The 66676-nt window shown below is 45.3% G+C and overlaps 2 protein-coding genes across 4 annotated transcripts; both read right to left on the bottom strand.

Moving 5' to 3' along the window:
• Positions 1–6876: 6876 nt before the first annotated feature.
• LOC116862860 (deoxyguanosine kinase, mitochondrial) lies at positions 6877–35306 on the bottom strand. 3 transcript variants are annotated; one of them, XM_032850290.1, is made up of 7 exons: positions 35111–35306; positions 24414–24526; positions 15877–16064; positions 12973–13120; positions 8481–8596; positions 7554–7653; positions 6877–7113 (listed from the first exon to the last, which is right to left on the bottom strand). In XM_032850290.1, the coding sequence occupies exons 1-7, from the start codon at positions 35292–35294 to the stop codon at positions 7087–7089; spliced, it is 876 nt and encodes a 291-aa protein (XP_032706181.1). In that variant the 5' UTR covers positions 35295–35306; the 3' UTR covers positions 6877–7086. The 3 variants fall into 3 exon arrangements, with proteins under 3 accessions (XP_032706181.1, XP_032706182.1, XP_032706183.1); XM_032850291.1 differs by lacking the exon at positions 24414–24526 and having other exon boundaries at positions 35111–35213; XM_032850292.1 differs by lacking the exons at positions 24414–24526; positions 35111–35306 and adding an exon at positions 23612–23809.
• A 3978-nt stretch (positions 35307–39284) lies between these two features.
• Positions 39285–60482, bottom strand: LOC116862861 (actin, gamma-enteric smooth muscle). Its single transcript, XM_032850293.1, has 9 exons — positions 60477–60482; positions 52024–52185; positions 51053–51181; positions 47806–47916; positions 47473–47557; positions 45406–45567; positions 44477–44668; positions 42389–42570; positions 39285–39507 (listed from the first exon to the last, which is right to left on the bottom strand). The coding sequence occupies exons 2-9, from the start codon at positions 52147–52149 to the stop codon at positions 39364–39366; spliced, it is 1131 nt and encodes a 376-aa protein (XP_032706184.1). The 5' UTR covers positions 52150–52185; positions 60477–60482; the 3' UTR covers positions 39285–39363.
• Positions 60483–66676: the final 6194 nt, after the last annotated feature.

Raw genomic sequence — 66676 nt, forward strand, 5'->3', positions numbered from 1 at the left:
CAAAGGCATATTCAGAACGCACGTGGGGGCCTCCACGTCGCAGCGCTAGCAGGCCAGAAGGTCTGCCTGCCTGGGCAACCCAAGTGGACTGATAAATCTAAAGAGGGAGCCAAAGAAATGCGTGCTGGCCTTCTTCTCTGAAAGCGTAGTCTTGTCTCCCTTAACAAGCAGTGTGTTGTGGGAAGAGAGCAGACGCTGGAGTCAGGTTTGAGCCCTAGCTCCACCACTTAGTGCAGGAGGAGCCTGGGGGAGTCCCTAACTTCCCTGAGCTTCTCTTTCCTCGCTGGTAAAAACTGGGACCTTAAACCTCCTTCATAAGATTACCGAGAGGATGAAATCACATTTACAAAGTGTTCAGCGGGGCACCTGGGGGGTTCAGTTGGTTAAGCGTCTGCCTTCAGCTCAGGTCATGATCCCAGGGTCCTGGGATCAAGCCCCGCATCAGGCTACCTGCTCGACGGGGAGCCTGCTTCTTCCTCTCTGTCTGCTGCTCTCCCTGCCTGTGCTCTCTCTGTCTCTCTCTGTCAAATAAATAAAATCTTTAAAATAAAAAAATAAATAAAAGTGTTCCACAGGGTATCTGGCACACAGTAGGCATTCAATAATCATCGGCTCCCTTGACAACTTGAGGGTGGGGTCTGGCCTTGTAATTTTTTTGCATATCCTTGTAGTACTTAGCACACAGAAGGCACTTCATACTTTGGTGATTATAACATGGAGCTCCCAAAACCGATGACCCCAGAAAGGGCAGACCATGTCTCCAGTTACCTCATTCATTTATTTAGCAAGTCTATATTAGGCACTCACCAAAGAGCAGTAAATAGATAAAAGCCAGGCACTGTGCTAAGCCACCAAGACATGGTCTGTGTCAAAAATGGCAAAGCCCAAGAGGGGAGAGAGGTCTCCAGTCAACTTTCATTCAGGTCTGATACAGAGTCGGACTAGTTTAATAAGCACTGTGTCCAAGAGCACAAACACTGGCTCCTTCTGTGTGAGGCAAGGGTAGAGCCTCACAGAGAGAGTAGACTGGGGACTGGCAGAATCAGTAGTTCTTTTCAGTAAAAAGAAAGAGTGGGAGAAGATGAGAGAGAAGTATTTCACTATGTGGGAAACATAAGCTGTCTTTTGGAAGCACAGGTAGTCTTGTGGGGTTTATGGTAGGAGTGGAGGCTGGTGAGGTTGTATAAACATGGCAGCTCTAATACTTCTCCACAGAAAGGACTGAGGGGACTGAGGGGCAGTCATGGTGGGAGGCAGCGGGAGTGGGAAGGGGCAGGGGCTGGCCGAAGACCTGACTGGAAGCTGTGCTTTTAGAGAGTAACCACAGTTCTCTTTGTACAGTAGTCTCCCCTTTTCTGAGGGTGGTACGTTCCAAGACCCCAGCTGGAAACCTGAAACCACAGGTAGTCCCAATCCCTAAATATACTATTTTTACTCCTACACGTACATACCTATGATAAAGTTTAAGTTTGATTTATAAATTAGGCACTGTAGATTAACAGCGAATTCATCATTGATGACAAAATAGAACAATTATGACACTCTAAGTTTTGTGACTGTGCTCTCTCCTAAAATCTTACTGTGCTGTGCTCACCCTTCTCCTGGTGATGCTGCGAGATTCGACGACCCATGTGATGAGATGAAGTGAGGGGAATGACGTAGGCGGTGTGACGCAGCATAGGGCGGCTTGGGACTTTCCCACAACCCATCAGGAGGACCATCTGCTTCCAGAACATGGCTGACTGCTGGTAACCGAGACTGCAGGGAAGTGAAACCACGGATAAAGGGGGACGCCGGCCCACGGGTGAGCTGAGGTGGCTTGCTGTAGAAGTACGGGGCGGGCAGGGAGTGGGCGTTGTGGCCGCTCCTGACGGGGCCATGCTGGGAAGGGAGCTGGGTGTCTGCTGCGAAAGAGGAGGTGGAGTCGAGGAATCTGGGGGACTGGACCGCACCGTGCACGGCACACCTGCAGCTAGAGCGGCAGACACGGAGGTGCAGGGAAGGTCTGAGAGCTTTCAGAGAGGAACAAGCAGAATTTGGGGAGAAAGGGTGTAGAAACAGAGTTGGAGGACGGGGAGGAGGACTCCTGTGGTCACCTGTGAGCAGCTTTCAAAGTCATCCTCCTGTCTGGGATTTGCTTCAGAACAATCAGAGGGTGGTGATTTGGTCCTAAGTGACACCAGATTTGCTCTGAATAGATAACCGAAGTGGGTGAGAAAGTAAAAATTAGCTCAGACTAAGAAAACCAAAGCTGGAGGGCTACAAAGTTACTGTGGAACAATATTCCTCCCAAGGGCAGCTAAAGCATCATAACCGCCCCCTCCTTTGCGGAACTGCTGCTTTCTGACTCACTGAGAAACCTTGTTCTCTAAAATGATGGACCATCAGAAATTTCACTGTTTGAAATTTTATCAGTAAAAATGAAACCCCCTTCTGTTGCCAGGAGGATCTAAGTCACTTTGAGCAGCGCTCTCGGTCTGCACCTCAGGTTCAGAGCTTCTGATAAGGGGCTTCTGAACCCAACAGTCCACGTTTACCTTAACTTCGTATTTTTGCAGGAAATCAACCCGGGTCTACTGTGCAGTTCAGACCAGGTGTTGGCTCCTGTATACATAGACCTGCTTTGCTTTGAGCCTGTCAAAGCACTGCTTCATTTACATTTTGACCTAAACTCTATCCTTCCCCCAAATCCTTTAATTCTCTCTTTTCCTGTTTGGTCAGATACCCCTAGTTCCTCCCGTGTGGCCTCCCTCATTGCAATGAATTAGTAAATCGGATTTTGTCGAACTACAGGTTTGCTCCTAGGGATCCTAGGCTGATTGGGCCAGCGTGTGGGTAATGGGGATACAGGGGTTTTTTGGACTATTCCCTCTGCTATTACTAATGACTCACATTTTCCACGTTTGCAAGTTCTTCAGAGGTCCTCACCCTGTGATGACAGTAGGAGCCATGACGTTGAGATCTCTGCAAGGGTGAGTAACAGCCCTCCAATGACATCCACGTCCTGATCCCTGACACTTGTATGTTATCTTAATAGCAAAAGGGACTTCACAGATTTAATTAAAGCTAAAGATCTTGAGATGGGGAGAGTATTCGGCCCCAGTATAATCACGTGGGTCCTTAAAAGCAGAGAACCTTCCCTGGCTGCAGTCAGAAAGAAATGTGACCACGGAAGAAGGGTCATAGACTTTGCTGGTCTTGAAGGCAGAAGGGGCCACAAGTCAGGGAATATGGGCAGCCTCGAGAAGACAGAAAAGGCAAAGAAACAGATTCTCCTCCAGAATCTCCAGAAAGGAATGCAGGCCTGCTGATAATCTGATTCAAGCTCAGTGGGACTCATGTCAGAGTTCTGACTGTAGAACTAGAAGTTAAATGTGCTACTTTAATCCACATTGTGGCAACTTGATATGGCAGCACAAAAAAAAAAAAAAAAAGAAAGAAAAGAAAGAAAGGAAGAAAAGAAAAGAAGAACATGAGATCACTCAGAACAGTGGGTAAAGACAGAAATTAACCAAGGGACACACCAAATAATTGAACAGCTAGAAGAGACCAACAGAGGAGAAAGTGGTCCAGATGTAAGCTGGCCACTCTCTAAAGTGAGGCTGAAGGTTGAGCAGTCTTTCAGTTTAAAGTGCCTGTTCTTCCCTTGCTTCAGTGTCCCTGGGGTTCTAGTGTTTGCATTTAACAAGCAGCCTTTTTCACCTGAAACTATCACCTTCTCCCTTCATGTCGAAAGCCTGAGAGTTTGAGAACTTTCACAATCTTGGTTCACATTATAAACCCATCAAGGTAATATTCTGGTTCCAGAAGAACAGGTTTTACCACATCATAAACGAGAATGAAATCTAGTTACTTTTATGTGTTAATCCAAGTTCTGTGACATTGGAGGACAGCCTAAATGAAGAGTGGGATGGCCACCAGACCTGCTAGACTGTGTAGAGCTGGTCTCCGTGTTTAAACACCCCTCCCAGAGCACCCCTCCTCAGATGCTTAAGGTCCAGAGCTACAGCTCCTCGCTAAACCACTTTCTCCGCTACCAGTCTGGTAAAGGGCACATTATTTCATCCAGGTGAGGTCGTTGATGGCACTATCCTACAAAACATTCTCTTTCTAAAGGGCTAAGGGTACACAGGGAAAGAAATGCTGGATTTCCAGGTTTTCAGGCTGAGTGGAAAATGTGAAGGATAGCAGTGTGTTGCTAAATTATAAACCCCCTAGCCTCATTCAGTTTTGACAAGCTGGGCCTAATGCCTCATTCTCATACAGAGGCCTTGGCCTGTGACCTTTTCCCCTGCCTTAATGACCTGCCCCATTCATTCTTCAGAACTCAGAACAGCTGTCACTTTCTTGGGGGGGGGCTATCCTAGGTTATGTTGGCTCCTTCTGCTGTAGGCCCCCACACCACCTGCACTTCTCCTTTCGGAATGGCCACCATAACTGCAATTACTCGCTCAGGGTCTTTCACATTCACCATTAGATTAATTCTGCAGGGTAAGGACAAGGTCTGCCTTCTGTTGTGCTCACTGTTTTCTCCTTGGTCTCTAGCAGAGAGCAGAGACAAGTGTTTGATGACTGGTTAACTGAGTGAAGGAGTGGGCCTCATGCTCTTATTCTGGGTCTACAGATTTCTACGTTAGTGGTTCCTGGAAATGGAAATGGAAATTAAACATTTAGGCCCCTCAAAGCTAAAGAACCCAAACCATTGAGCTTCTAAAACATACCTAACATCCTATGTTCATCTGTTGTCTTGTCCAAAGCCTGTAGCAGTCAACAGATGCAAGAACAAGTGGGTCCGATTTTCCAAAAGAGTAACAAGACAATTCAGTGGGAGAAGAGAATAATCTTTCCAACTAATGGTGGGACAACTGGATATGCACATGCCAAAGAATGAAACTGAATCCTTCCTTACACCACACACCAAAATTAACTCAAAATCAATCACAGGCCTAATGTAAGAGCCAAAACTATGCAACTCTTGGAAGAAAATGTAGAAGCAAACTTTAGTCACCTTGCGTTGTTCAAAATTTTCTTAGACGTGCCACCAAAAGCACAAGTGACTAAACTAGACCTTATCAAAATTACAAACTTTTGTGCTTCAAAGCACACTATCAAAATACACCCCACAGAATGGAAGAAAATATTTATAAATCATGTCTCTGATAAAAACTTTTTTCCAGAATATCTAAAGTCTCATACAACTCAACAACAAAAAGCCAAAGAACCTAACTGAAAAATGGACAAAGGAATTTGTCCATTAAATTGAAGAGGTATTTTTCCAAAGAAAGAATACAAATGACCAGTAAGAACATGAAAGGATGCTCAACAGCATTACAGCCACCAGGGAATGTAAATCAAAACCATGACAGGATACTAGGATGGCCATAATCAGAATGACAGCAAGTGTTGGCAAGGACCTGGGGAGACTGGAGCTCTCATATATTGCTCCAGAGAATGTAAAATGGTGCAGCCATTTCAGAAAAGTTTAGCAGTTCCTCCAAAAGTTAAACATGGAGTTACCATTGGACCCAGTAATTCCATTCCTTGGTATATACCCAAGAAGAATTAAAATCTAAAAACTTGTATGTGAATTTTCATAGCATTATTCACAATAGCCAGAAAGTAGAATCCACGTCTATCAGTAGATGAATGGGTGAACAAAATGTGGTATGGCCATACAATGAAATATTTAGTTACAAAAAAGAAATGATGTATTGATGTATGGTACATGGCTGAACCCTGAAACCCTTAAAAGTGAAAGAAACCATTCCCAAGAGGCCACATCTTACGTGATTCCATTTATATGAAATGTCCAGAAAAGGCAAATCTAGATTGAGACAAAAGTAGACTGGTGGCTGCCCAGAGCTGGCCTGGGGTGGGAGAAGCAGTGGTGACAGGGGATGGGGAGTGACCACTAGTTGGCTGGGGATTTTTCTTGGGGTGCTGAAGACATTCTGGAATTGACTGTGGTCATAGTTGCACAACCCTATGGACTGTACTAAAAACCACTGAACTGTACACTTTAATTAGGTGAATTGTATGGTACATGAATTATATCTCAATAAAGCTGTTGAAAATTTAAGTAAGGTAAAGAAACACTGTGTTTCTATTTCACAATGGCATGCATTTGTCAGAAGCCAAGCTCACACTCGTTTTCCCAAGCATAAAGGAAAACACAGGTTTCTGTCTTCCAGGACACTGCTGCCTGAGCTTATTCATTTTCCTGTGTGCTCGCACAACTGTCGAGGGCTCAGTGCAGGAAATCCACTCCCAGGGAAACAGGGACCTGCAGACTTCTTGCAATGGAGCACTTCAAGTCTATAGAGCCGTGTGTTTTTCTCCCTTACTAATGAATGTCCTTGGGAGCTTCAAGTGCAGCACGAAAGATTCTCCTTCCAGCACAGTCACTCCGTTGAGAGCACATGACACGCAGTGGGTACAATACTTTGGACAGGTCAGCGTGCCGGGATGACCAAGCCCTAAATGTGAGATCTGGACTACTCCAGATTTGTTTTCTCCCTTTCTTTCTCCCCTTTGGTCCATGTTCTTCAGCTCTAGCACAAAGGTCTGAGTGCCCCATACCCCCTAACAAGAGTGCTGGATGGGAAGAGAGAAAGGAACATCCTAGAGTCTGGATTCCATCCCTAGCTCTGGGGCTCGCACAGAGTGTCCACCCTTTCCTGAGCCACCGTACTTCCCTTTCATGCCCAGGGTAGGGCTTGAACAATCCCTGCCCGGGCATGTCAGAGGGAATAAGCAGACATAAGGAAGTCTGGGTGGCAAAGGATTCAAGAGGAAAAGCTCGGACTGTCCTCAGGTGAAAATGGCTCATCTAGAGGGGAATTCAGAGTAGGACCAAGAGAGAAACCAACAACCGGATTAGCAAAAGAAGCAAAACTTCCACTTTATTTTAGAAGTCCTTGAGATATAAAAGACGGGAATTGCAAAGTCAAAGGCTAACACAAACCAGGGATCCGAGGGTCAGAGGACTCTAGGGGTAAAAGGAGATGGCAAGGTACAGGACTTAGGATTTTTCCAGCTTTAGAAAGTCAGAGAGCCCAAGTCATGGCCAGAACATCCCAGTACTGGTTACAGATTCTTTACAAAGGTGTTTACCTGTGGGAAAGAGAAAAACCAAAAGTTAAATTTCACATTTTCAGCAGACTCTACATTAGTCCACCCACACTGGTATGTGGCCACACCCACAAGGTGTTATAAATTAGGAAAAATTGGAAAGGGGAGGAAATGGGACTTGCACAGGGTCATGTAGTGGAAGTGCTGAGCTGAAAAGAGAATCCAGAAATTCCATTTCCCCAGTCCAAAAATACCTTTGAGGAGGAAGTTAGGGAGCAAGCCTATTATTTAACAATTATTAGCCCAAAATGCTTTAGAGAATAGGGACTGTATTTGTGACTTGTACAAGGCCCTGTAGGCTTTAGAGTGTGAAATGAAATTTGAAGCACAAAGCGCAAGGCCCATTACATTGAAGTCTGAAGCAAAGATTAAAGTGCAATAAAGGAAAATCACTAGAAGCAGGAGTTAAGGTCCTCCTCCACCTTTTTCATGAGTTCCTCTTGTTTGGTTACTTCTTCAGAAAAATCTTCATTGACATCCAACACCAGCACTGGAATGTTCAGCAGAGCCTCAAAGTGGAGCCTGTAAGAAGCATGAACAGAAAAAAGAAAGCTAGGGCACCTGGGTGGCGCCTGGGTGGCGCCTGGGTGGCTCAGTGGGTTAAAGCCTCTGCCTTCGGCTCAGGTCATGATCTCAGGGTCCTGGGATTGAGCCCCACATCGGGCTCTCTGCTCAGCAGGCAGCCTGCTTCCTCCTCTCTCTCTGCCTGCCTCTCTGCCTACTTATGATCTCTGTCTGTGAAATAAATAAATAAAATCTATAAAAAAAAGAAAAAAGAAAAAACACAGCTGACCCTTCACATACTCACCATGTCTTAATAATCCATAGAAGAGAACTAAAGTCACAAGGCTTCTCAGTAGAACTGCATGTAAATTACAATTAAAAAAAAAAAAGAATTTAATAAAGTTGGCTACAAAGAGGAAGGCTGAAAATTTCTCTTTAGTCTTGAGATGGATACTGAAGGTCAGAGCCCCAAACATTTCAAGTGGACTACATACCAAGCCTGGAGGGAGGAAAGTCCAAAACTAGGACTGTCAGCTTAGTAAAATGGACAAATTCTCTCAAATTTTTCACCCTGTGTCAACTCTATCACCATCATTACAATGTTCAATCTAGGGAAATGTTAAAAAACAAAAAAGCTGGAGAAACAGAATCTTTTTTTTTTTTTGGAGAAACAGAATCTAATAAAATGCCTCTTAAAATATACAGATTATAGCTAATATTGAGCTTCTCCGATTTCTAACCACTTGGTCTATCCTGAACCTTCTCAGGGGCTGCCGGTTGAGCTTGTGTTTGAGCACCTGGCTGTAGGAAGGCAGGTGTCTGTGCGTGATGTCTTCTCCACTTACTCAGTTGTCTTGTGAACAAGCCAGGCTTCGTGCTGACCATGAAGCTGCTCCAGATACGCCAGCTCAACTCCCTTCTCCTCTTTCCTGGCCCTCTGGTGGAGTCTCTTCAAACAAACCTACAAGACAACCCCCAGGCCACGCTGAGCTCACGTGTTATCCTGGCTGTGACGATGTGCTCTTTGGGGGCTCTAGGACCCACTCCTGACAACATCCAACCTGGGAATGATAAGCCTCGACCTTGCTTCTACTTTTCTTGTTTCCTTATGATCACAGGTTAATGGCAAACTTCATCTACCCTGGAGAGCTATAATTACCCTGCTTTTTCCTCCTCCCAATCCCATCCAGGAAGTCACTAAATCCCCTTTCATCTCTCCCACCTCTGCCTTCGTCAGGTCCGCATCACCTCTCACCTAGACCACGGCAGGAGCCCTCTGGCTCTCTGCTTTCTGGAGCGGTGAAGTGCATGGGATTAGCACAGGCCTTAAAGTCAGGAAATCCTCGATTCACTTCCTGTCTTCACCATGTACCAGTGGTGCAATCTTTATGGGCTTTTCTTTCCTGCCCTCCACTCACTCTGGGGGATGCCGTGAGGACTCACCAAGGTTAGGGTGTGTCAAGATCCTGGCCATTGCTGCTCTCTCCTCCCAGTGAGCTGCCTCCACCAGCCCTTCCATAGTTACGCAAGAGAAGGCAGAACCCTCCTTGCTGCAAACACCTCCCAAGCTCCCTACTGCCTAGAGCCACAAAGCCCCAGGTTCAAGGAAGTATGAGGAGCATCACAGTTACAAAATGGTAAGTTATCTGAAAGATGTCTTAACCTGTCACTCACTGACTCTGGAGCAGAAAGCAAACTTTGTATAGGTCAAAGATAAAGAAGTAAAAAAAAAAGTGAGGCTTAAGACTAACTCTCCTTCCTTCCCACTTTCCAGAGTGGGCATCATTCCATTTTGCCTTCCGCTGGCAGGAAAGTCTAAAACACACTGGCTCAGAGAATGTCATCTTCTCCTTTACCTGTTACACAAAGCCATCCGGGATTCTGGCCACTCCTCCGACCCCTCCACCTTCAACTTCCTTAGTACCTCTCTGGACTAAGCCAGATGGGACCCGAGGGACAGACCAAGCTCTTTCCCACCTTGAGACTTCTGCTCCCAATGTTCGTTTTGCTTGATTGCTTCCCTTCCTCTCTTCACCTGGCAAACATTTTATCATTCAATGTCATCTGTCCTAGGAAGAAGAGCTGGATTGACTCACTGAGCTAGGACCACCCTCATTCGAATGCTTGAAAAACTTTATTCCCAATGTAAACTTCAGGCCCAAATGAACTGCACGGTATTCCCGAAGATGCAGAGTCCGTGCTGTGCATCCCACCTTTCCTCTAAGGAGACAAAATCATGTAAACAAATTTCATTTATGAGCTTATGTCCAGCTTCTCAGATTGATTAATGGGGACAGATCTAACAGGTTAATACTTTTAGCACTTACTCCTTCTCATCAGCCTTTTCCCCTAATCAATTATCATCCCCAACTTAGACGAAGTCCTTGTCCTTGGGATTTCATGATTTAATTAGATAGGGCACCTGGGTGACTCAGTGGGTTAAGCCTCTGCCTTCAGCTCGGGTCATGATCTCAGGGTCCTAGGATCGAGCCCCGCATTAGGCTCTCTGCTTAGCAGGGAGCCTGCTTCCCCCTCCCTCTGCCTGCCTCTCTGCCTCCTTGTGATCCCTCTCAGTCATATAAACAAATAAAATCTTAAAAAAAATTTAGTTAGATAATAAAACAATATGCAAAACAGTGAATCAAGCGCTGAACTGTGAGGTCTGGACCTTCAGGGCAGCAGTGCAGACAAGGAAGGGAGCCACCGGGCCCCAACAGTCAGAAAGGCACTCCCCGGAGGCAGCAGGAGCTCCCCCTTTATCTCTGGTACCAGCTCCCCAGCACCTTAGTGGCACGTCCACTGCCGCAGAAGACAGAGGGAGGCATGCACAGGGGGCACAGAGGCTGAGGACCACAGCCTGTGTTGTTCAGGCTTGAGGGCTAGCCAGGCTGGCAGAGCCCGAGCTCAGTACATACCTGCTGCCTTCATTCATGGTTTGTTCTGATCCCGTCCCCCAGCTCCATCCACCTTTGTCTCCTGCCTTCATCTTTTCCTTTTCTACTTTCCTTCACCATCAACCTGCTTTTTCTTCCCTCTCTGTCCCCACACCCCACTCTTACTGCTGATGGCTTCAAAACATTTCCCGTTGTTTGCCTCCCTTCCCCATCACACAGCCCTCCAGCCCGACTTCTAGCAGTCCAGCTGTCCATCGCTGCAACTGACAGTAACTTTCTGTATGCCTGTAGAAACAGTCCATGCGTATACACCTCACCCCCACATTTTAAAAAAACATCATACTTGTAAAAGGTGTCCCACCATACTCTCTGTGCCAGCTTTTCTTCACCTAACAATGTCTTAGAGACTGTTATATTAGTATGGTGTTTTCCCATTTTCACAGCTTTGGAGCTTTCCAGCGCAGGGCCAGAGCATAATACAATCAGCCCCTACCGATGACCACCTGGGCTGTGTCCAACAACCCGCTATTACAAACAGTGCTGGTTGGCACAGGAGCCACTTTGCCCATATGGGAGCGTATTTATGGAGTAAATTCCAAGGAGCATGATTAATAGGTAAGCTCCTATTTTGAGCATTTGGCATAATGCTTGTTTTACTGGTACAGCTACAACAAATTCTTTTTTAACAAGTCCTGTGCAAGCAGTGCTCTAGTCCTGTGTCTGCTATCAGTCGTCATGGGGAGGGTACACCTGAACATGACTAAGAAAGGCAGTGGGCTATGAATGGCAAGGGTGGGGGGACCCTCCTGCTGACCTGCCCCCTTCACCAACCACCCAGGAGAAAGGACTGCTGGGACGGCAACTGGACTGCGACTCTGCTGGTGGGTCTCGCCACTATGTTTCCCAGGCACAAACCCACATGCCATTTGGGCCAGGCATCCCCACATGCCGTCTCCACGCTGCCAACAGTCCCCAGCAAGGCCCAGCTGGCTGCACTCTCTTCGGGATTCCACAGGGCTGGGTGGGGACACTGAGGCCAACATCTCTCTTTTGACTAATTTTTTTATGTCAGTCTGCTTGCTTCTTAGAGCTTAGGGAAGAGCAGGTAGAAAGGAGCAAAATGCCCTCCTTGGGTCCATCTCACAAGCTCTAAACTCAGTATTTCCCAGGGCTCTATACTAGAGTACAGGGCAATTACATGGCTTTTTACACAGAGATGTGGTTCACTTCTGTTCTGCTCTTCCCTTGGATACCGTCACCTCTGAATCTCACAGAAGGGGTCGGGTGGCTCTGGGGAAGCATTCCTGGGTCTCTGGCTCTAAAACCACCGGAAGAGCATCAAAATCCCCATCCAGTCAAAGCTTTTTTGCTTTTTCTACCTTTAAGTTGCAAGAACCCCTCAAACCCCCTCAGTCTCCCCCAGCTAAAAGACCTCGGTTAGTCTCTGCATAAAGATGTATCAGTCACAGCCTCATCATCACTGTCTCCTTCTCACAGTCATTCCAAGTGCACAAAGAAGTGAGGAAGACTTTCTTGCTGGCCTTCTCCTCTCCTGCTCCTGCAAGTCCAAGTGTTGGGCTCCCCAATATCTTTTGACACTGCTCAGTCTACTCTCTGGCCTGCTCCGTCCACAAGGCTCAGTCTTGTCTCTAGAAAGCGTAGCCTCTGGTCAGAAGGAGCTTTCCTCCTGAGATTATGCTGTACACCTGACCTGACATGTGACCACCCATTACATATGTCTCAAAATCTGAGATCAACACACCTCTCGAAAAATACCTCCAGCCTTGACTCAGAATCCCACTCTAGAAGAGCCTTTAGAGAACACTAGCCTGAGCCACTAAATCTGACAGACAAGGACTCTTCCAGGGAAGAGGTATCTAGGGGCTGTCCATGGTCACTGCCAGTCAGAGACTTTGGTGCTCCTCCTGCAACATCACCCTATAGTGTATGAGGCTGGCTCCAGGGTCCAAGTCAGAGAAGTCAGAGAATGTAACTTCTGTAGTCCACCCTGACTTACCAGCAACACCTTCAAGGTTCAAAAGGCAGCTATAAATTAGGCTAATATCAGGCAACCATCAAGACCATCAGACTCCAAAGACCCAGCTGGAGGAAAGGGAAAGCCCAGACAGTTGGCTACAGGTGACCTGGCCAGAGGAGCCAATGTGCAAACCCTGGCCAAGAAAGGCAATGCCCGATGTTCTCTATGCTGTTGTTACATTGAGAGGGCCCCTTCCTGTCAGTCATCTGCTTTAGCCCTCTGCTGCAGAAAGCCTGTGGGAAATGGGGTGCTCGATGCCAGAACAGGAGGGTGTGAACCCCACTGCTCTCCATGCTCCACATAATATCCGCTCCAATTTCTCCAACCAGAAAATGGGGTGTTGGAGAGTATCATCTCTTAGGTTTCCTACAGCACTGAGGATTAAGGCTTGACATTCCACACTACCTGGGGAGTAGCCTGGAGGTAGATGAAGCCATGTAATCTCAGCCGGCCGGCAAACTCCCGCAGGAGAAGAGAATGCCAATCTTGATAGATGCACCATTCGAGGTCACTGAGGGAACCATTTTCAAAAAGATTCTTCGCAAAGATATACCTGGTTGGAAATACAGGTGGGATCAGGGGAGGCGATCAGAATGGTTAAGGGAATGAAAGGTAAAAGGGAGAGAAGCAGAAAAATCAATAACCAACTTGTTCCATGACTGTGCAAGCCATTTAACCTTTCTGGCTCAATCTTTAAGAAATCTGAATTCTTAGCCTGTATCTCCTTCCTTGTTCAGCAGTAAGATGGGAAATAGCATGTCGACTTTAGAAGCCCAAACCACAGCTCTCCAACTGGATTAATCCACTGGCGGAACAGGAGCAGTGGAAAAGACAATCAGCGGTTGCCAGTGATTCTCCCTGCTGGAGGCCACGCAGGACATGCAGCTACAGTGCACGCAAACTCACACTTTTGAGGTTTCTTCATCATTGCAGCCAGCCCCCAAACCAACAAAGCATCTAGGGCTTATGAGGCCTTCTGAGCCTCCGGGTAGCTGAGCCATCCTCTCGTGTGGGTAATAAGTGGAGAAGGCAATGTAGGGAAGTGGTGTCCCCTACAGAGCTGGGGAGGCATTTCTTCTTCACAGCAGTGTTCCCCAGAAAGCAGACCCTCCCCAAAGCACACAGGAGCCTTACTTGCTTCCTCTGCTACTCAGCTTCTAGTCCAGGTACAAGAAAGCTAAATCTAAAAATCAAACGAGCTTGCCCCTTGCTTACTTCCACAACTAAAGGAGCATCTGGTAAATAGGAAATCAGAGCTAAGAAGAAACCATTGCTTCAGAAGGGTCAATTCTGCTTTCAAACCTCAGGCATCTGGATACAAAACACAATTTATATCCTAAACAATGAACACTAGTTTCTAAGGCAACGCTTAGCAACTGGCCACTTCTGGGAAAATGAAATTCAGAATCCTTGTACACGAATGGTCCAGAAAAGTATACACCACAAGGCTGCAAGTGTTGCGAGGAAGAGAATGGGCAGCAGCGTCACGGTCCCGAGTGTGAGCCTGGCCCCCAAAATTCACAAACTGGGTTGCCATGGGCAAGTCCTCAAACTTCCTCAGCCCATTTCTTCCTCTGTACAAAGAGATGATGGGAGAACCTGACTCACAGCACTGTGGTGACGACTGCCGGGAGCACTCACGAGGCGACTGGAGGAGTGACTAGGCGCAGAGGAGTCGAACATCTTTGCTATTATACCTACTTCTTTGCTGGGCTGTGAAGAAATTAACCTAGGGGCTCCCTAAGTCAACTTTCTCAGTCTGGGATGGTTTAGCTATAGTCTAGCTGAAGGCAACACAGAAAGATGACGTCTGTAACTCAATTTCTGAAAAATAGTTTCAGCTTCTTCACAGGCAACTTAGAAGTTAAAATCCCACAAAGAGCAATGATGTATCTGTTAAGAAGCCCTTTAAGAGGGGCCCTCCTCTTTCTTGGGGATGAGCACCTCTCTATTTCTCCACAGCTAGTGGTGACCGGCGGAGCGGGGTTAGACCTCTGGGGTGCACAGGACCAGGGGAGGGAACCACTGCAGTCTGCGGGCAGGCGCCGCACAGAAGGAGCATCAGAACCCAAGCAGCAGGGTCCCCGTTCTAAAACCACACACTACTGTTTAACTCCAACAGAAAAGATTTAGATTTCTTCTTCCTAGCCATCCACTCTCCTGAACAACTTGTGTTCCTCCTTTGGGATACACATCACACACATGAGCATGTGTGCTGTCTCAGAGTCCCCATTACACTAAGGTGGCCCTAAAGGCAGGGACTGGGTCTGCCTTGCTCACTGCTGCAGCCCCAGGGTCTAGCCCAGTGCCTGAACATATGGGGATTTAGTAAGTCTGTGCTGAGCAAAGGAAAGAATGAATGAATTTTTTAAAGAAGGCAAAAGGTCTAAATTACTATCATAATTAGAATATATAATGAATTGTCCTTTCTATCTCAAAAACGCCCCCTCTGAAGAAAATACCCAGAATGTGCAGCTGCCTATAGCAAAATCAATTCTTATCTCTTCCTTTACAAGAAAACGTTAAGATCTTGTAACTTCTCAACGAAGTATTTCTTTTTCTGAGGGGTCTTTCACATGCCTACTTCACTAAAGGGCTAAATCAAAAAACCCATGGTGAATTGTTTCCAGGTAACCAGGATGGTTATATGTAATTCATCTTCCTAGTCTAAGAGGCATGGCTTGGGAAACAGGAGAGAAAAACATGCAGTAGTGTACCCAACAACTTTGTACCCAACAAAAGAACCCACATCTATAGCTCAACTACTTATAATTCACATATTTAGCTTTTGTAAAGAGTAAACTCTCAGGGCACCTGGGTGGCTCAGTGGGTTAAAGCCTCTGCCTTCAGCTCAGGTCATGATCCCAGGGTCCTGGGATTGAGCCCGCATCAGGGCTTCCTTCTCTCTGCCTGCCTCTCTGCCTACTTGTGATCTCTGTCTGTCAAATAAATAAAATCTTAAAAAAAAAAAAAAAAGAGTAAACTCTCTCTTAGGGTAGAGAAGGAATATGAAGCCCACAGGACTTGTTCTACGTATCTTGCTTGGTTTTTAGATAATGTTAGAAAAAATTTATATGACACTTCCAAGTGAGTGTACCCTTCTTTTTTTCCCTCTAGGAGGATTTATGGGAACACTAAGAAGTAGAACTAGTTTGTCTAATTTGGAAGTAAATGGGTAACCAACTTAGCATCTTCAGAAGTAAACGGGCAATGAAAAAGTACAATTATCAATAACCACAGGTAGCAAGAAAGGAAAACACGCAGCGCTGAGCATGGGGCTTGTGACCAGTGAAGGGCTCAGGGTCTTACCTGTCACTGTACACGGACCTCTCGAAGATCTGTACCGCCTTCTTGGCCTGTAACAGTTTCTCAGGAAAGGGCTCCAGCTGTACTTTCAGGCGGCTCATAAAAGAAAACGTCTGGAATGTGTAGGACCATCGAGCTGGCTCCTGGTACATCATATCCAGCAAGTTTCCAAGACTCTGGGCAGTGAAGGCCTAGAGGGAAATTAGAAAAGAGGAGAATTCCCTAGAAGGTTTATATACCTCATGGTGTTTACTCCCCACCACCATGGTCTAATAATCAGTGAGGGAAGCAATAACAAAAGTTTCCTTCTCCTAAAAAGATATAATCCTATCCCCCAGTTGAGTCAAAGCTATTTAATCGAGGAAGGGATTTCCTACCCGATAAAACAAGAGTTTGAGAGGGGAGGACATGCCACCTTCAACATACCAGAGAAGAGCAGAGGAAGAACCACCAAACAATTAGCACATTCAGTGACCGGTTTGTGGAGTCTGTCTGACCAGGAGCTAACCAACAACCACCTAAGACTACTTGGAATCGAATCTTCCCATTATAACACTATGTGGCCTCTCTTTTGAACTTCCATCTGTGGCTACTTCTTTACAAAACTTCAACCCAGACAAGAAAGTAATGGATTATTTGAAAATCCAACTAACCAACCAAACAGAATTTTCTCTCTCATACACAGAAGGGATTAAAACAAACGCAACCTTCCTCCTCCATTCTGGAGACATTATGAAAAGTATCTGAAGACCCACTTCCTCAGCATATGTAGGTGGGAACATGCGTGAGATACTTGGGAGCCCTGGACTCTGCCACTGACCCAGTGAATTCATTCATCTCCATTAACCGAAGGCCCCCGTGGATGAGGCGCTACACAGGCTCAAGGCCGTAAGGGGTAGAGAAAACAAAACTAAGATTTATTTTCCATGTTCACTTGTGCTGTTATGTCATTTAATCTTCAAAACAGCTTCATGAAGAGGGCACTGCTGTCATGCTCATTTTCTTGAGAGGGTCAAATCCACTCAGAAAGGTTAAGTAACTTGTCCAAGGTTTCAAGGTGAGTTAAGTGCAGAACAGGGACTCAAACCTGGCTTCCTCTAATTTCATTCTAATGCTTCTCCATATAAAGACAAGCTGAGAAGTAATGACACATGGAATTTCCATAGACAGAAATGGGGACTAAGAGCACCTTTGGGGTGGAAAAAGAGATAGAGGAGGGGGAACAGGTTAGACAACCACAAATGGTCCCGTTTGGCTAAGTATCAACCACAGATTCTGAAAAAGGATTCCAGTCCTTTGAAAGGCTTCACTGGGAGCAACGCAGGGAGAGCAGAATGGATCACAGCATGTTCTCCCCCCTTCCAATCCTCTAACCCACAAACACAGACCAGCAGTCTCACAAATAACTGGTGGTTAAGAGTTGGAAGTAGAGGCAGGGGGACAAATCTGAATCCACGTGAGTCTCTGATGGCGTCACTAGAGATAGCAGAGTGCCCGTGGGGTGCAGCATGGTTAGAGACTGCATGGAAGCCCAGTGAAGAGAGTGAGGGGGCTATGTGTACAGATGTACTAGTGGCCTCTGGGCTACCCAAGGGAGACTGTTCTGGAACAAAAACTGTACAGGGACTACACAATTTCTGAAAGAACCCATCTCAGCTACAGAACAAATGCAAACATCCCTTCAAATACATAAGCAGAGAGAGGGACAATGACTGGATACAGTAATATTCAGCAATTCAAAGGGAGAAAACCAATGCATCTGCTCAGGACAAGCAGCCCCTTAAGAGACAGAGCTGTTGCCAGAAATAAAACAAAACAGAAAAATCTCAATGAGATTCAAGAGACTGCTACATTGATAAGAACAGGCTGTCATAAAAACAGGAATAATATGAAAAGAACATTCTTAGAGGAGAAAAAATGCAATTGCCAAAACAAAACACCCTATGAAGACAGTAACTAGCAGATTGTATACTGCAGTAAACCTAATTAGTCAATGTCATACAGAACATCAGCTCAAGAAATGGTCCTTAAACTAAGAGAGGGAAAACCACCCAGAAAATCATGACACAAATGAAGACATACAGGTTAGAAGGAGATCCAATGTACACTGTAGTATCATGCTAGGGTATTTTTTGCCTTTCTTTTTTTTCCTCTGGAAAGATATATCAAGATGTAATGTCACTTGTGTTCTACCTCACAGCAATTAATATAATTTTATATCAAACAACTTTCCAAACAAGAGCTAAAATGACCCACAACTCGACAGTACCCGTAGCTCAGACAAAGCTACCTAAGGAAACAATTTTCCTTCTCATGAGACAAGAGTCCAATACAGAAAGGGGAAATGCCATCCCCAACAAGAGATGAGCACAGGAAGACCATTACTCATGAGGGGTGTGTCTCCTCATCAAATTTCATCATCATTGAGAATCACTGACAGAACCATGTAGTATCTCTAGGTATTCAAGAAAAAGTTTAAAACTGGAAGCTATAGTAAGAAAGAATTGATCTGATAGAAAAGCTAAAACAAAAGAAAAAATTAAAGAAAATCTCTGAGACACGAGACTTTCCACCAGAAAAATTCAGAATACCAGAAAAGATTACATATACAGCTTTCATAAACACACACAGGTGCACACAAGAAACCCAAACTGGATGTATCCTGACAAAATACTGATAATTCATAAAAACAAAACAAAAACCTAATGCTGGGGAAATCACATGAATTATTAAAAAAAAAAAAAAGATCAGAACTATATAATGCTTCCCTACAACAGAAACTACCTTTTACATTCCAGAGCAAAAGGAAGACTTTTTTAGACAAGTAATCACTCAAATTATACCACCCACATGCTCTTTTTGAAAAAATTCTCTAAGATATACTTCAACCAACTGAAAAAATTAAGAAATGGGAAGATGTGGTAAGGGGAAAACAGTGGTCAGTGATCAACCAGTAGAACAGAGTTAAGTGTAGGTATGGGTGTAACTGAGAAACCATTACTTATGTGGCTGTGAAACTGAGTGCCACATTTCTATTGTTAAGAGAGAAATTTCACAAAGTAAAAACATTCTGGATCTACAAAATTTCAGATAATTTCAATATACTTGGCAAAGAAGGTAATAAAAAAGTAACAGAATACTGTTTTGGCTTCTTTTCTCTGTAACAGACACTCCATTAACCTTGAAAGATAGGTCTACACACGTGCATTTTTAATTTACATGTTTCCCCGGTTAGGATAAAAAACAGTAAGTTTCCCATATGAATAAAGGGGAGAAAAATGAAAGAAAATATTAAACATAGCAAAAAGGAAAAAAAAAAAAGGAGACGAAAGCACAAAGTAAGGTGACAGAAATAAGTTAAGCATAATTATAATAAAAGAGAAAAATTTCCAGGAAAGGCAAACCTTAACATTGGGTAAAAACTAAAAATCCCATGAGAAAAATACCTAAAACAAGATGACATGTATTACTTAAGGACAAAGGGCAGCAAAATCCACCAAACAGATCCAAATAAAAAGAAAGCAGATGTGGCAAAATGCTATTTTGAAAAAGCATCAAATGCTACAAGAGGGTTTTTTTTATACTAATAAACCAAAAAAGACTACACAAAGGAGTTGCAAACCTTTTTGCACGCAATAATAAAGTCCTGAAATATAGAAATGTAAGGGCAGAGCCAATTAAAAATACAAGAAGAAATGAACAAAATAAAAGCACAAACCTTACCACACTTTTCTCAGAATTTAAGATAAAAAGTAGACCCCAAAAATGAGAGCTTGTTTTAAATTGTTATTATTAAGTCATTATTATTTTTCACATACCTGAAATTGATGTACATCTTACAATGTTTAAATTAAACTTTTTTTTTTTTAAGGTTTTATTTATTTGACAGAGAGAAACACAGCTGAAAAGGGAACACAAGCAGAGGGAATGGAAGAAGAAGAAGCAGGCTTCCCGCCAAGCAGGGAACCCGATGCAGGGCTTGAACCCAGGACCCGGGGATCATGACCTGAGCTGAAGGCAGGCGCCCAATGACTGAGCCACCCAGATGCCCCTTAAGTTAAACTTTAACAGACATTTTAATTATTCCTTAGAAGTATTATTAAATTGATTATGTGTCTTAGAATCAATGGCATCTTAGAATTTATAATATATGTCACACCAAACTCCATACCTTAGAGATAGTACATATTCTTCTCAAAAGTTCATGGCACATTTACCAAAATTGATCATATATAAAATTCAATCATACATAAGCCATGAAGAAGACCTCAGTAAGTTCCCCCAATTAGAAACTGCAAAAGCCATGTTGTCTAACCATAACAAAACAAACTTAAGAGTAAAAAAATCTATACAAAATCTACCCAGAAAATGTAAAATACTTTAAAAATAATTCTAGGGCAAAGAATAAATAAAAAACTACAAAACAAATAAAAAACGACAATTACAGATTTGGTATTTCTTGTACGTCAAACTGAAATCTTATATGTCAAACTCTACAAGACAAGGCCAAAGCTTATTCCATGAAGAAAATTTTCAGCTGCAAATGCTTTTATTATTAAGGAAAGAAAAAAAGAAAAGTACACAAACTAATCATTTAACTTTAAAAATACACAGAAGTTCTTAGAAAGAAATGAGTAAATTTAAAGTCTAAAATTAATGAATTAGAATGCAAGTCTCCACAAAATTAATAAAACCCACTAACTGGGTCTTTTAAAAAGAAAAGAGACAATCATCTATCAAATCTAGCCCTCCCCAAATACTAACACAAACAAGTAACATTAGACAAAAAACACAGTCATTCTGGATTGAAGCATAAAAAAATATAGGTACTGCTTTTATACTATTAAATTTGAAAATCTCAATAGAAGGGAAATTTTCTAATTTCAAGGGTTATCAAAATTGATTCAAGAGAATAAAAAACAAAAAACCCGCAAACCCTGAATAGCTGAGGAAGAAACAGCTGTCCACTTACTATTCCACCCAAAGAGCAGTGAATCCGTACTATTTAAAAAAAATTCCTATCCCTCCTTCAAAGAATAAATAATTCCTACACTAAAACAGTATACAACTACCCAATTCATTTTATAACCCCAATGGTAAAACCTGTCAAAAAATAGTAATACCAATTAAATATATAAATATACATGCAAAATTTCAAACAATCTATTAGCAAATTAATGGGCTAATGTACCATGATCAAAAGGGTTCGTTCATTCTAGAATGTACAGATGGCACCATTATCAAATCTACTAATACTAAGAGATTAAAAAAGGAAAAACCCTGTGGTTATCTCACTAGATACTAAAAAGGCTTTTGATGAAAATTCAATATCTGATCCTGAGGAAAATAGTTCCTGTCCTAATAATTATAAGGGTACTTCCTCCACATGATCTATTGAAACGACTAACAATCACAAAACTTAATATTGATACATTAGAGGTAGTTTCATTAAAGATAGAACAACTTAAGGCTGACTACCATCAGTGCTATTATAGTTAGTATTGCTCTGGAACTTCTATCCAATAAAAGAAAACAAGAAAATAGAAGTGAAGTATGGCTATTGGAAAACTCTTACAAATGATAAGTATTTAGGGAAAACTATAATTTTCTGAAACCTCAAGCAAATAAAGCAAAAACAAAACAAAACAAAACAATAATATTACAAGACAAACACAACAATTAACTGCTTTCCTAAACAATTAACTGCTTTCCTTTAAAACAATAATAACCAGTTTGAAAAAGATGATGGGAAAACAGATCCCAGTCACCATAATAAGAATTAAATAACCACTCAGGAATAAAATAAAACAAGAATACTACTACAAAATGAAAATAATGACTTGGAAAAAATCAACCTCCTATAACTTTTAAAGTCACATAAAGAGCAAAATAAAACCATAAAAGCATGAGAAAGAAATGCAGGCGCATGTTTTTATAATTTTGGATTGTGAGTCTTTCTAAGACATCAAAGGCAGTAATTATGAAGAAAAAGACAGATTTGACTACATAAAAACTTAAATGGATTATACTGCAAAATACATCATATATAGAGATAAAAGAAAAGTGACAAACTGGGGAAAGGATCAGCAATATGTGACAAAGAGTTAAGATACTTAACATACAATGAGTTTTTATAAAACCATTACAAAAATTTGAAGATCTGCGGGGGTGGGGGGGAGAAGCAAGAGGTCTGAATAGGCAATTCACTAAAGAATACTAATAAATGGCTGATAAGTATAAAAAAGGTGTTGAATCCATTGGTAATCAAAGAAATGTAAAACAAAGTAACGGCTTTCTTGCCCCTCATGTTAGCAACAACGAAAAACAGCAATACCCAGTGTTGCCAAAAGTATGGGGAAAGTGGCACAACTTTTCTGAAGGAAAACTATGTAAACTATAGCAGGTGTCAACAATCAACAAGATGTGCAATTTTTGGACATTAAAATTCCAACCATAGATTTTCTTAAAATATAAAAGGACACAAAATTTAGCTCTTAACAAGAAAAAAGATGTAGCTACAAGGATATTCATCATTGTAACATTGTTTCTAACAGGAAGAAATTGTTACATATAACATATAACATTATATATTAATTAAATTAAATATATCGATTACATTAATTAAAGAATCATATTATGCAATACACTGCAATTGCTAAAATTACTGTGGAAGTTAGATCTTGTATATCAAAGGCCATGCAGGTAACAATTACAATTTTTGTTTAAAAAAAAGTACATGTATATATGTTTTATATATTTATACAGGTGTAAGTAAATATATATATTTTCTCCTAAGTAGAAAGAAATCTAAAAGAACAAAAACGTTAAACTCTTTACCTCTGAATATCAGAACTATGTGAATATTAGGTATCTACTGTTGCATAACAAATTGTACCCAAGTTTGGTGGCTTGGGTTCATTATCTCAGTGTCTATGGGTGAGGAATCGGGACACAGCTTAGCTGGCTGGTTCTGCCTCAGGGTTTTTCACGAAGTTGCAGTGGGGATGTTGGCTGAGGTCAATCATCTGAAGACTTGACTGGGGACAAAAGATCCACTTCCAAGAAGATTCACTCACACCGCTGTTGGCAGGAGGACTCAATCTCTTGCTTCATGGGCCTCTTCACAGACAAGGATGCTTCATGACATGGCAGCTAGCATCCCCAGAGCCAAAAGTGATCAAGACAGAAAGAGGTAGAAGATACAATGTCTCTTTTGGCCTATCCTAGCAAGTCCCACTGTTATTCCTGCTACATTTTCTTCATCAGAAGCAAGGCGCTAAATCCAGCCCACACTCAAGGACAGAATTAGGGTCTACCTCTTAAAGGAAAGTTCAACAAACAATTTGTGAACATATTTTCAAATCCCCACAACAGGTGACCTGTGACATCCTTAGAGAAAGATATGTAATTTATTTTCTAAATGGAAAATTAACTTCATAAACACATACATACACACACAGAGACAATTTAAAAAAACATAGGTCCACAACAAGCATGATGTGCCTGCCAAAAGAGGTAACAAAATGTTGAGCTGGAATAACAGAAAAATGCCACTAAGAACAAGTTCTATGATATTCTCTACCACTCAGAGCACCACTCTTAGTCTAAGTGCAAAACTAACCAACTGGAGCTTATTGCCTAGACAAAGTGACTTCAGAATGAGGACCAGTCTGGGGGGAAATGGGTGTTTGGTCTGAAAGAAGACACGAGGAGAAAGAGCAAACAAATCATGAATTACCTTCAACTATATGAAGGGTTGTCATGTAGAGAAGTTAGAAACTCAAGAAGCAGAACTTGAACCAATGACTCAGCATCACAGGGATGCAAAGTGGCTCGTACAAGAACTCTCTAACAATTAAGAGTTTTGTTAAAAACCAGAATGAGCTACTCAGTGAAATGTTCTTGGAGGCTGCGGGAGGAGCGTAGGGAAATAATTCCTGCAGCTACCCCAAAGGTTCACGTCCAGACTGGTCCTTCCCTACTCACGTGGATATGGCTGGTGTCAAAACCAATGCCATGGCCCCTCCCAAAGCAGCAGGCTCGACACTAGGTCCTGTGCCACGAGGCAGAAGTGAAATGTGCACCACTTGGCACAGCATGTGGCAAAGTTCATGCTTTATAAGTGTTAGCTAGTATTTCTGCACTGACTCAGACTATGACAAGATGGCCCTTCCAATTTCTAACACTTCATAAATAAGTTAAAAAATCACTATAATTAGCTCTTAATCCTGAAGGTCAGCTTCAGTAATACACTCAAGGGTAGGAATGACAAAGCCAGGACGGCTGGACATACTTTGGGAAACCACAAAGAACAGAGGCAGTCACTTATGTAGACATGTAAAAACCACAAAAATCAAAACTAAACATATTCAAAACAAGTCATATCCTCTCTGGCACATGTGGTCTGCTTTCTGGAATGAAATGATTTTTAAAAAAAGAGACTCAAACTGAGCTGTTTCACCTACTTCAAGCAAATGAGATTATTACAATGAGTTTATTCATCCGTGCCGGCCAACTACCCACCACAAATGAAAACTTACTTTTTGGGTGCCAGCAGCCTGGACACTCTGCCATGTCGCTACAGGCTCTGGAGCTATGTGCCACTCGGGGTAAGTTTTCGTGAGTAACTTCACAAAGGTGGACTTTCCCACGGCTGCAATGAAAACAGCATGTGTCGGGACCCTTCCCACATCAGGGTTGCAGAAGGCTGCGACGAAACTCGGGCACAGTGGCCCAGCTGAAGGCAACAAGTACCAGTTTTCCCAGTTTCAACCCTCAGCCCTGTATCCGTGTCCTACTCAGGATGGGGCAGGCCACGGTGACCGGTCCCATAATGAATACGGGGGAAAAAGGGAGGAAAAAGACCCTTAAGATCTGCCTTGCTGTGGTAATGCCCTAACCTCCCAGAGGCAAGGTATTTAATGACAGTTGGAAATGTAATAGGACTACCCACAGTAGAGGAAATCAGCTACTTAAATCGTAAGGCTTGAATCATATCTATTCTGTGACAGCGTAAAAACTCCAAGTTTTTCAGCAAAGAAAAATTGAGATTAGGACCCTCATTCATTCAACAAACCTAACCAGTATTTCCTGGAGTGCTTACTCCAGGCTCAGGACTGTCTGGCACTGGGGGTATGATGGCAAACAAACACAGGAAGGGTTCTGCCCTCATAGAGCTTGTATGGGAGATATGTTCACGGAGTAACTAATAACAAACATAAGTGCTAGGAAAGAAAAACGCAGGACGTCTCTAACACAGCTCAGGAGACTGGAAAAGGTTCCTCTGAAGAAAATGCTGTCTGAGGTAAGATCTGAAAGGTGAGGAGGTAAGCAGGAACAGGCGTGGGGGAAGGGTGATCTAGGCAGAGGAAAGAGAAAGAACCTGGTGTAGGTTGAGACTGAAGAAAAGCCTGGGCCTAGAAGAGGCACCGTCAATGAAGGAGAAGAGTGGCTCCAGACATGTGTAGGGGTAGGGAGGAAGGCCACGCCGGATCGGGCACGACCTCACAGCATGGTAAGAAGTTTGAATCTATTCTAAGGGCAATGGGAAGTCAGTGGCAATGGATGTTAAGCAGGGAAATGATAAGATTCCATCTCGTTTTTAAAAGATCACTCTGCCATCTGTGTTAAGAATAGACTGACACAGAAGTAGGCAAACCAATTAAAAGATAATAGCAGCCTGAACCAAGGGATTGGAGAGGAGGTGGAAAGTAGTGGTTGCTTTGAGAAATATTTTGGAGATGAAACCAACCTAGTACAACAAATTATCTCTTCCCGTTCACACCAATGTCTGGCCCATTACGTTCCTGCCTCGAGATCACTATCCACAGGCTCTCCAGACACCTCCGCTTGGATGTCCCACAAACACCTCAGAGTCCGTCTGCTCCCTACATGAACAAAGTCATCATCGTCCCCAGCAGACTGAACGTCGTCCCATACCCAGACCTCAGGGGATGGCAGCAGCATCGCTCCGTGTCAGAACTTCTCCCTCCTCTGCCAAATGTCAAGTAGTCACCAAGTCCTTTTGCACTTGCCTTCTAAATTTTCCCCATCTGTCCTTTTCTCTCCATTCTCAACTCCAAGCATCTCTTGCCTGACTCTGGCTTTGCCCTCTTTAATCTGTCATTCATACTCCAGCCACAGTGAACATAAAATAACACTGCTTAAAACCCTCTGACAGTTCCCGATTGCCTTCACAAAAATCCAGCCCTTTAGCATGGTCTGCGAGACACAGCAAGATCTGCCCCCTGCGTATACCTTCCTGGCCTCAGCTTCTTTCAGGCACCCTGAGCTCCTGCTGACCAAACTCTTTACAACTCCGATCATGCTTTGTTCTTTCCCACAGATGTGATTGTGCCAATGCATTCTCATTTCCTGGAGCACCTCCTCTCCTCACCTGGTTAACTCCTACTCAATCTCCAAGATTCTGCTCAGATGTGCTTCCTGTATAAAGCTTTTCCAGAACCTGATGCCTCTGAGCTGGATCAGCTGATCATCCTTTATACTTGACCTGGCTTCCTGGGTAACAACTCATCACTGCAATTGTAATTCTCTTTCTCCAGGTAGAACAGGGGGCTCCTCTAGGCCACACAGGGTGGAACCAGAGCCCAGCACAATGACCTGTCTGAATAAAACACTTAATACCCTACTATTTCGGTTCCCTCTGATACTGATATCTGTTAAAAATCAAAAAAATTACAAGAGTATGTTTGGAGTTCAATCCCTTCTATGAGAGATGATCTTCTCAAGCCAAGTTCTACCCTGAGGAGGAACCCAAATGGAACCAAAAGGAGGAAGGAAGGCACCCTTCAAGTCAATTCTATCAGCCACTCATGGCTACTCATCAGGAATGAAGGGATGTCTCAGAGGAGCCCACACATCCATAAGGTGCCATTGATTACACAGCACTCCAGCTCCTATCTGAACAACACAGGGTAAGAACAAACAACACGAATCTCTGTGTTCTGTACAGTCATGCTCATCTCTCAGTTCCACCTCCACCCGGCCCATGTGTGCCTCTGCACATCCGCCCGCCTCTGCTCTTCCCACACTTCAGTGCATAAATGCCTTCCCCTGCTCTTCCTGGCCTGTGTCTAAATCCCTTCCCCCTACCAAGCCTAAGGCCCCACCTCTTCCATGAAGTTTAGAATGTCTCTAGCACACATGGAATTCCCACCACACTGGGCAATTGAATCAAACAGTATCTATTAACTGCTTATGATATGTTTATAGCCTTTAAGTGTTTTGATTGCTTCTTGGGTCTTAATTTTGGTTTCTTAACAGGATCTGACTCTCTGGTGTTGGGACCTAGGAATCTACATTTATAAGTATGCCTCAAGAATGCACACTTCTATTTGAGGCTGCTATCCAGAGCAATCTGATCAAAATCAGCAGAGGTGGTTTTAAAAAAATATATATGGGTTCTAAAACCATACCAGACTACTGAATAAAAGCCTACAGGCTTGTCATGAAGAACCTAACAGATTGACAGGAATTACAATTTGGTTGAGTTTATATATTATCAGACGCCTGCCTGCTCTGAGTAGCCCCTACTTTAAAATATTTGGCGCAGATAGGCAAAATTTAGATTGTAGGTTGCCGATTAAAACTAAAACATGGTCCCTGCCTACCAGCCAAAAAGTTGTTTTTTTTTAAAGATTTTATTTATTTGACACAGAGAGAGAGAGACAGCGAGAGAGGGAACAAGCAGGAGGAGCGGGAGAGGGAGAAGCAGGCTTCCCGCCGAGCAGGGAGCCTGATGTGGGGCTTGACCCCAGCACCCTGGGATCATGACCCAAGCCGAAGGCAGATGCTTAAAGACTGAGCCACCCAGGCGCCCCTAAAATGTTATTTTAATTAATAGGGAAAGATTAAGGCAATTGAGATTGCTGAGATTGAATGACTGTTAGAATTACATTTTTTAAAAGTTAAAAACAATCTAAGAAACTACTGCAGATCAAAAAAGAAGGGCCCTGAGGGTTAGGGAGTGCCAGCTTCACCTCTGAGATCAGACACTATTAGTTCATCTAAGGGCAGTCAGGACTCTGAGAAACCAAGTCACACCTTTTTTTTTTTTTTTTTTTTAAGATTTTATTTATTTGACAGAGAGAGAGATCACAAGTAGAGAAAGAGAGAGAGAGAGAAGGAGGCAGGCTCCCTGCCTAGCAGAGAGGCTGATGTGGGACTTGATCCCAGAACCCTGAGATCAGGACCTGAGCTGAAGGCAGAGGCTTAACCCACTGAGCCACCCAGGCAGCGCCCAACTCACACCTTTTAAACACACAAAACCCAGAATGCCAACAAATTTGATGTAATGGGAAATACACAGTTCTAATTACTGGAACAATTACACCAGGGCAATACTCCTACCCTGCAACCCATTGCCCATTCAAAACTTCTGGAAAGCCGGTTTAGTAATCAGAAGCCATTTTCAGCAAAGAATGACAGTAAATGATGGTGGCAGGTCCTAAGAGCTGAGAGCCTGGGTCATTTGCCATAGGGCAGTATTTCTTAAGCTGTTCCAAAGGAACTCAGCTGTGCCAGGCACCAGCCACAAATATGGAATAATTTTAAAAGATAATTCAAAGTTATATATTCATATTAAAACCACACACAGCATAACGTTTTTCAGTGCTGTAATACCTAAGCAGAAGTTTTTTCTTCCTGCTTGAGTTTTGACTGTTGTTGTGTTTTTTTTAAGATTTATTTATCTATTTATTTGAAGGGGGGAGGAGCAGAGGGAGAGGGAGAGAGAGAATCTCAAGCTGACTCCCCACTGAATGTGGAGCCCAATACAGGGCTCAGTCTAACAACCCTGAAATCATGACCTGAGCCAAAATCAAGAGTCAGACACTTAACTATCTGAGCCACTCAGGAGCCTGTTTTTTTGTTTTGTTTTTGACAATTTTTTTTATTTTTTTGACGGGAGGGGGCACAAGGGGGGGGGGGGGGGAGTGGCAAAAGGGAGAGGGAGAAGCAGACTCCCCGCTGAGCAGGGAGCCTGATGTGAGGCTTGATCCCAGGACCCTGGTTTCATGACCCAAGCTGAAGGCAGATGCTTAACTGACTGAGCCACCCAGGCATGTCCCTGTTCTGTTTTTTAAGACATATGTTTTAAAGTGTTCCCAGGGGCTTCCTAAGAGTGGTGTCTGCTTCTTTCCTGCTACACTGGCTTCCTCCTAGGGAGCAGAACACTCATGTCCACCAAAAGCCACTCCTCTTTATACAACACTGGGCAAACAAGACAAAGCCCTCCCTTTGTCTGGTTTCTCTGCAAAACACCAGCCTCTTATGATATCATTATCACCATTTAGTTAGATCCCAGGTTCACTGTTATCTCTCAATATACTTTTTAATATCATGAGATCTGGGAGGTATCAGGTCTCAGAATCAAACCTTCCTTTCAGACCTTAGCTATTACTGAACTTTATTATGTGTGCCATGACTGGGAAAAGGGTAGGAGGTACTTTCCTAGGGTATATTAGTTCAACATGTTGATTTTTATTAGTACCAGGACTGTCATTCCACAAGCTGCATCAAAGAATTCTGTAGCTAATTTCCATCCTTTCCTAAGTCATGATCTGTTTTCCCTCCACAAATTCTTCTACAAACGATGATACCTGCAATTGCTATATTCTGCTAAAATCTAGCAATTAGATAGTATCTGATGGAACACCCCCAAGAATGTATTACTTTCAATGTCATACAGCTGTATTTTGAGGGAGCTCTCAAACATACCCTGGGCATGTTCCTCTCCTGAACAAAATTTAAAACATGGGCAAAAATCCAATTCTGAAACCTTGTACCAAAAAGCAAACTAAGGCAGTAAATATACAACTATCTTAAAAAAAGTCTTCCAAAGAACATTTAAAGCCTGTATCTCAGGCGCTACGTTTGATGCTGTATCCATCCACTCACTCACTCACTCACCGACTAGGTACTGTAACTACAGTGATGAACTAGGCTGAGACCCTACCTTCAAAGAGCTTATACTCCACCTGCGAAACAAAGTACCCAGAATCAGAAAGGCTCTGGGCCCAAAAGTATTCTAGGCAAACTTAACAAAAATCACTCCACAGGCTTAAAAAGAAAATTAATATCCTTTTTGCTCTGATTCCTCTTACTGTCTTTCCCATGGGAACTATGCTTAACAACAGTATACAGTCCAAACTTGTTCAGCACGAGACCCCCCACTGACCTGGAACCCCCCTCCCCACCCCCACTCTGCCCACCGCGTGATTCATCCTTTCACTGTCACCTTCTCAGTGAAGCCTTCTGGAACTCTCTCCAGCTCCACTTCACCCGGGAGGCAGAGCGAACCCCTGCCTGCTCTGACTTTACCAAGGTATTACTTTATAATTACTTGTGACCTGTCACTCTCTCCACTTGCTTTCTGAAGACGCACACTGAATTGTTCCCTTTGCATCCTACGTATCTAACCAGATAACAGGAATGGAGATGGATGGAATGAGGTGAAATCAAGGAAACAAAGACTCCAATATACAATGTTTAGAATAGGCCTTTTTTTCCCTCGAATTCTTTGCCCAATTGTTTATATGCAATAAAAGCAATAGATGCACATTAGTGACATTAGAACATACGGAACATGCGATTAGAAAAGCTCTTTCCTCTGTTTTATGTACAAGTCTCTAGACTGTAACAGTGACAAAGTTCTTCTTTTTCTGTTGGGTCTTTGAAAATCAAAGTGAGAATGGTCTGAGATGACTCACTGCCAGTATCTCATACAGCAATCCTTTCTTCGCCTGAGGTCTATAATTATAAAGTAACTGGTCTGGGGAGGCAATAATACTCACTGTAGCCATGAATACACTTAGAAGATGGACTAAGTGTTTTAGTTCTTAGATCTTAAGGGATTCTGGGCACCAAACTTTTGATTTTCAACCACACTTGGCATATGGTTTCCTAACTCATACTGGGCGCCACTGGGTGCTACTTCACGGACCCATTTTCCTTCCATGTTGTGGTCTCACTCAGAGGATCAGATCAACAGGACTCGGGGCAGCACGAGTACAAGAAAAGCCCCTCTAGACATATCTAACTTCAGTCAGGACAGGGGTTTACCTTCCCGTGTTCAGGTGTCCTGGAGAGGTACTGCTTTGTTTGGGGACACCACCTGTGATTAGAGAACAAGATCACTCCTGACTTGATTGTAAAGCAGTTTAAAATATTCGCTCTGTGGGCACCAGCGACTAACTTCCACACGGTATCAGCGCAGGAGTCAGGCATCTGGCAAACACGGAAAGAATACCATGGGTCAGGCAGGGGCTTAGGCGCTGGTGATGCAAAGATGAGCAAGACCCAAGTGGCCAACCTGGGGAAGGTGTTGAGTGTGCAAACAATCCCCACAGAACTCAAGCGCTGCAGCTGCTGTGGGAACAAAACGTTATGAGCGCACACAGAGGAGGGAGTGACTAATTCTGCCTGAGGACAGTCATCACCATGTGTGGGGTGACGGACAGCAGTAGGAGGTAAAACGAGAAACAGCCAGCTTAGGGGCCCCCAGTCCACTTGCCATTAGTCACATTTCCCTTGGGCAAGTGCACGTACTTCCAAGGCTCCAACAACCACCCCCACAATCCACAACTTCCATATCTGAAATCTTGGTCCCATCTCTCGATCTCAGGCACATGTCCTAATCTACCTCTGAACATCTATCTCTGTATGTCTTACCTCCCCAAACTTCTTCCTTTATTTCCATCCTCAGTTTTCCATGTCCAAACTACAATCTCACTGTCATCCTCTATGCCTCTATCCCTCACCTCCAAGTGGCCACCTAGTCCTGTCAATCCCACTTCCAAAATCCCTCTCAAAATGCCATTCTTCTCTGTCCTTCCATTCCCTCTGTCCAGGCCTGCATCTTCCCACACTCTCAACTACTACAACGACAGCCACAAAACTAGTCTGTCTACTCCAAATTCTATTCCTTCTCATTCACTCCTCATGATGGATGCACAGCACTATGGGTACTGCAGCAAACAAGACGTACAAAGAAAGTGCATGCTTTCTGTTCATCCCCTCTGGCCAATTTCTTTTTTAAAATGAATCTGACCATGGCACACGCCAGCCTCAAGTCTTCAGTAGCCTCTCACAACCTACACAACAAACTCCTAGCATAGCCTGCTGCAGAGGCTGTTCAGCATCTGGCAAGTCTACCCTTCCGGCCTCTCGCCCTGCCCTCCGGGCACACTCCTGTTCTTAAAACTGCATGTCTCTTCAGGCTTTGCCTTGGCAAATGTGACTTCCTGTACCTGGAGGATTCCTGCCTCATCTCCCTCTTGGGAATTCCTACCCCAGGGATTCTGAGTTCCCATGCCCAAACAATCATGGCACTCATCACATGGTACAGGAATTATGTTGAGAAGTCCTCCACCTGGCTGCGAGCTCCTTAAAGGACAGGAACTGTACCACAGGGGAGTCTACCTTCATAGCAGGTACTCAGTAAGTCCTGATCCGAGTGAAAGCAAGGAAGAAGTAGACCCATCTAGAAAGGCTAAGAGTAAAGGTCAGGAAAATTGGGAGAGGGAGCTCAAACTTTGCCTGATGGTCTGTCCAAGTACTTATTGTGTGAAGTACTTTGGTACTTCTCTGTTTTCTGAGAACAGAGCTTCCTTTAGAGGCATGTTTCCTAACGGACATCTTCAACACCATGAGGCAGGGAGCAGGACCCTTCCCTTCTCAGTCTTTTTGATGTTTCTGATTTGGCTAGAGAAACACAAAAAACAGATGTGGTGATTATTCTCACTTTAAATTCATGACCACTAAGTCCAAGTGGGTCCTTAATGCTAACTGGCAGCTCTACATTTCTCTTGCTCACTCACTAGACTAATTCATGTCTTTTCTCTCTCTTCACACTCATGTTGCTTAGTTGAGCCTTCATCCTAATTCGCTGAGAAAACAGCCAAAAGACCTTCCCCAAGTTCCCATCACGCCTACTCAAGTCATACTCATTTCTGTTGCCATTCACAGTTACTAGGGAGAGAGAGCGCTCCGAACTTAAGCTAACCTCTCTCCGCTTCAGCAATAGATTCCACTCCTTCCTGCTTACTAAAATCACTCCAGTAATTACATCTTATCTCCTGCTTCACCAATCCCCCCCCACTAGACCATTTCCACCAGCTTACAAACATGACCTAATTCCTCTCACAAAAAGAAAAATCTGAAACCCCCAAAACCCTCCCCATTTCAGCTACCACTCCATACCTCCCCCTTCTAGGAAAACTTCCAGTTGTCTTAATCCACTATCTCCAGTTCCTCACCTCCCATTTTCCCTGACCCTGTGCTGATCAGACGTTCATCCTTACTGGCCCTAAAAACTGTTCTTCTCAAGTTCACCAAAAAGCTCTGTTACTTAAACAGCATTACACAGTTGAACATTCCCACCCCCTGAACACCTTCTTCATTTGGCTTCCAAGATATCATTCTCTTTTGGATTTGCTCTGACCTCAGTAGTCATTCCTTCTCAGTCTCTTTTGCCTGGTTCCTTCCCCAACTTCTTGAACATTTGGGTGCCCCATAGCTTAGTCCTTTTCATCAACACACAAGGTCTCCTGGCTTCAAATACTATCTAGATTTATACCTACAATGCAGGGAGACTCTGAACTCCAGACTTAAACATCCAACTCTCTCTTCAACATGTCCACTTAGATATCTAATAAGCACATCAAAACCTAATATGCCTAAAGATAGACCCCTGCAACCATTGCCCGCCCCCAGTCTGTTCTTCCCATGCTTCTCCATTTAAGAAAATTTGGAACTCCGTTCTTCAAGTTGTTCAGGCCAAAATGATTTGTCTTTATCTCACATTCCACACATCTGACACCAAATCCAGTCTGCCCTGCCTTAAAATGTAACTGGAATCCAACTGCCTCTTTGCAGTACTGTTACCACCCTGCTCCAATTCATGGCAACTCATCACTGCAGTAACCTCGTGACACCTTCGACTTTCAACATAATCAGCCACAGTCACCTTTTCATTATTTAAATCCACCATGGACTAAAGGCCTAGACAATTAAGCTATTCCCTACCTTCTCACCTCACGTCCTTCCATTCTCCCCCTTGCTCACTCTGCTCCAGCCACAATAGCTTTCCTCCTGTTCCCTGAACACACTGTCCACCTTATGGCCTTTTGCACTCGGTCTTTCCTCTGCGTTGGAGATTCTTCTCCTGGTTACCTACATGGTTTCATTCCCTCATTTTCTTCTGGTTTTTGTTCCAATGTCACCCTCTCAGTGAGGCTTGTCATGACTACCGTATTTAAAACTGCCATCTCCCTCGATCGCTCATCCTTGAGTTTTCTCCAGCACATTCATTACTACCTAATACACTGTTTACTTAATTTATATTGTTTATTATTTATCGCTACTAGAGTCCCATGAGAGCAGAGATTTTTTAATTTGCTCTGTTTGGGGCTGTATCCTCAGGGCCAAGAACAGTACCGGCATACAGAAGTTGCTCAAACGGTTATTTGTTGAATGACTAAAATGAGAAATTCTCAATTTGCTGCTAGAATGTCTTCAATACTCAACACCTGCTAATCTTTTTAGGGCTCAGCACCTTAGCTAGCAGAAGCATCAAGTCAGAAATTAGTAACAGTGAACTGAAGTGTTTGGCTTTCATCTCGTTGTATGATTACTTTTTTATTTAAGATACTGGGTCTCTACATGTTTTAAGTTTAAAAAGTGACTTTCTTCTAAGAAAAACGTTAAGAAATTATATGGGACTAGAAGAGAGACACGGTAAAATTAGTGTAAGTGGTACTGAAAGAATTTTAGGAACTCTTAGGGTAGGTCTGCCAGAGAAAATACAGGACACCAGTTAAATTTTAACTGTAGATTAGTAATAATTTTTTTTTCTAGTGTATGTCCCCAGTACTGCGTAGGACACACACTAAAACAGTATTCGTTATCTGAAATCCTATTTTAAATGAGCACACCCCCCCCCCCCACTAAATCTGGTAACCCTATCTTAGGCGAACAAAGAAATTACACCCTGCTCCTTGTCGCATCCATTTCGATCAAAACAAGCTGGTAGAACTCTTGTCCTATCTACAGACTTCGTGGCTGTGGAAGAGTACTGAGGTCTGACCCTAAAAATCAAAGAAGCAAAGGCCTCTCTAGGAGGGGGAAGGCCCCGTGGCATCAGACTGCAGGGAAGGGGGGTCTGGGCCCAGCTCCCTTGCTCAGCTTCTCAGGTTAGCAGCCACTTTCCGGCCCTTACCAATATTTCCTTCGATGGAGAGCCTTCGAGGCCCGCACTCCGCGTGCAAGCCCCTGGAGGGGCACACGCCACGGACTGCGCTCCGAACCATGGAGCTGGAAGGTGCTCGCAACAGCCTTCGAAGGAGCCGGCCCGCTGTCATTCCACCCACAACTTGCGCAGCTACCACTTCCGCCGCGAGCATTTCCGCCCTCGGTACAGCCGTTCCAGCGCTCGGGCGCGCCTATGACGTCAGGAGATCGCCAGGCAAGAAGTGGGTGGGGTAGAGCAGGCTGGGGGTGGGGCCAAAGGGGCGGCTCTGTTCTCGCGAAGTTTGTGCAGGAGCGAAGCTAGATGGAAAGACCTCCAGTGCCGGGTGGGGTGCGGGAGAATTAGTAATTGCATCTGTCACGGCGGCTTAGCCTGTCGGTATTTGCCGAACAAGTAACATCGTAAAAGAGACATAAACTCACCAATCTCATCACCTTTGCATTTTTGTGTAACTTTACAATAAGTCATAACTAAAGACAAATCAAAGTAACTGTAATTGCGAACGAGGCTTTTCCAGGTGTCAGTTGTCTGCCTTTTATTCTAATATGGGTAGCAACTGGACTATTTCAAGAAGGAAAATGACACGATCTGTTGATGTACACATTAACTTTTTCCCATTCAACCGTGACGCGCAACACAATGTTGGCACATTATCGAATTAATCAAATTAGTTCGGTACATTCCACCTCCTAGTTTGTCTTTTGAATGAATAAGGGTTCGCCCGGTCGATTTGCATAGTAGCCAAAAAGCCCATTAGGCTGAAGTGGGTGGAGGCTCAGGATCCGAGTGGAACTCGTTTAAAACAAATAGATTAGGTTCTGTGGGCGTGAACAACCGCGGGGGTGAGGAGCCGGGCTGACTTGGAGCGGTGGGGATTGCGAACGGGATTTGTCTCAAATGCTGAGCAGAACCCGGGTAGAGACTCGCCGCTGTTTAAAACTGGAGTCCAGCCGTGGGTGGAGAGCTGTGCTCTGAGGAGAGGCAGGGTCGGTTCTGAGCTGTAGCCCCCAGCTGAGGGTCTGACTGGCTTTGTCCTGCCACACCCCATTGTCATAACGACCTCAGAACTAACGCTTTATGAAATGTCAGAGGGTATTTCCACCTCCCACCGCTGAAACCAGAAGAGTCAAAGCAAGAGTCCAACAGTTACCGGCCTTCAGGCAGCACTGTTAGAAGTGGGAGGTTTCAGGAAACGGGGACGCAACTGCAAGGGGTTGGGCAGGGGTCCGTGGCTGGGACACCAGTCTTGCATAAAAAGCACAAGACTTTCTTCTTATACTGATGTTTATATGGGATGGTTGAAATGATGTTCGTATATTAAACACATTTTTAAAAATATATGTTATAAATTTATTTAGGATAACCTGGGTGAAGCACCGATGGATAGTGGAACAGTTAAAATCTGTCCCATCCTCTGCTCCCACTCTCACAGCCACCTCCGTGTCAAAATACTGCCTACATTTCTTATTATGTAAACTCAGACTCGGAAAATACTCATCCAAAAAAGTTTGAGAAAGGCTCTTGGCACTGGGAAAGCCTCTCTGCCTTTTCTGCCATCAGGGACATTTAAGGAGTAGTTAAGGGTGTGGGCTCCTGAGAGCTGGCAGTGAGGATTCCGAAATATAACCCACAAGCAGCACTTACCTCCTGTCACACCGCTACCATCCAACGTGCTTTCCATAATCAGTAATGGCTGCCTTCAGCTTGACACTCGGTTCCCGGGACGTTACTGCTGTTTATCTTTAGTTGACTCTCTGGTGTACTTCCTCTCTCCTCAGACCACTGTAACGCACCCATGTCCTCCTCACTATCAGCATATGACCTGACTTCCAATGACTTCAAGGACAGCATTTCTTTCTTTCTTTCTTTCTTTTTAAGATTTTATTTATTTACTTGAGAGAGAGAGAGAATGAGAGGGGGAGAAGGCCAGGGGGAGAAGCAGAGTCCGGGTGGAGCTGGGAGCCCGATGCAGGATTCGATCCTGAGACTCCAAGATCATGACCTGAGCCGAAGGCAGTCGCTTAACAAACCGAGCCACCCAGGAGTCCCAAGGACAGCACTTCTTGAAGTGGGGCAAGACTGGGTGGGGGCAGGGTGAGGAACAACAGGTCAGCCTCCTCACCTTCCCCCACATGGAGACTCTGATGCATCCCTCTACAGTAGGGATTTGTCAGTGCTCCACATTTCCTCCCATTTTGTGTGTGTGCGTGTGTGTGTGTGTGTGTGTGTGTGTGTGTGTGTGGCTGCCCTCTGGCCTCCTCCCCATGCTTTCTCTCCCAACAGCCAGTGCCCGCAGCTCTTCTTTGCAAGACTGCCCTTGGCCTCCTGGAGCCCTTTCCCAGTCCCTGTGGAAAGTCCCTGGGACTTTACCTTCCCTCAGAGTGTGCCTTCCCCAATTACTGATAGGCCAGGGTGAAAGCCCAGTTGCATCCAGGCAGGCTTTTACACCAGAGATGCCTGGGGACCCAGGTAAGCCATCCTCTGTGGAACTCTGTCTGAGAGGTTCCCTGCTGGGCTTCCTCCCCATTCTTGTCCTGCATTTCCTACTCTGCTCACTGGTTTCCCCAGCAAGCACTTTGTTAAATCACTTGCCTGCGTATCCTCACTTCAGGGTCTGCTTTTGGGAAACCTGTCTTAGACATAAGTCCACTAGGGAGTTTTGTAAAACATGCTTCTCTGCCCCACCTCGGAGGGCAAGTGCAGGGATGGCAGAGGAAACTTGTCTTGATGTTGAGGTCTGTGTACTTCCACTGTTTCCAAATAGATGTGTCTGGGAAGGCTCACAGCCAAGTGGGATCTGCTCAGGAGCATCAAGGTGGGACGTGAGTAGGTAGAGATAGTGAAGGGTACACCAGGCAAAAGTGGGAATCTAGTTCTGCTATTAACTAGCTGGGTTGAACACATTAACTCATAAACTAGCTATAAAATGGGAATGATATTAGTACCTGCTAATAGGGTTATGGTGAGGGAGTCCATGGAAAGCTCTTAACCTAGGGCCTTGCATAGTATAAGCACTCGACCAATGCTATCATTATTACCCTTTTTAAAAAAAGATTTATTTATTTATTTGACAGAGAGAGAGAGAGAGAAATCACAAGTAGGCTGAGAGGCAGGCAGAGAGCAAGGAGGAAGCAGGCTCCCTGCTGAGCAGAGAGCCCGATGTGGGGCTCGATCCCAGGACCCTGAGATCATGACCCGAGCCAAAGGCAGAGGCTTTAACCCACTGAGCCACCCAGGTGCCCCTACCCTTTGTTTTCTTGTTGTACTTTATGGGTGCTTCTATTTCACCTTAAATCATTGTCGTGTATGTGCCCCCCCCCTTTTATGCAATGATACTTTCATGGGCAGGAATCATCTCTGCTGGGTACATAAGTCCCATGTGGCCTTACCCAGTAATAACAGATGCCCAAAATTCAGTAAATACTTGTGACATTTTAACAGATTTGACTAAGGGCAGGGAGTGGGGAACAAATAAGAGAGAAAGAGACTAAGAGAGAGAGAGAGGAGGAGGAGAAGAAGAAGGGGAAAAGGAGAACAAGAACAAGATGGGGAGAGGGAGAAGAAGAAGAAGAGGAAGGAGGAGGAGGAGAGGAGGTTAAGAAAAAACAATTCTTCCTAAGGGTGCTGCTCCTTTCTTGGTTAGTTTTGAGGCAAAATACAGCCTAATCCTCAATAACAAAGGGGCTCATAGAGATCTTAAGCCCATTATGACATTCCACCACCCAAATTCAAACATTGTGCTTGAATCCCTCTTATGTCACAGCCTATAAATCTTGTGTTTCCCCTTCCGGTTATGTTCTGTGTGTTGCCCTTGAGTACAAGGACTTACACCTCTGAAAGTCCTTGTTTCTTTACCTGCCACCAAGAGTCATCTAGCCCTCATTCTTACTCATGTTCAAGGAAAGGGAAACAAGGTAATACAGTAGGAGTACTAGCTTTAGAGTCAGACACACTTGGATTTTAATCTTGGTACGCTTGTCTTTAGCAAGTTCTTAACTTCTCTGAGCCTCAGTTTCCTCATCTGTAATATGGGATTACACGCATCTCACAGGATCACTGTGTGGATGAGTAATAAGGTGTGAAAAGCCCTCAGCACTGTGTGAAAGTCCAGGGTGGGGGTTAAACAAAAGCTCCACACGAGAAGTAAGGCTTTGCAGGTTTTAATGTTTCATGACAGGTAACAGAGCAGTCTCCAGGGGAACCCTAGAGAGTCTGTTCTGACTTTAGAAGCACTTCCTGTGGACAATGGAGGGCCCTGCCTCGTCATACTCGGGCTTGCTGATCCACATCTGCTGAAAGGTGGAGAGAGAAGCCAGGATGGAGCCTCCGATCCAGACTGAGTACTTCCGCTCTGGGGGAGCGATAATCTGCAAAGAATAAATGTGGTGAATCACGATTAGTGCCCAAGGGAATAGGGAACTGGTCCAGGAGATCCTCTCATCACAGTGTGGGGCTGCTCCAGATAAGGACCGCCTCCACGGTCAGAAACAAACAGGGTAAAACCTTGGGGTAGATTAAATTGTTGCTCAAATCTTTATTCCGGCCCTCAGTCCTCCCCCCATGGGAAGGGCACACTGTTTTGCTTTGTGACTTTGGGGCTGGGCTCTGTATTTGCTTTGAGGGATGGGACATTGGCAGACATGACACAAACAGGAACTTGAAATGTGCCTCAAGCAGGAAGCTGTGCTTCTGCCTTGATGAGAAGGGCTTCCCTTAGGAGGCTGCTGGCCCTTCAGCCTGGGCCCCAGCAGGAAAGCTCTGGACCTGACCCAAGCTGGCCAGCCCAGCAGAGCGGCCAAACCAGGCCTGACTTAGACCGCTCGCTCCCAGCTGACCTGCAGTTGCACACGAGATAAACACTTATGGTTATGTCCCTGAGATCTCACAGTTCCTTGCTCCTCGGCAATAGATGACCAAGACAAACATCGACAGGGACAGCACCTCTCTGTTCTTGCCTGGAGTTTGGCTGTGTGGGCAGCTGAGGCTGAGCTTCTGCCAATCCTGAGTCGGCTAGAGCACTCAGACCCTGTCTTGAGTCTCATCTGTTGATAGCTACTGGTAGCTGACAAGTTCTCAAGTTCAGAGACACATGGTGCATCCCTGCCACTGGGAGTCCCGAGCTTAGCTTCTAGAAATTGGTTGCCAGTTAGACAACTTTGAACACCACCTACAAGTGGATCCAGAGGGACAGCCACTAAAGGGTCAAAGAATCCAGGGCCAGAAAAAAATGGGACACAGAACTGATTGTTTTTGTCTCCTTAGACCCTCTCTACATCTTTCATAAGTTGCGGAGATCATGGATTTGCAGAAGAGGAGTCGTGAGAAGTTATCTTATTATTCAGTCAGACAAAGGCACTCGGTCACTCTTTGGACTGATACCTCAAGGAACAGCACAGTCACATTATTGCTGTGTGGCTCGGGCTGTGAGAAGAGTCCTGGGCTGGGGTCCTCCATCTCAATGCCAACTCACCTCACCTCTCTTCTTCCATATCCTCGACATCTGTCTCGTCTCCCCAGTTCCTCTACACAAATCTGGCTGTCCCGTTTGGCTGGGCTGTTCGTACCTGCACGCACACACACCCTGGGGCACTTTTGCTTGGTCTAATTTCCCCTGCCTTGAGTGCCCTTTCCTCTCCTCCTGTCTTTTTTTTTAAGTTCTGATTTTTTTAAAAGATTTTATTTGACAGATATTACAAGTAGGCAGAGAGGCAGGGAGAGAGAGAGACGAGGAAGCAGGCTCCCTGCTAAGCTGAGAGCCCGATGCAGGGCTCGATCCCAGGATCCTGGGATGACAACCTGAGCCGAAGGCAGGGGCTTTAACCCACTGAGCCACCCAGCCCCCGGCCACGTCTTATTTACATTGCCCTCTCAGCGATCATGTCTCCTGATTAGATTCTAAACCTTGAAGTTTGAAGGCTGAAAGCTTGAAGGCTGGCACGTGCTGTTAAACTCAGGGCAGTGGGTCACAAATTGGGATATGCATGGAAATGCGTATGTGTGTTATCGGTGTAGGTGATGGGGGCGCCCTGGATCTGGTGAGCCAGAATCTGGGGGTGAGGTGGGATGTAGTCAATGGTCCTGGTAAAAAGCCCCTGCCTTGGGCCTGGCGCCATGCCCCCAGTGTGGCAGCTTCAGGAAGCGTGGCTCCCCGCGTGGCTCCCCCCGTGGCTCCCCGTGAGAAGGGCCCACAGGCTCCCACCCGTTTTCTGGTAACCCGCTCTGCTTGCCTTTGCTGAGCACCATCCGCTAGGCAGCGGGGAAGCCCTGGGGCAGCCTTCCTTTGTGAAAAAGTTTCTTAGAATACACTCAGATGTAGCGAACTCCCAGAGACCAACTTTACTGTGAGACTTTGTAACTCTCAACCTATTTGTTATCTCTATTCAATTCCCAACTCCTTTTCTAAACCTGCTAGCTGCAACGTTCCTAGAAACCCTAAAAAGTTCTGTAGGGCACCTGGGTGGCTCGGTTGGGCCTCTGCCTTCAGCTCGGGTCATGATCTCAGTGTCCTGGGATCGAGCCCCACATTGGGCTCCCTGCTCAGTGGGGAGCCTGCTTCTCCCTCTGTCTCTGCCAGCTGTTCCACCTGCTTTGTGCGCTCTCTCTGTCAAATGAATGAGTAAGATCTTAAAAAAAAAAAAAAAAAAAAAAGCTCTGTATGGTTGCTTGGGACCAGAGTCTGGAGAGAAGCTGAAGACAAGAGGCCCCCATTCTGATGAGGCCTGTGCGTTGAGCTGCCTTGGTGAGTAGCGGCGTGAGGAGGACGGGAGCCAAGAGGCTACAACAGATCACAGGCTGTCCAGGAATCAAGTGATGTCACTGTGAGTCTGAACCAGAAGGCTGCCCCATGCCAAACTTTATCTCTGGAACTTTCACCGGTCTCTGGGGGAACACGCACATCCCTTTTAAAGTCTAAAGACACTGTAGCGTTGCTTCCTTCTTTTCTTCCCACCCTTTCCCTTCTCTTGATTGCATCCTCAGCCCCTCAATATTCTCTTCCTCCCAAATTCTCTCACCCCTTGTCATAGGACATCATAGGGTTACATTTGAGATCCCATGCTCTGCATGTCCCCATTTCATCAGTGCCTGAGGAACATAATCCCTCGAGATGGAATTCGTCCCAGACCAGGAGTATGCTGAGCCCAGGAGGCCACCAATCTACAGGCCAGGCAGACCGACTTGGAACATCTCCCAGGCAGGCAAGTCTTTATCCCAAGGACTGGGTGGAGGGATCTGGGGGGCAGGACCCACCTTGATCTTCATGGTGCTGGGGGCCAGGGCTGTGATCTCCTTCTGCATCCTGTCAGCAATGCCAGGGTACATGGTAGTACCCCCCGAAAGGACATTGTTGGCATATAAGTCCTTGCGGATGTCAATGTCACACTTCATGATGGAATTATAGGTGGTTTCATGAATTCCGGCGGACTCCATGCCTACACAGGTCATAGTAAGAGTCAGCACCCGTCAATTCATAAATACCCACACCTCCAGCTCCTCAAGGGATCCTTCTGTTGTTGCAACTACCTTAGCTCAGACCCTTAATCACCTCCCAGACAGCTTACAGGATCAGACCTCCAACTGGCCTTTGGTTCCTCCTATTCCGATTGATCTTTCACATTGATCAGCTGAGGCATATTTCTAAGGGAACACTTTCACTGAGTCATCTTTTCTCAAGTTTTATTGAGTTATAATTCACATATCGTAATATTCACCCTTCCAAAGTCCAGTAGTTTTTAGTTGATTCATGGACTGTGCAACCATTGCCAAAATCTAATTTTAGAACATCTGTAACACCCCAAAGAGAAACTCCATATCCTTTAGTAGACACTGCGATCTTCCTCTTCACCCCTCCCCCAGTCCTAGGGGACCACTAATTTATTTTCTTTCTCTATAGACTGGTCTGTTCTGGACCTTTCATATAAATGGAATCCTACGATATGTAGCCTTTTGCGTCTGGTGCCTATCACTTAACGGCATGTTCATGTTCACACTGCAACCCATGTTTCCAAGGTGCACCTATGTTAGAGTGTGTGTTGGTGCTTTAATCTCTTTTATTGTCAAAAAATGTTCCATTGCATGGGTATACTCATCATGTCATCTTTGACAGCCCCCCCCCCCCAATCTACAGGTTACATCTAGCTACCTTAGCTTGCCGCCGGGGCCTTCCACAGTGAAAGGCCTGTAGACTAAACTAGTTCATGCCCACCTCCTGGCCTCCTCCCACCTCTAGTCTTTCCTCCATGCGACATAATTTCACACTGAGGTTAGAGGAATCTCCCTAAAATACAAACCTAACCTGGCTACAGTGCTGCTTCACAGCTTTCAGGGATCTCATTGCTGATATGATTAACCACTATGCTCTTGGTGTGGTCCAGCAACTTTCTCCATTTTCCCGTGTGCAAACACACACACACACACACACACACACACACACACACTTCTCTCATCGTGTCCCAAGTAGAATATGACCTTGCACACCTCCATGTCTTCACATGTACCCTTCCATCTGCCTTGGATGCCATTTGCCATCCTGCACTCCTGCCCCCAGACACCATCAAATGATACTCATTCTTTAAGATTCTGCTCAAATGTTTGCCTTCCCTAAGAAGACTTTACTGATCTCTTAGGCTTATATCACTTTGTTCAGCTGCTATGCACTACTGCTGTCTGTTAACATTTGTTTACAGGCCTGACTCTTCCCACACAGTCCTCAAGAGAATAGTTGTCCTTGTACTAAATAGTCTTGTACTTAGTCCTTGTTGCAACCCCATCTAGTTGGCACTAATCGTTATTTCCACTTTATAGGTGAGAAAACTGAGATTTGAAGAAAGTAACACGTCCAAGGTGACAGGCTTTAAAGGGGCAGAAACAGGACCTGAGACCAAGTCTGACCCCAAACCTGTCCTGCTTACCGCTATGGGTTTTGGCCCCGGTGACTTCAATCCAAGAAGTGTTTTGTGTATTAGCCTTATTCTTAGTTTTATGTTATATTCCCTATTCTGCTTTTCTTTTGATTTCCCTATCCTTTTATTTAAAATTCGATTTTATCAGGGCACCAGGCTGGCTCAGTCGGTACAGCATATGACATTTGATCTTGGGGTTCTGAGTTCAACCCCCGTGTTGGGTGTGGAGCTTACTTAAAAAAATAAAATCTTAAAAATAAATAAATAAAAGTTAGATTTTATCTGGTTGTATTGTTGATATGTTTGGGCCCTTCCTGGAAAAATATGGGCTATATATGAACTATAAACAAAGTGTGCATGACTCCTGATGTTTTTCCCACTCCTCCACCTCACCCCCTCCGCTCCCAATTAGCAGGGACAGAGGGCAGCATCTCACCAATGAAAGAAGGCTGGAAGAGGGTCTCGGGGCAGCGGAAGCGCTCGTTGCCAATGGTGATGACCTGCCCATCTGGCAGCTCATAGCTCTTCTCCAGGGAGGAAGAGGAGGCTGCTGTGGCCATCTCGTTCTCGAAGTCCAGGGCCACATAGCACAGCTTCTCCTTGATGTCTCGCACGATTTCTCGCTCGGCTAGAAAGAGAAGAAATGACAGAAAGTAGATCCTCTATTCTGTTAGTTTGTCCTACTTTGATCTCCATGAAAAACTCTTCTTCTACTTTGGATTCATTTTTAGGACAAATGTTAATTTTTCATTCCTCTTCCTAAAGTGCAAGTCCACAAAATCTTGATTCCTAGGCAAAACTTCGCATGGGCTTTTCTTTACTCTGTCCTGACAAAGCTACGGGCCTTCCTGAGGACGTTACAGGACACAGCACTGGTACAGACGTAGGAGGATTTGTTGTGATCTTACAGAATCTAGGAAAGCTCCTGCCTAAAGTCTCCTCTTGCCTGGGCTGGGCACTGAGCCATGACAACTTCTTAGAAATTCAGACCTTATTTATTCCATGTGTCCTCAGAGAAACCATAAATTCCCTTCAGTAACAAAATGCATCGTCAGATTTTTACTATCATTCAACCCCGTAAAAACCAGAGATAGCAGGTCCCTGGGGAAGGAAGGAATGCTGTGAAAGGGCACATAAGGAGGCCCTGTCCCCATCCCGAGACCATCTCAGTTGGGAATCTTCTGCCATAAATAAGGCCGCCTTGACTATCTGTCTTGTCCAGAGGCCCAGTTCCAGCCTAGAATCCTCCCCATCTATCTTTAGAGAATTTGAGGATGGGGGCCACAGACTTTTCATCAGAGAACGTTTGGTCCCAGATCAGATTTGGTTTGAGCTCAAGTCAAAATCAGGAAAGGGGCTGGATACCTGTGGTCACAAAGGAATAGCCTCTCTCTGTGAGGATCTTCATGAGGTAGTCAGTGAGGTCACGGCCAGCCAGGTCAAGGCGCATGATGGCATGGGGCAGTGCGTAGCCCTCATAGATGGGGACATTGTGGGTGACACCATCCCCGGAATCCAGCACGATGCCTATGGAGAGAGGGGATAGGACCTATGAAAACTTCTTGTCTTTCATCTTTCTGGGATCAGTCACCAAATGGTCTTCAACTACCATATTTTTCTCCAGCAGCTGAGAAAATTCAACCACCATAAGGATCATCAGTAATATTTTTTGTGTACTTCATTTATTCTCCCAAATGAGACTATAGCCTTCTGGAAGGCAAGTAAAACATCTTCCCTTCTTGTATTCCTTAAAACACTTTCACAGTACTGGGGCGCCTGGGTGGCTCAGGTGGTTAGGCAACTGCCTTCAGCTCAGGTCATGATCCTGGAGTCCTGGGATCTAATCCCACATCAGGCTCTCCGCTGACCCTTCCCTTCTCAAGCTCTCTCTCTCTCTCTCTCATTCTCTCTCTCTAAAATAAATTAATAAAATCTTAAAAAAAAAACCACTTTCACTGTACTGCATATCTGTCAATGTGCATCTTAGTTGTCGACTCTAAGGGACATTGGATAATTTGCATATCCTTCTGGCATTAAACTAACCCATATGTACATGCATGGAGAATGTTAGATCTGGAAGGGAATATAAAAACCACCCGATGTGAAAAAAAAAATTAACATTCTCTACTGATGAAACTTAATAAACCATGGAGGAAAAGGAGCTTTTCAGTATGATAATAAATCTCTCTCAGTCCAAAAGCCATACCATAACTGATGGAGAAACAGTATAATATTATTATTGCCTTATTACTTAATATTGTCCTAGATGTTCTAGCCAAAGCAATATGACAGAAAACAGAAAAAGAGATATTATCAAAAGGAAACAGAATTGTCATTGTTTGCAGATGATGAGGCTGTATACCTGGAAGACCCAAGAGAACCAACTGAGACATGATTAGCACAATAAGATGGTTCAGTAAGGGCCAGAAGCAAAAGAAACACCCAGGGATCAGGAGCTTACACTTGTACAAGGGCGTTGATCAGAGCATATTTTGCAATAAAAAATAAAAGCTGGAGACAACCATAAAGTCCAGCAGTAGAAAAATGGTAAAACAAATGAGTAGGTTATAGAACCATCACACATTCCCCATCGCTGTCCTTGTCATCAGCAGTGAAATTATCTTTTGTGTTTGCCCTGCTCCCCCTACTAGACTGTTAGCTCTGTGATGGCAGGGCTGTCTTCCTTGTTGGTGTACAGCCATGGGCTGGTGTAGTCTTTGCCCCATGGTAGGGAGTAATGGAAAAATACCTGATGAATGAATGAATGGACGAACAAATAATGAATACTTGAATGAATGAATGTTGAGCTATGTTCATGGAAGCCGTCAAATCCCCATTAGAAATTGCTGTGGTTTTTTTTTAAGATTTTATTTATTTATTTGACAGACAGAGATCACAAGTAGGCAGAGAGGCAGGCAGAGAGAGAGAGAGAAGGGGAGAAGCAGGCTCCCCACTGAGCAGAGAACCCGATGCGGGGCTGGATCCCAAGACCTTGAGATCATGACCTGAGCCAAAGGCAGAGGCTCAACCCACTGAGCCACCCAGGCACCCCCCCCCCATTAGAAATTGCTTTATCTTGAAGTTCCCTCTGTTTCCCTGAGCATCTTTCCATACAAAGGGCACACAGATAGCCACATCACAAGTTCATGAGCAGGAATATTCCAGTATTCTTGGAAAGTGTGTGTAAGCTCGGGGACTGACTGCTGTGAGGAAAACGGCCCCTGCTGGATGTACTGGTCATGCTTGGTTCGTATAAATCCTTGCCAGCTCTACCGGGTAGACCTGAATGCATTCCTTTCTGTTACCTCTATGCAGGGTTTTCCCTGGACTTTAGCTGTCCCTTTGATTCTCCTGAGCAGGAAACTCTGCGGGAGCCCAGCTTTCTCTTCTGCCCCCCAGAGTCAGGAAGGGATGGGATTACAGGCTACTCACCTGTTGTACGGCCAGAGGCATAGAGAGAGAGTACAGCTTGGATGGCGACGTACATGGCAGGAACATTGAAGGTCTCAAACATGATCTGAAAGAACAATACGGATACAGGGGGATCTGGCAGAAATCACAGCACCTCTTGGCCCACAGGGTGGTTTTAACCTTATTAAAGGCAAGAGGCTGGGTCTATTTACCCCACTCCCACCTCCCACAGGGCCTGGTATAGACCACGTATACAGCATGTCCTCAGAAATTGTTGTCGTCCTGATGCATGGAAGGGAGAAGGGATCCATGCTACATTCCTGTGCTCATATTTAAGACTCTCTGGCCTCTTACCTGGGTCATCTTCTCCCTGTTGGCTTTGGGATTTAGGGGGGCCTCTGTCAGCAGGGTGGGGTGTTCCTCGGGTGCTACCCGCAGCTCATTGTAGAAGGAGTGGTGCCAGATCTGGTTGAGACAAAAGTCAAATGAGCCAAGGAGATTCCTAGAAAACTCTAACTGGCATGCTCATGGTGGGGGAGATGACACCTTGTTCATAGCACGGGCTGGGTTCTAGAGAGGAGACCTCCTCACCTCTGGAGAGGAATCCTGGCAATTTCTGCTTGACCTTTAGAGATTATGTTCCTTTCCAACAGGGACCCAGACAGGACTCAGGCCTGGGGCCAATATACTTAACATATGGATTATTTCCATTTGAACTCTCCCCTCTTCTGTCTCTTCCCACCTTCTGCCCCTGGGGGTGGGGGCCAGGCCAATCGCATCTCTCAGCATTCCTTGTCTCCCGGCTTCTGGCTATGTTTGGCTGATGCAAGACACCAGCAAGAGGATGGGAAGAGGGAGAGATGTCCGGGTGTTTCTCCAAGCAACAGTGTGGTCCTCCATGAGCCCCACCCCTATTGGACAGCCCCTCTCCCAGCTCCAGTGACACTGCCCCACCCCCACCCTTCAGGCTTACAGGTGTAAGAGTGTTCCTCTGTTCTAACTACATGGGTGCCTCAACTCCCCTTTCTGGTTCCATAACTCTGCTCACACTTCTCTAAGTAGTCCTTTCTTAATTCAGGACAGCTGCTGAGTGTGTTTTCTCTCCTGCTGGGAACCTGACAGCTATGCTTGAACCGTCCCCTGTGTGACAGGCTAGGCTGGGGCTTTAGGGCAGCGTTTCCCAACTGCAGCACTTTGACATTTTAAGTTGGGTAATTCAGCAATGTGGGGGGCTGACCTGTGCATTCCAGGATGTTTGGCATTCCTGGCCTCAACCCATGAGATGCCAGCAGCACCTCTCCAGTGATGACAAGCAATAATGTCTCCAGACATTGCCAGACGCCCCCCAGGAGGCAAAATTGCTCCTGTTGAGAATCACTGCTTTAGAGGAAGTAATTTCTTCCCCACTGTGTCCAGTGATCCAAGACGACCCAACAGGAGTCTGTATTTCAGAGGGGTTCAGCCAAGTGGCAGGGACATAGGGCTCTGATTTCCTCAGAGGCGGGGCTCAGGGCCATCCGCTTCCATTGTACTCATATAATTGTGGGTTCCTGGCTTTGGGCTAGGATGGTGCTAACTGTGCAGAGAGCAGGTAGGAATCAGATATGGCCCCTTGATCTTGGTTTCAAAGTCTGGAGGGGAGAAAGACACCCAAGATGATAACAAACACAGCTTTCATCTATTGTATTTTTCTTTCAAGCACATAGTATAATTAAATACATATATATGTATATTTTTAGAGTATACAAAATATATATGTGTATATTTAAATATTTATAATATTATATATGAAATATATTATATAAATATATAAATTTATTTATTATATAAATATAAATATATTATCTATAGATATATATTTATTATATATATTTAACACACACACACATATATATATATATATATATATATTTTTTTTTTTTTAGAGAGAGAGAGTGCACACACATAAGAGCACTTGAGGTGGGGTAAGGAGCACATGGAGGGAAAGAATCTTAAGCAGGCTCCACACCTAGCATGGACCCCCAGGCAGGGCTCAATCTCATGACCCTGAGATCTTGACCTGAGATCCTGAGCTGACTGGAGATCAAGAATCAGATACTTAACCACCTGAGCCACCCAGGTGCACCAGGCACACAATATATTTTCAGGAATTTCTTTAAAGGGTTCACACATGGGGCACATGTGGGTGGTTCAGTCCATCAGGCTCTGCCTTCGGCTCTAGTCATGACCCCAGAGTCCTGGGATCGAGCCCCACATCCAGCTCCCAGCTCTGCTGGGGGAGGGGTGTCTGCTTCTCCCTCTGCCCCTCCCCCAGCTCATGTTTTCTCACTCTCTCTTTCTCTCAAATAAGTAAATAAAATCTTTAAAATAAATAAAACATATTTAAAAAAAATAAAGAGTTCACACATTGTTACTACTATGCTAAAACATATACTAAAATATTTTGTCTATTATATTTTTGAATTAGACACTGTTAGGTCCATACAAGTAATATACGCTATTATTGAGCATGATGAAGTATGTTGCATGCCCTGGGATTATACTGAGTACCTAATTCAATTTCCAAAGTAACCTAATGAAAAAAGTTTTTCTTTTCTCTGTACAAATGAGGAAACTGAGGATCTGAAAGAAGGACTCACTCCCAGGTCTCCCTGCCACTGACTCTGGGGTCTGTGGTCTTAGCCATGTCATGGTGCAAAACGAAAGCTATGGTGTCGTTTCTATTTATCTCACACCCAGAGTTCCTGGGTCTGGGATTTAGAGAATGGCAGGGTGCATTACAGATTTCACGGCAACATTCTTTACTTCTGGTCACAGTCTGTTCGATAAGCACTCTAGTATGCTTCAAAAGGCACTCCTTGCCAAAACAGGGATTCTCAGACAAATGTCAGCAGAATTTAGGAAAAGAATATTAGAAGGACTCTATTCACATTCCACACACGTGATTTTGTGGATCACAAACTGCCATTTAAAAATTGCCCCCCACTTCTGTGTTTTCTTGCACACACACACACTACACACACACACACACACACTACACACACACACACACACACACGCTTCCAGAAACCCCTAGAGAGTCCTACTTAGAATTTTCATTAGAGAATCAGCATAACGACCCAGCATCAATGCACCTACCTGAGGTCACCACCGGGAAAATGAAAGGGAGAGAAGCCGTTTGTGCCTGTAAGAGGCAGCCAAGGCATCAGGGCCTCCTCTGGGGGAGCTGCTTGAGAGGCTCAAGCTGGACATTGGGTGGGACAGGCCCTCAGATGCCAGACAGGGGGTTAGGGACCTACTGTGCTTAATGAGGAGCTACTGAAGATTCCCAAGGAGGCGAGTGACACAATCCGTGTTTAGAAAGACAAGCTTTGCGGCATCATAAAGAATTCACCGGTCCGTAAGGCGGGAGACAAATCAGGACACCACTGCAAGCACCCAGTGAGAGCGGGTGGCAGCCCCACAGAGAGTGGCCATGAGGATGGACAGGAAGGAAAGAAGGACACGAGAAACATTTTAGAGGCAGCTGACAGGGCAGAGACCTGTGGGAGATGAGGGTCATGATGATGCATTATTACACTAAAAGGGGAGCTGCCAATACCTTCTCCATGTCGTCCCAGTTGGTGATGATGCCGTGCTCAATGGGGTACTTGAGCGTTAGGATCCCTCGCTTGCTCTGAGCCTCATCCCCGACGTAGCTGTCTTTCTGGCCCATTCCCACCATGACACCCTGCAATGCAAAAGACGGGGATTCAGAAGGGAGTTAGCTGAGAGCTCTACTTCAGGGGACCCAGGCCCCAGGAGGGGTCTCTGAAGAAGGACACGCATAGGACAGATATCTGACTTCCCTGGAGACAGGAAAGAAAGAGACAAGAGTCAGGCAGACATCCACGACCGTGGAGGCAGTGAGGAGAGAAGGTGAAGGCTTTCCCGAGGGCTCGGCTTTCTTCTCCCTCCTAAGATGACCTCATTTTCTGAGAGAGTTAGGCCTTCCAAACACATCTTCCTCTACTTCCGCACAAAGGACTTGTCCTTGTCCTCCTCAAATACTTGCATTTTTAAGTCTCCAAATCTTGGCTCCTGTACCGCCACCCCCCCCACCATATGTGGAGATCTTCATGCTCTCTTATCCCTTTTCTCCCAAGCCTGTCCTTCCTTGGTCCCTCCACTCAGATTTAATCTCTCCCTCCTTTGCACTCCCCCTGGTGAAGTCTTTTGTCTCTATGCTAGCCTGTGATTTCAAGTTAGCTCACAGAGTATACATTTCTTAAAGGCAAGGGTCTTGTTTAGTTGCGTGTATTTTTAAAATTTTTCTTCCAAACCTAACAATCCCACAGACCTGAGGCAGACAGAACACCATCTCTGCATCCCTGGAATGTATTGCACTTGGTCCTGGGTATTGATATTTGAAAAGCCTTATTCTGTTAATCAGAACAGGGTCTCCCAACCCCAACACACACACTCATACAACACACACACATACACACACACAGAGAGCTCAGTCAGTCCAGTGTCCACTCTGTGGCACTTTCTCCTAGTGGCTCAGTGCCTTGGCTCCAGATGAGCACACACCTGGTGGCGAGGGCGCCCCACAATAGAGGGGAAGACAGCCCGGGGAGCATCGTCTCCTGCGAAGCCAGCCTTGCACAGGCCAGAGCCATTGTCACACACGAGCGCAGTGGTCTCCTCTTCACACATGGTGAGTGTGGCCAAGTGAACCAGGGGCTGGAGCACCTTGGGAGCAGGAGGGGAAGAGAAGTAGTCAGCCACTTGTCGAAATCATGTTGGAGACAGGATTCTTGGTTTTGGAGCTTTAGTCCACCTCCAGCCAGGGCCCAGTTCCACGACGGACAGGTGGACTTCTTCCCTCAACCCTGTTGGCCTGGGCTGCATTGTGTCCCTCACCCCCCCCACTCCCCAAATTCATACGTTAACATCTTAACCCCCAGTATGTCAGAGTGTGACTGTATTTGGCGGTAGGGTCTTTAGAGAGGTAATTAAGTTAAAATGAACTCATTAATCTAACATGACTGGTGTTCAATATGACTAACCTAGTAAGATGGATAGCTTTATCGGATGAGGAGATTAGGACACAGACGCGCACCAGAGGGAGACCATGTGAAGACACAGCAAGAGGGCAGCCATCTGCAGGCCAAGGAGAGAGGCCTCAGAGGAAACCAACCCTGCCAATGCCTTGAACTCAGACTTTCTAATTTCCAGAACTGTGAAAAAATAAATGTGTCTGTGTAAAGATGCTCGGCCTCACTAGTGCTCAGGGAAGCACAAGTGAGATAAGACCATTTTCATCCATCGTACGGTTAAGATTCAATAGGTGTTGGCAAAGGTGGGGGAAACTGGAACTCTGACTCGAGAAACATATAAACTTATACTTTGGAACTAGTCGAAGGTCCAAATTATGGGATTCTACACTGAAGTCAAGAGAAGAGCCAGGCCAATCTATAGGGATTAAAGTGGATAGTTTTCTAAACCATTCTACTCAGTGAGCAAGTTGCAGAGTATAATGTTTTATGTTATAAAACAATCTAGTGAGTTCTTTTTAATTTTTTTAAAGATTGCATTTATTTATTTGACAGAGAAAGAGAGAGAGAGTCCACAAAAAAAGGGTGTGGGTGGGAGAAGCAGGCTCCCTGCTGAACAAGGAGCCCGATGTGGAACTCGATCCCACCACCCTAGGATCATGACCTGAGCCCAAGGCACACGGGTAACTGACTGAGCCACCCGGACCGCTCTGCAATGAATTCTTTTCAAAGAACGAAACAATGTTGTTTTTTCCATCATTTTCTTTTTGTGGATGTGAACTCATAGCAAAAAGGTCTGAAAAACAAAGTCTCTGACAGAGCACCCTGATTACCTCTGGAGGAGGCAGGGACCCCCGAGAGGAGGTGCTGGCTTATAGCTATGATGTTTTCATTTTTTCCCAAGGACACTCTATTCGCATATCGTTTATAATAAAAATCAACAATATAACATGCCATTAACGAACAAGAAATGCAGTGGTTCTAGTGAAATTCTCAGTCCTAAGGGCCAAAGCGCCTCAGGGAGGAAGCTCCTGAGAGGAGAGAGGGTTCCAGCCAGGAAGCACCACCCCTGACTCTCCTCCTGGAGAAAACGGAAGCTTCCCAGCCTGGTGAGTCCCCAGCGGGGGCGGGGGAGGGCCGGGCGGGGCGGGGGGGGGGGGGGGGGGGGGGGGGGGGGGGGGGGGGGGGGGGGGGGGGGGGGGGGGGGGAAGGGGAGGAAGTGGGAAAGGCACCAGCCTAGGGCTCAGGGAGGCCAACTTTCAGCAGTCCAGAAGAGGGGGAAGGTGACCCCTGAGGAGGAGGGCCCGTGGGAGCTTCATTCAGAATATTTGACCACAGGTGGGAAGGAGATAAATGCTACAGAGACCTGTGACCCTGGCCCCTCCATGGCCTCAGGATGAAGGTGGACAAAGTGAAGAGGAGACTGAGCCACAGACCTGTGAATATGAGGTCAGAAAGGCTAAGTCAAGGCTGAGCGGAAGCTTCATAACACAACTTTAAAGCTAAAAGGGAGCTCTCCCTGGTATGCTCCCCAGTGATTCCTCAGTGAGCCCGACACCATGTCTGGCACAGACTGGGCTCTTAAATCTTTGTCATCAAAATGAATGAGTGAACTAATCATTGGGTGTACAGGAGAAGGACATGCAGAAGAAAAGAAACAGAAGGGGAAATCAAGGTTTGCAACGAGGTGGAGACTGAAGGAAAGCACCCTTACCTAGCTGCTTAAAACAGTATCATTTCTGGTCTGAGCAGTTTCTGGATGGCAGAGAAGATCCGTAACTTCCCACCATGTTAGAGAAGTGGAAGATGAAGAGCCATCAGAAGACGAAAGATGGGCAAAGTTTGTTCCAATGTTCAAAACGGGAAAGAAAGCGGATTTCTAAAACCTCAGATACTCTTGAATGCAAGATAGGCAGGTTTCCAGAAGGCACTGTTAGAGAACACGTTATTAAAGAAGCAGTGATTTCTCGGTGCGCCTGGGTGGCTCAGTGGGTTAAAGCCTCTGCCTTCGGCTCAGGTCATGATCTCAGGGTCCTGGGATGGAGCCCCGCATCGGGCTCCCTACTCAGCAGGGAGCCTGCTTCCTCCTCTCCCTCTCTCTCTCTGCTGCCTCTCTGCCTGCTCGTGATCTCTCTCTGTCAAATAAATAAATTAAAAATCTTATATAAAAAAAAAAGAAGCAGTTGCTTATAATCAGCAAGGGTTTACCAATAACAAATGTTGGCAGACTAACAGCCTTCCCTTTTCTTCCCAGGACCGCTGTGGGCTGGAAATGCAGAAGGTAGGAGACATTGAGCTTAACTTGATCTTGGCATCGGACAAGGTCTCCTGTGATATCTGTATTGACAAAGCCACGTGGTCTGAACAATTGATCAGTTAGGCATATTTACAGCTGCCTGAGTTACTGTCACTGAAAGGTGTTAATTTAACGGACCATCATCAACCTGGAAGCCGCTATATCCCTCAGGGCTCCGCTCTTGGTCCTTTGTCACACATTTTTATAAATGCATTGCATGAGAATACGGAGCACAGGCCCATCAAGTTTCCAGAGCTGGAAGAGAGTGTAATATTAAATATGCCACATGGTAGAATCGAAACCCAAGAAGATCTCAAGAAACAGAGACATGAACTGAATCAAATAATATGAAATTCAATATTTCACTGAGTAACTATGAGTTTCCGCATGTGAGTCTAAATGAGCAAACTGTGACTGCTCTTGCTCAGCCTCCATGAGCAAGAACTGGGGTCCTGTGGATGGTAAGCAGTACTTTGTTGACCAGCACCTCTGGCTGGAATACTATAACAGGTTCTTGGGGCCACCCTGGCTGGCAAAGGTGTGGGAGGTGGGTTTGCCTTCATGAGTGTCAAACTGTACTACTTTTCAGAAGGGGAACTCAAGAAAACTTATCCAAAGTCTTAAAAATGTACATATATCTTGACTCCACAAAGGCACTTTCAGGAATTCATCCTTGGGGACCACTCATGGGTGGGTGCAGAGATTTGGCTAAGAGCTGATTTATCATAGCTTAAAAGAACCAAAATGAGAAACATAATAAATTGGTTTGTAAACTAACTGCCAGAAACCCTCATGCAATGGAGAGAGCAGAATATTTAATGGAACAGAAAAGGTGCAAGGTGCACTGCTAGGGGAAACATAGCAGAATATTCCATGGTTCCATTTTTGGTAAAAATGATTTTTAATTTTGAAAAATGTGGAGCTCTTCATATAGATTATCTATTTAATCTTCACAAAAAAACCCAAGGGATGATATTTTTATTTCTATTTTGCAGATTTGGAAACCTAGTCTCAGAGAAGTGGAAGAACTTGGCCCAAGGTCTCTTCGCCAGGAAGAGGCAGGGCTGGCATCAACCAGGACGGGTTCCAAAGCCTGAAGCTTACACCTTCCTCACCACCTTAGTGAAGCTGTCCTAACTTCTCCATGTTTGGTGCTTTTGCTTCTGCCTCTCTGTCTCTCTAGAGCTGTTGGCAGCAAAAGCCCTAAACAAAAGGGTCTGTGTTCATTTCTCTCTCTGAGCCTCTGCACCCCTCCTATGCCAGGACTAAGTCTGTGTTTTATGTGGATAGTCTGTGATTTATGTTTATAGCCCCTGAACCTAACTCAGTATTAGCACAGAGTAGGTGCTCAGTAAAGGCTGCGTGACAATCCACCACTTGAGCAGCCCCTCCCAGACCTGGTCCGCTCTGCCCCTGGGACCCCTGTGCCCCCACAGTCCAGTCTCATGACAGCTCGCTCACATGGACCTGATGTAGAATCACCTGGAGGCGGTTTTCTTTCTCTTCACAAGCTGCTCAGCAAACAGCTGTGCTTCCCTGTTCTAGTAGGTGGTCCACCATGAGAAGAAAACAACCCCCAAATCTAGAAGGTGGCCAAGACGCAAGGCTGCACCTCCGTGACTGTCTCTCTCGAGGGTCCCCTCAGCATCTCTCTCTCTGGTGTGGTTTATAATTCAAGCCTGCCTGGCTTTTCAATGAACCTTTTGTCTCTCCCTGAGCTCCCCTCACACAGAGAGTGTTGGACTTTCCCAAGCAGAGCAGCGGCTGAGAGAAGACACAAAGCAACTTAAAGCTGTCAAGTCAACAATGTGGTTCTGCAGCACTTTAGGTGGATTTAAATCTGCTTTTTTGAAGTCAGAACCAAATGAGAAGTGAGAAAGGTGAAGGCAGGGTGGGGCTGCTGGCCCGGAGTGGGGCCTCCATGGGGCCCCAGGCTGCCCAGGAAGAAGGCTTTTACTGTGGAACCAGGCTCTCCTGGAATGTCTCTGCCAGGAGAAATTCTAGACCTTCCTCAGCTGCTTGCTGGTAATCTGTGGCTGGGCTCGAGCATGTCGGCTGAACCAGGGCCAAAGTCACTGTGGTTTCCTGGGGTCACAACTACTTTCTGCTCTGAGAAAGTCAATCAAATTGTTCTGGCTCTTTGAACACGTACCACATCTGGTCTTCACTGAGGACTTCATAAAGTTAGAAACATGGCCCCACCCCCGCCCCTCAAGGTGGCCCAAACCCAAAGACATAATGGGTGCAAAGAATTTGTTCACTCATTCATCTCCCTGGCCACCCTCAGGCAAGTATGAGGGCAGAGATGTTAGGCCCCCAATCTGTCACTCTGAAGGAGATAAGATCTGACTTCAGAGTTCCCTCCAATTCCCCTTTCCTTGCCCTTCTCCTCTCTCAAGACACCTCCTTCCCATGGCCCTTCCCTGGTCTTCCCCTCTGGACTTCAGTTTCCTCAGCTGTAAAATGGAAAGGATAACCTCTGTCTCCTGGGGTGATGGAGCAAATGGAGTAATGGAAGTAAAGTGGACATTCTCTATAAATTGTAAATCAGGGCCAGCAAACTCACACTGATTTTTGTGTGTTCCACCAGCTAAGAATGATTTTGACATTTTTTCTTTTTTCTTACATTTTTGTTATTTTTTAAAGTAACCTCCATCCCCAATATTGGGGTTGAACTCACGAACCCAAGATCAAGAGTCATGTGCTCCACTGACTCAGCCAGTCAGGTCCCCCTTGACGTTTTCCAAAGGTTGCAAAAAAAGCCAAAGGGTAATATTTTAGAACCCAAGAAAACTACATGAAATTCAAATTTCAATGCCTATAAATAAAGTTTTATTGGAACATAGCCACACCCGTTCAGGTACATACTGACTGCGGCTGCTCTGCCTATGAAGACAGACTTGAGCAGTTGCCACAGAAACCTTTAGACGTGCAAAGCCTAAAATACAATACTTTCTATCTGGCCCTCCTCAGAAGAAGTATGCCAACCCCTGCTGTAAAGGACTGCAAAAAAAAAAAAAAAAAAAAAAAAAAAAAAGGTTCTTATGATCTCTCTCTTACCCCTCTCCATCAGATCTTGCTCCCAGAATGAAGTCTGTCATATTGGAAGGAGCTGAACCACCCACTTCACAAATCAATGATTATTGAAGGGACGATAATTTATGCCGGCTTCCAAAGACATTTTCACTTCAGTGCAAAGTTTAAGCCCTAAGAGGAAGGCCTCTCAGATGGTGAGACTTCAAACAATAGTTGGAGAAATATTTTGCAGTGAGGGCTTTAAATGACATTAAGCAGCCGCCTATAACAATCCGCATTCACACGGATATCCACACAATTAGAGAGCTTGGCACAGAGAAATAATTTAACGAAAAACACTCCTGTGGTAGAAAATTGTAGCAGCATCTCTAATCAACTTTAAGCTATCTTGACCTGGTTGATAGGCAATTAATTAAATGAAAAATGACTTCTGTTTCGTAATATTTCTGATCATCAGGAATCTGGGCATGTTCTTTTACCTGGGCCTCTCACTCGCTCTCCCGGCTCCGCTCCAGTCCAGACCCCGCCTCTTGACCTCCAGACCCTCAGAGCCAACTGCCTGCGGGGCACCTGCACCCCAGACCCCATGGCACCTTCACTCCACCTACGGGTACTTCGTCCCTCAGCCCCAGCCTGGCCCTGGAATCCCGCCTCAGAGAATCGCACCGCCCCCCTGGAGGCCACGCCCAACACCCCACCCCTCCCACCATCCTCCCACCTCCCTCCCAACCAATCCTCAGGTTCTTACTTCTACCTCGGCACCACCGCAGGCCCGGCGCTCAGGACCCTCAGTGCGCTGCGGTAGGGCTCTAGCCCCGTTCCAGTCCGGTCTTCTCACAAATGCCAGTGCAGACCCTTCAAAGGGCAGGTCTTTCGCGGTCACCCTCCTGTGGTACCCCATTGTTTAATCCCTTAGTGTATGAAGGCCTCAGAATCCGGCCCTGCCTGCCCCTCTGACCTTAGTTCTCCATGCTTCCTGCCTTGACATCTAAATTCGGTGGAATTGAGACACTTAAACAGTCCAAAGACTATGCATCCCTGACACCGAGACTAGTCCTACTTCAGGACCCAGCTCAGGTACCCGTTCCTCCAGGAAGCCTTCCCTGATAACTCCTGGGCTAGGTGAGGGATCCTCTTGGGCTGTCTTTATGTTTGTTTGTTCATCTTTCCCAGCGATGGCAGAAGCCCCTCCATTATCCCTAAGGAATAGGAACAGTGCCTGGCACATAGTAAGTACTCAATAAATGTTACTGGAATGAGCAAAGGGAAGGAGGAAAGAACTCTAGCCTCATGTCATGATGTCATATTGTGCATTTGGTGTCCCAGACCTGTCCACTGCTCATTGCAATTTCTCCAGTGCCCATCCATCTCCACCAGAGGAAGTTCCATCTCTTTTTGACTCTAAGGGCTAACCTGAAAGTCTAAACTTGTTCAGATAGTAAAAGCAAGTGCTTACAGCCTCCCTGTATGTATAAAGTGTGGTCCCAGACCTGCAGCCTCAGTATCACCAGTATCTCCAGGAATGGAGATTACCCAGCCTCACTCCAGCCTACTGAAGTCAGAATCTGGGCTGGAGGGTAGGACGGTCCATGTTTTAACAAGCCTTCCAGGTGCTTAAAGTTTGAGCACTCAGGGCCAGGCCCTGAGGGTACTGAGCTGAGCACCCTGTAAACGTATTATCTCATTTAATTAAATGTATTATCTACTCAACAGTGCTGCTGAGTAGATGTTATTATTAGTACTCCCATTGTACAAGAGAGAAAACTGAGGTCACTCAGTAACTCTGGCAGCTGGGCAGTCTGACTCCAAGGCCTCCACCACTGCACCAAGCTGCCTCAGCCCTAAACAGATGTTAGCAGACTCTGGTCACCAGAGTGGAAATAGCCCCTGGTCTCATTTCCCTCTTAATTATATTTGTGTGTGTTTGTGGGGGACAGGAGCAGTGGATGATGGCTTCGGCGGGTGGTCTCACAGTTGCCTGTGAGACTTTTGGGCAACACTTAACTTCCCTAGGCTTCATTGCCTTCAGAATGAATTAGATGGCTCTCAAATTTGTTCATTCATTCCTGCCAGAGCTAACAGAGCTTGATGCCACAGGACACTTGCCCCTGCCCCAGCCCTGACTTCCCACATCCCCCAGTGACCCTGGAGCCTTCAGGGATTGAGAAAATTCTCCATTCATCTCAGCCAAGCATGGAGCAGAGGACAGTGAGACCCACAAGGGGACTGAAGAAAATACACACCTATTCCCAACACAGACATCTCACAGACACTGGGACCATTGTCGGCTTTGATTTAAAAACCCCACCAAAGCCTCTGCTCCCCTAAAACAGCCTCTCAGATTTTCAGAGTCATGACAAAGGACACAAGCATATAGCTCTGCACTGGCCCAGGTGAGCAGGGTGAGTAGAGACCACTGGTGTTATATCCTGCCCACCACCTGATCAAAGGGCTGTCCAGGAAGCCCCGTGGCCAGAAATGCCTTTTCCTGGAAGGCAACAGCGTGCTTGCAGGCACCACTGCCCACGGAGTGCCTTCACGTGTGATCTGGGCCCGCGTCACGGAAGCCAGGCCAATCTGGAGGCGCCTCCCGCACCCAGGGGGCCAGGCGGCCTTGGAAAGGAAGGGCTGGCCCGAGGCTGTGCAGTACTCACCGAGTGGACGACTTCTCCCAGTGACTGAGGGCTGCTGTGTCTTTGGCATAAATACCGGAGCAATATAAAACCCCAGAGGCGGATCTTCTTTAAACAGAGTCCCTAAAAAGGCCAGCTGACGGTGTGTTAACAATATTACCATATAAGGTGGTTTTTTCAATAAATCGGCCTTGGGGGGGGTGGGGAAGGGGGCTGGGTAGAGTGAATTATCATTTGAAAAATGTATGCAAAAGGACTCCAGTGGCAACAGCTCTGGTGCTGGCGGATTTGTTCCTTTTTTGCTGCACTTGCATCAACAAAACTCACACCAGGCCTTATAAGCTGCCCAGAGTGAGGCCAGATGCAGCTCTGCTCCTGGAGAGAAGAACCATACCAAGAATGGCAGTGGGCCTCCTCCCTCCACACCTCCCTCCTCAGGCCCTGCTGCCTGCAGCCCCCCTACCCTGGGGTCGGCCTAGGACACACACACTGTGCCCCCAAGTGGGTGCAATTGTGCCTTGTCTGGTACCAGCCCAGGACAGCGGAAAGCTGAGGTGAACTTGCCATCCGTAGCTGGGAAAGGAATCTCATGAGCCCTACTCACCTGCTGCCCCTCACACAAGCTTCTAAAGACTGGGCTGAGTCAACTTGGACACCCTAAACCACCTCTGGATCTTCGCTGTCCCCTATTGTTTTCCTTACCTTACCAGATTCCCTCTGCCAGTTCCTACGTTTTGGGAATTACAGACCAAGGGAACTGCCTTAACACACCTAACAAGACTCACAAGCCTGTAGCATGTTCCACAGTGGTTCTTGCTCTTCGTTTCATAGTCCGTGTACTCCTTCGGGGCAGCGGTCTCATTTCCCACACTGTCAGCCACCAGCTCTGGGGCACGTAGTCTCAGCTCCACATTCCCACGGTCCTCACGCCTGATGCCTAATCCAGACTGAAATTACCAAGTGCCTTTTGGACATCCCCACCCAGATGACCCTCCAAACCTGAACTCTTGTCCCCTCCCCTCAACACTAGTGTGCCTCCTGGCTTCCCCACCTCAGAGTCTTTCCCTTTGGTCCTTCAGGCTAGCAAACCCAAGTCAGTCTAGATGCTTCCCCCTCCCTCATGCTCTACAACCAGCTGGGCTCCCTTCCTGGTGCCCTCCCTTCCGAGATGCCCCTCAGCTCTGCCTCCCTTCCGCCCCATTAGCCCCACTCGGCTTCAGGCTCTGGTCCTGACACAGCTTCCTGCCTGGCCTTCCAGACTCTACCCCATCTTCAAACCCAGCAATTCCTACGTGGGGTCCCCAGCCTGCCTGGAAGGCAGCATGAGCATGGCCTGATAACCTGTTAGAAATGCACATTCTCGTGCTGCACCCAGATGGAGGGAATGAGAAACTCCGGGGGTCCCCAGGATACCTACCCTTCACCAAAAGAAGGATGCATCAAATACCTGCTTAAGGTGTCCTGGGAACCCCCCACCATAACCCATGACTCAGCCCAAGACTAAGGAGCTTGTGGGGGGGGTAGCAGGTGAGCAGGACGCATGGGATTTCTTTTCCAGGTATGAATGGCATTTCCCTTCAGCTTTGAGCTGTCCAAACAGGCACAACTGGACCCACTCTGGGGACACTGCGTAGGAGTTCTACATGGTTTTGGTGTCCTGGCACAATGGCCTGGGGCAGGTCTGTGTTCCTCATGAACTGAGGATTAACAGGAGGGTGAATAAGGAGTGAGAGAGATTAGAGGGTAGGTTAGGGAAGGCTTTACATGAGGACCTGTGATTGTCCCCGTGGGGAAGGGACACTGTAGCCATCATGAGGTATACTTACCTTTTGGCGATTGACCTGAGTGCTTATTGTGAAGCCTAAACTCCAGGCCTAACGGGAATCCTCCATGAACGTTTTAGGTCCCTGCAAAAGCCCTCACTAGCTGAGGGGGCACGCAAGGCAGCAGACAAGGTGGGAGCTGTCCAGCAGGAACAGAGTGCTGTCAGTCCTCACTGGCGGAGGCGGCTAAGAGCTAATGCCCAGGTCATGAGCTTCTCCTCTGAGTATCCCTCCATGGGTGGGGACAGGGAGCCAGTCTCTTCCCACCCAGATCGGGAATCTAAACGGGGGCATCATGGGACGCCTGGGTGGCTCAGTCGGATAAGGGTCTGACTTGGGCTCAGGTCATGATCCCAGGGTCCTGGGCTGGAGTCCCACATCGGGGGGCCCCTGCTCGGTGGGGAGTCTGCTTCTCCCTCTGCCAGCTGCTCCCCTGCTTGTGCTCTCTCTCTCTCCCTGAAAAACAAATAAATAAACTCCTTTAAAAAATAATAAAATAAAATAAAGGGGGCATCGTTTCCCTTCACAGTGTCAGGGTTGGCTCTTTTTCCTTCTAAGCATTCAGCACTGAGGCCAGGGTGGTCACACATTGTTGGCACAGTTAACTGATAAACGATAAAGAGCCTGTGATCAAAGGGGTTTGGTCATGATTCAGGGTCCAATGAGACCAGAGATCAGAAAGGAAAGATATCTGAATAAACTGAAACTCTTAGGAAATTCTTAAGGTAGTGCAGCCTGACTTGACTTTGACAGAGAGAAGAAGGGATGGAGGGGACAGAGGCTAAACCAGGTACCAGAGGTACTCGATTTTTTACGAGGAAACCCACCTTTAAGATGTGTACTCCCCACCCCAGTTTCAAAAATCAGTGCAAAAAATAACTCAAGAATACAAAAATGTGTATTTTAGAAAGCAAACATCTCCTGCAATTTCGCAGACCTGAATCAGAGATGTCCACGGTTAACAGTATGATGCATATTCTTTCCCGTTTTTTCCCAGATTTTTCTACCATTTTTACATTACTTATAAAAAATGGAATTATAACATATGTTTTTACAACTGTTCTGAAACTTGCCATTTACTCTTAATAATACTCGTGGGTATCTTTTCAAATCATATAATTCATATAATTTTTTTTAAAGATTTTATTTATTTATTTGACAGATAGAGATCACAAGTAGGCAGAGGCAGAGAGAGGAGGAAGCAGGCTCCCCGCCAAGCAGAGAGCCCGATGTGGGGCTCGATCCCAGGACCCGAAGGCAGAGGCTTTAACCCACTGAGCCACCCAGGCGCCCCTAATTCATATAATTTTTTAAACCTTAGCACAGTTTTCTATAGTTGAGATATAAATTATTTAAACTATATCCTATTGATGGACACTTGGGTCATTTCCAATTTTTTACTTAAGTAAACATTAGTGCAATTAATAAAACTTTATTTTATTTTTTTTAAAGATTTTTTATTTATTTAAGAGAGAGATCACAAGAAGGCAGAGAGGCAGGCAGAGAGAGAGGGGGAAGCAGGCTCCCTGCTGAGCAGAGAGCCCGATGCGGGGCTTGATCCCAGGATCCTGAGATCATGACCCGAGCCGAAGGCAGGCACTTAACCCACTGAGCCACCCAGGTGCCCCTAATAAAACTTTATGTATGTGCTTTTGTGTGCATGTGTGTGTCTATGATAATTTTCTTAAAGCAGAATTGTTTGATCAAGCAAGAACATTTGAAACATTGGTGGAAACTGCCAGACTGTCTTCTGAAAAGGTTGTACAAGTTCACACTCCTGCTAATAGTGTATGAGACCACTTCCTTCGTCACACACTTCAGACACTGAGGAGCAATGATTTTTTTCAATGATTTTTTTTTTGTCCATTACATTGGTTTATTACATTTGGGAACATGCTAATTTTCATATGATTCATTTTTTTTCTCTGATTATAAAAGTGATACACACAATGGTTAAAAAAAAGAAAAATTAGAAATAGGTGTTTGCATCTTGAGTTGTTTGCTTCTGTGGGCAAGCTGTCCAACTAAGCCTCTCTGGCTCTCCTTGTGCCCAAAAGAACCACGTGGCAATTAGCCCTCTTTTAATTTTTTCCTAATTCAAAAGGAAAAACTTAGCACCTTCTTGTTTTATTTTTTATTTTTTCTAAGGAGGCTCCATGCCCAATGTGGGTCTTGAACTCATGACCCTGAGGTCAAGAGTCATATGCTCTACTGATTGAGCCAGCCATGTACCCAGTATCTTCTTGTTTTAAAATTAAATTTCAGGGGCACCTGTGGGGCTCAGTCAGTTAAGCATCTGACTCTTGATCCCAGCTCAGGTCTTGTTCTCAAGGTCACGAGGTCAAGCCCTGTGATGGGCTCCACACTGAGCATAGAGCTCCCTTAGAAAAATAAAACGAGGGGCGCCTGGGTGGCTCAGTGGTTTAAGCCTCTGCCTTCGGCTCAGGTCATGATCTCTGGGCCCTGGGATCAAGCCCCACATCAGGCTCTGTGCTCAGCGGGGAGCCTGCTTCCCCCCTGCCCCACTCTCTGCCTGCCTCTGCCTACTTGTGATCTGTCAAATAAATAAAATCTTAAAAAAAATAAAGTAAAATTTAATTAAAATGCAAAATTATTTGGTAACTAATGAGAATGAATACATTTGGCATTTATTAACTTTTTTTCTTTGTCTTTCTTTAGGAATAGCTGGTTCACGTCTGTCTATTTTTCCACTGGATGATTCACTTGAATCTTCTTGAGTTATAAGAGTTCTTGGTACGCCTCATTAATGATACTATGAGCCTTTTGCCTATCCCACTGGTTGCAAATATGTATTTTCCTCCCAGTTTAACATTTGCCTTTTGATTTTGTCTGGTAACATTTGCTTACTGAAGTTTATGCAAAGGTCTTTCTTTTTTGGTGTCTGCGTTTCATAACATTCTTAGGAATGCTGAGCACTTCTTTTATTTTTTTATCCTTAATTTTATTTTAAATTGTGGTAAACTACACATAAACATAAAGTGTACCATCTTAACCATTTTAAGTGTACAGTTCACTAATGTTAAGTATACTCACTTTAATGTGCAAACAATGTCCAGAAAGTTTTCATCCTGTAAAAATAAAATTCTGTACCCATTAAACAACAACTTTTCCCAGACTCTGGCTAACCCCTCTCTATTTACTGTCTGTGTGACTTTGACAATCCTGGGCACTTCCTGTAAGTGGGATCATACTTGTATTATACAAGTATTTGTTTTGTGTGACTGGCTTATTTCATTTAGCATCATGTCCTCAAGATTCCTGCATGGGGTAGCATGTGTCAGACTTTCCTTCCTTTTTAAGGCTGAGTAATATTCCACTTCAAATATTCCTTTGTCACACTGATTCATTCATCCACGGAAGGACACTGGGGTTATTTCTACCTCTTGTCTGCTGTGAATGCTGCTGCCAATGAACACGAACAAATACCTCTTCAAGACATTGCTTTTGATTCTTTTGGGTGTATACCCAGAAGTGACATTCCTGGATCACATGGTAATGCTATTTTAAGTTTTTTTTTAGGAACCACCACATTGCTTTCCACAGCAGCTACACATCTGACATTCCTACCAGCAGTGTGTAGTAAGTGTTCCAATTTCTCCACATGCTCGTTGACATTTTTTTTTAATTTTTTTAAAATTTTATTTATTTATTTGACAGATAGAAATCACAAGTAGGCAGAGAGACAGGCAGAGAGAGGAGGGAGCAGACTCCCCGCGGAGCAGAGAGCCTGATGTGGGGCTCGATCCCAGGACCCTGAGATCATGACCTGAGCTGAAGGCAGAGGCTTTAACCCTCTGAGCCACCCAGGCGCCCCATCACTGACATTTTTTGATAGCCGCCATCCTAATGGGTATGACATGCTTGCTCTTACGTGTTCAAAAAAAAAAAAGTAATAATAATTAAATAGACTTGATTTTCCGGTGGTTTACGTTTGCAGAAAAATTGAGCAGAAAGTACAGAGATTTATCATACGCACCCTACCCACCCCCACACGCATAGCCTCCCCCACTATCAGCATCTCCAGCAAGATGGGTACGTATGTTACAGTTGATGAACCCACGCTGACATATCATTATCACCCAAAGACCACAGTTCACATCAGAGTTTACTTTCCATATTGTACCTTCTATAGGTTTTGACAAATGTATGACAGGTATCCACCATTACAGTGTCATACAGGATAGTTTTTCTGTCCTAAAAACCTTCTGTTCTCCATCCATTCATCCTTCTCCACCCACTTCAACTCCTGGCAATCACTGATTTTTTCATTGTCTCCATAGTTTTGATTTTCCAGAATGTCATATAGTTGGCATTGCACAGTATGTAGCCTTTTTTTTTTTTTACATCTATAGCCTTTTTAAATTGGCTTTTTTCACT

This window comes from Lontra canadensis, unplaced genomic scaffold (assembly GCF_010015895.1).
Source record: "Lontra canadensis isolate GAN:19392208 unplaced genomic scaffold, GSC_riverotter_1.0 scaffold361, whole genome shotgun sequence".
Classification (NCBI taxonomy): domain Eukaryota; kingdom Metazoa; phylum Chordata; class Mammalia; order Carnivora; family Mustelidae; genus Lontra; species Lontra canadensis.

Coding starts and splice junctions, on each gene's coding strand:
- LOC116862860 (XM_032850290.1), bottom strand. CDS start 35,294: ATGCTCGCGGCGGAAGTGGTAGCTGCGCAAGTTGTGGGTGGAATGACA. Junction 16,065..24,413: donor AGGCTGCTGGCACCCAAAAA/GTAAGTTTTCAT, acceptor ATTTCCCTCTAG/GCCTTCACTGCCCAGAGTCT. Junction 8,597..12,972: donor ACCTCCAGGCTACTCCCCAG/GTAGTGTGGAAT, acceptor GTTGTCTTGTAG/GTTTGTTTGAAGAGACTCCA.
- LOC116862861 (XM_032850293.1), bottom strand. CDS start 52,149: ATGTGTGAAGAGGAGACCACTGCGCTCGTGTGTGACAATGGCTCTGGC. Junction 44,669..45,405: donor CTATTCCTTTGTGACCACAG/GTATCCAGCCCC, acceptor TTCTCTTTCTAG/CCGAGCGAGAAATCGTGCGA. Junction 42,571..44,476: donor CTTCCAGCCTTCTTTCATTG/GTGAGATGCTGC, acceptor TGACCTGTGTAG/GCATGGAGTCCGCCGGAATT.